The sequence below is a fragment of the Eriocheir sinensis genome, unplaced genomic scaffold (genome assembly GCF_024679095.1).
Source record: "Eriocheir sinensis breed Jianghai 21 unplaced genomic scaffold, ASM2467909v1 Scaffold234, whole genome shotgun sequence".
NCBI lineage: Eukaryota > Metazoa > Arthropoda > Malacostraca > Decapoda > Varunidae > Eriocheir > Eriocheir sinensis.
The window spans coordinates 451,330-523,152 of record NW_026111537.1 but is presented as its reverse complement, the minus strand read 5'-3'; the positions used below and the strand labels follow the sequence as shown (position 1 = coordinate 523,152).

Below are 71,823 nucleotides of genomic sequence, written 5' to 3'. Positions count from 1 at the left end.
AAAAGTAGCGCTGCTCGTCACGATACATGGCATTCAATGGGAGTTTTCACACGTAGCTGCAGCAGCGTCACTTTTTTAGCAGCGCGTGTGTGGGGCGATTGTAGCGCTGCTAACGCCCTACTCAATTTTAGTAGCGATGCTGAGAAGCGCCGCTAATTCGACACTCACCCCACAACACTTTCTAGAAAGATAAGCTGCGCTTCACAGCAGCGCTGCTAAAACTGAGTCACGCGTGAGTAGCGCTGCTGCAGCGCTCTAAGTGTCCCCGTGTGTAAGGGGCCAAACAACGTGGCTGTTTCCCTGACCTTTAAGACATAAGCTCCGAGTGACATGTGTATAAGAGCCTTGGAACCTCTTTGAATTGTATATAATTGACTTCGAACCCCCTTACTCGAGATGGTTGTTGTTGTTGTTAAAGCTGTTTACTATTTGTCATCTCGGAGACCTTAATCTACTTCAATACAAGGCGATTCCTGTCTTGAGTGTTGCAGGAATGAAGGAAGGAAAGGAAGGGGAAGTGTTGTGGAGGGAATATATGTGAGGAAGGAAAGTGTTGTGGAGGGAATGTATGTGTGTTGTATGAGTCTTGAGTGTTGCAGGTAGGAAAAGAAAGTAAGAAAGGGTTGCAGTGTGTTGTGCGTGTGTATATTTCAGTGTGGAGTGTTGCAGGAAGAAAGGAAGGTAAGAAATAGTTGAGGATGGAAGGAAAGAGTTAACGATGGAAGGAGGATGAAGGAAGAAAGGAAGGAAGAGAAAAAAAGTTGCAGTGTGCTGTGTGTATGTGTGTGTGTGTGTGTGTGTGTGTGTGTGTGTGTGTGTGTGTGTGTGTGTGTGTGTGTGTGTGTGTGTGTGTGTGTGTGTGTGTGTGTGTGTGTGTGTGTGTGTGTGTGTGTGTGTGTGTGTGTGTGTGTGTGTGTGTGTGTCTGAGTCATTCCTCGTGTAGGTGTTGCGTGTCATGATGAAAAAAGAGATCTTGCAATGGAGTATAAACGATGGAAGTCTTTGTATAGAGGATATGAGGATGACCAGGTGAGGAATAAGAAGAGAGAGAAGAAAAAAGAGAGAAGATGGTGACGAAAGATAAAGAATAAGAAGAGAGAAGAGAAAAGAGAATAAGAGGAAAGTGAAAAATAAGAACGACATGAGGAGTGTAGAATGATGAGAAATGATGAAGAAGGAGTCTGTTAAAAAAGCCAAAGATTATTACGTTATTATTATTGTAATTATTATTATAAACATTATTATTACTATCTTCATCGGTATTACTATTGTTACTATCTCTACTAATACTACTACTACTACTACTACTACTGCTGCTTCTACTCCCACTACTACTACTACAACTACTTATATTACTAATACTAATACTACTACTACTAGTACTACTACTACTACAATATAAATGATACCTCCACCCATGTTTATTTTCCCGACACATAATCCTGGAGGGCTCCATAGCTTGGAGGTCATTAGCCCCAACTCTGTTCGCTAATGACTGTGGCATCCAACCATATCGCTAATACTACCTGACACTAAATCACCTATCATCTATTACGTCTAGATCCCCCTTTCCTTCCCTACTCAAGTCACTCCCGACCCACCCTAATGTCACTCTCCACCACTGTGGCTTCATAGTCCATATTGGAGATGGTGGTGGCTTTTGGGCCAGAGTGTCTGGTGCCCCTGAGACATAGGATGGCCGACCTGAGCAGGGAGAACGAGAGGCGACACCTCATCCAGGCGACAACGTGGCTCCTTGGCTGTTGCTTCTTTTCTGAGATTAGTTCCGCGAGGCGTGCGTAGAAGCATTGGGCCCTGGGACCCATCCCGCCGGATGTGGTGAAGACGAGGGGTGAAGCTGCTGATCCACATGTTGGATTCTTTCACCGTATGCCCTTGTCTTCTCCTGCTCGGGCCGGTGGTGGGCGGCTTGCAGGGCAGCTCACGGTGACAGGCAGCCATCGTGTCGAATATGCGGATGTCCATGAACGCACGCTGACCGCTCAACCAGAATCAGCGGGCACTTACATCAACCCGTGACTCATGTGAGGTATTGGCTGTCCTGTACAAGGTGTTCGCCGTCCAGGGGAAGCATGCCGGCTCGGTAGTGTCGTGTTGGCATACCTCCCCGAGCATGCTGGCTGTCAGATCCTCTCTTCATCGTGTCGAATACAGACCAAGCCTCCTTTTTACATGTCATGGTGTGGGTGACATCATTTGGTGATCCACATGCACAGAGATCAGGCAGTCCCTCCATCGGCCAGCCATATCTCAGAGCAATGGCGGCGACAAAGTCGTGTGGGTTGAGGCTGAAGCCCGTTGCTCGGATTGGTAATGACGTTAGCAGTTAGAGGCGCCTGCCTCCTGTGCTGTGTGTATTTTCTACCCATTTCTGTGGACAGGTGGTGTGTAAGACAGTCCAGCTCGTCTTTTGGGCCTGTTGCCTTTCTTCTGAGATTTTTCTTTAATATCTCTTATTTTTGTTTGGTCTATCTCGCCCTCTGCCTCCTGAGCGATGATCCTGTTGATGAGTGACCTGGTAAGGCTGATGGAGTTTGGTTCTCCTTATCTGCCAGCTTCTCAGGGTTGGTGATCCCCATCCCACCAGTCTTGGGGAAGTGCTAGCATATCCCTCTCCTCCCCAAAAGCATGATATTTCACCAGCGCCGGCAAGAATACATTCTTGACGGCATTCTCCAGTGGTCGGAGGTGGACTGATGCCGGGGATGGTGCGCATCAGAACGTCCACCGATGTTGGATGCCGGGTGTACGCTGAATAGGCAGCGTGTGGCTCAGTCTTGGCAATGGCAGACAAAGCTTCTATTTCCTTCACCCATTCAGCTACTTTGTCTCCCACGTACTCCTTCTTATATACCTCTGTCCCGATCACTGCACCTAAGTGTCGTTGTCCGTCTTTTGTCACAATGACGCCACTTCCTCTAAAAGTTTCTGCGGCATGGTCATAATGTTCAGGTTTGACAATAAGGACAGACTTGGTGGCGTTAGGGATGTATCCTATCTCAGGGCCGGCGGTGTTCACAGTGTCCCACCACCCTTTTAAGTCTGAGATTTTACCAGCACCTGAGAGGTCATCCGCATAAGCCACCTGTTTCACCCGTGTTTCTGCGAACGCGATTTCATTTGGAGGACTGATAGGCCAGGGCGTACATAGCCATGGCTATTGGGTCACCTTGTGTTGTTCCCTCAGATGATTTTAACATTTCACCTTTCCACTGTGGCTATTTATGTATAAGTCAGGTATGTATAGGTATTTTCGACATACATAGCTAAGCTGGGGCACTTGGTTTTAATGTTATGTATCATAGTCTTTCTATTTATTGTGTTGAAGGCATTTTTAGCGTCAACAAGAAGCACTGCTTCGCACTCCACGTGGTCAAATATCTCCCGCATGGCATGGACGGCTGCTTCTCCTCCTGCCTGCTGCCCAGCACAAACTTGGAGGTTCCCTGCTGCCATTCTCACATCTTCTTTGACGACAGCCATGATGCATTTGCCCACGATGCGCCGCAGGACTTCTCCGGCTCCTATAGGCCTGCATCTCGGCCTCTTGTCCAGGGAAATGAGGCGGCATGCAGTCAGGGCGTCCACATAGTGGCAGCTGGAGGAGGCGAGTTTTCTTGCCAGTGCTGCAATGGTGTTGCGCATGTCACCAGCTTCATTGCCAAAGTTGGCGCTGCTCAGCAAGCTTCGCCATCCCCGTGCATCAAGTCCTGAGGGCCCCGCGCTGCCGTGAGTCTGGAGGGCCTTTTTCCACACCATCTCTCATGTAATCCTTTCATATATAACTGGATTCGGTGGTTGATGACATCCTGCCAGTCTCAGTCCCTTCAGGTCACTCGGTGGTGGATGTTTTTTCCATGAGTTGACTAATCGTGTCCTGGTGAGTGGAAGCACACCCCGTGTGGAATTTTTCTGACAGGCTCGTGTTGCAGACGCAACGTTGCCTTGTCGCATTTTGTCTGCAAACTTCAGGCCCTGTCTTCTGTGGAGGTGTTGTTTGTTGGGGTCCGGGAGCCTCTCCTGTATGGCTCTGGCTTCTCCAAGGAGGCATCTAACTCGTTAGTTTGCCACAAGGCAACTCGTCTTCTTAATGCCTCGATATTTTCGGCTTGTTTGGTCTTTGGGTGTGCTTTTTGGAGGAAGAGATGGGGGAGAGTGAATACTATTTTCAGGGATAAGGGCGCCAGTGGTGTGTTCTGGATGTAGTTATTTAACAGGGTGACAATTTCTTTGATGATAAATGTCGTGGCTCCACATCTGGGTGGTTCAAAAAGATTTCTTGCAGACCATCCAACAACTTCAAGGTATGTGTCATCCACCCACCTCGTTGCTTCCCCCTCCGCTAGCCCCTTCCAAGCAAAGCTTCCCCCGACCTCCGTCGCGCCCTGTCCAGTCGAAGAGGAAGAGTGATGAGGGGGTGGTGGTAGTGGTGTTGGTAGTGGCAACATTGGAGGTGCCAATGGAAGGGGTGGTACCGGTTGAGGGGGATATAGAGGTGGCGGTTGTGCAGCAGCTCCCTCCGACACCCCCTCACCTGCTCCTCCTTCCCCGGCGGCCCTCATTGTCCCCGCGCTGTCGCGCTTCATCGTTATCCTCCCTGCTCTGATCCCAGCCCAGGGGATTTTGGCACCTGTCGCTCTTTTTACAGTTCGTACAGCGTCTTTTCTCCTTAACACATGCACAATTTATACATCTGTGATCTTCTTTTGTACAAACGCAGCATCTTCTTTGGCTTGGAGGGTCAAGCATTTATAAAATTATAGATATTGATATTAATGACAACAGGAATAATTGGTAGTACATGTAGTAATAATGACTGATTATTGATTATGAGTGAAAGTAGTAGTGATATCTACTGTGGAATGACACTAATATTAATATTCCTATTAGTTTAGTACATTGACAGATATATAGGATTATAATCAATATAATAGGCTGACATTGTTTTCAAGGGTGAGAGAGAGAGAGAGAGAGAGAGAGAGAGAGAGAGAGAGAGAGAAGAGAGAGAGAGAGAGAGAGAGAGAGAGAGAGAGAGAGAGAGAGAGAGAGAGAGAGAGAGAGAGAGAGAGAGAGAGAGAGAGAGAGAGAGATAGAGTAAAAGAGAGAGAGAGAGAGAGAGAGAGAGAGAGAGAGAGATTACTACTACTGTTGCTGCTGCTACTACTACTACTACTATTGTTACTAATACTAATACTACTAATACTACTAATACTACTACTATTGATACTACTACTAATACTACTACTACTACTACTTCTACTACTACTACTACTACTACTACTACTACTACTACTATTGCTACTACGACTACTACTACTACTACTACTACTACTACTACTACTACTACTACTACTACTACTACTACTACTACTACTACTACTTCAATTACTACTACTACTACTACCACTACTACTACTACTACTACTATTACTACTACTGCTACTACTGAGTAGTAGTAGTGTGCGTAGGGAGAGGACGTGCTGTGATTAGCTCCTTTGTTTGTGTCATGTTAGGTCCTATAGCCGATACCGCCTTGGAATGTATACTTAGTACGCGTGAACGTGCAGTGTACGTAAGGAAATACAGTGCAATCTGGGGCCATTGACGATGCAGGTGTTAATTACGAATTACTGCTTTTTGAGAGAGGCCGTGTGCTGGCCGGCAATGTGAGAAACATCGGTGTAACGATAAATATTGGGTCAAGTGGTTACGGAAGAAAGCCCACGTCCCCTCGGTGCTTGCGAGCGACGCTCGACTCTGTGGCGGACGGCCGGAAGGTGGAAAATTGGAAGGCAGAGCTGAGGGAAAGAGGGAGGAAAGAGGGAGAGAGGGAAAGGAGAAAGAGAGTGGAGAAGAGGGGAGAGTGGTAGAGGAGGAGGGAAGGGAGTGAAAGTAGAGAGGAGAGAGAGAGGGGAGAGGGAGAGGAAGTTATAGTTTTTCCACGCACATCATCCAATATATTTTCTCAGTATGTCAAATAGATTAAATGTCAGTGATTTATAGGGGAGTGGTGAGTTCTGGCAGGCGTGTCGGGATGGGCGGAGGTGGGTCAGTTTTCAAGACCGAGGGCAAACAGTAAACAGCCTCTAACCCCCGCCCCCCTAACGCTACCCACGCACATCCTCTCACATCCCGGGTCCCTGCTAACCCCGCCCCGCTGCCCAGTAACCGGCCACCCTCGCCTGAGGGCCATAAAACACAGAGTATCTGACTCGGCGAACTGCTGGTAATGATATCACTACTACTACTACTACTCAACTTTAATGTGTAGGGTCAGGTGCATTAGTAAGATTGTAAAGTGTTGGCGAGGAGCAATGGTAGTGGAAAAATAAACAATCATTCTAATATTACCGTAAAGGTAGAGCATATGTAAGTGTATGTCTGTGTGTAGGTATATGGGGGGAGACAAGAGTCAAAGTGGGGTCTACTACTATTGCTCTATTCATCACCACAAATAGCAACTAAGATACACTAGCATGCATAATGGCACCGAAATGGAGCCCCCTCAATGTTGCATTTGTTCGTCTCGAAATCAAAACTGTGTTCAATGCTCGTGCGTAAGACGAGGCCAGCCCTGTGTGAACTGTAAGAGAGGTGGAGATTGTCGAAACCCAAACAATCAACGGCAGGATGTGGAAAATGGGGAGCAACCACAAGTGGTGCTGGGTGGACAGGCCAATGAAGGCGCTGGAGATGATCAGGTGGAGGGGGGTGCAGGTGGCGAGAGACAAGGGCAAGGTGACCAGGGTGAGGACGCCTCGCGCGAGCTCCGCTTCTGGCAGAGGTGGACACTCGAGGAGACAGAGGAGTGGGTGCGAGACGCTTACAATCATGTGGTAACGTTTTCTTCCAATAACGTATTTGAGGCCCCGAGATGTAACGCCACCAAAACCTTGATAGAGGAGAAAACCTTCTCATTAGAGCGTACAACAACTCCACGCAAATCGCCCCCTACGCTTTAAAGATTCTGGCCATACTACTGCACCTCATATGCCAACGGACTCACAAAAAGTCGAAACAATCTGAGGACGTGAAGGCGGTACAAAGAAGAATGGAGCTGTGGAGGAAAGGGGACGTCCGGAAGCTACTTGACGAGGCTAAAACACTGCAGGAGAGACTAGGCAGACGTAACAGTCGCAAGAAGGACAGTAACGACAGGGCTAGAAACTTTGCTGACAAGATGAGACAAGGCAAAGTGGCCATGGCAACTAGATCACTGTCAATAGAAGATGAGGCAGCGGGAGTCCTTCCCATGACGGAAGAGACACGCCAGATCCTCAAGGACAAGCATCCAGATGCTAGACCTGCACACCCAGAAATGAAGTTCCTTGGAGACTACACCCCACCGCATCGAGTTGTCTTCGACCATATTAGCGGTGACGTGATCTGGAAGCACGCCCTTCACACGCAGGAGCGGCTGGACCATCAGGCTTGGATGCCAAGGGGTGAAACACCTCCTCATTAAGAACATCTTTGGGAATCCAGCTGTGGATCTTCGCGACGCAATAGCCGCCCTAGCAAGAAAATTGGCGTCAGAGAATTGTCAACACCTCGAGCCTTTGATGGCCTGCCGGCTCATCCCGCTGGATAAAAAACCAGGCTGTCGCCCCATCGGGATAGGGGAGGTGCTCAGGAGGATCATAGGCAAGGCTGTCATGGAGGTGGTGAAGGACGACGTGAGGAAGGCGGTGGGAACCCTCCAAGTGTGTGCGGGTCAGCAGGCTGGATGTGAAGCGGCCATTCACGCTGTCAGGAGAATGTTCGAAGACCCAGAATGTGAGGCGGTGCTGATGGTGGACGCTGCAAATGCGTTCAACAACATCAATAGGGAAACAGCACTGCACAACATCAAAATCAAGTGCCCTATATTCGCCCAATATATTGAAAATACATACAAGGAACCTGCCAGACTGTTCACCAGCAGTCATAATGACCAACGACTTGGAGACCCGGTGGCCATACAATCCTCAGAGGGCACCACCCAGGGGGACCCAGTGGCCATGGCAATGTTTGCCCTGGGAATGATGAAGCTGCAGGACATCATCCGCCATGAAAACACCAACGTCAAACAGGTGGCGTATGCGGATGACCTCACCGGGGTAGGAAAGTCTGCAGACCTCAGGAAATGGTGGGACCTCGTCAATGAACATGGCCCTAAAATAGGGTACCATCCCAACGCCACGAAGTCTGTGGTGAGTGTAAAACCAGAGGCATACGATCGGGCCAAAACAGCATTCCAGGGCAGTAACGTGAAACTGTCAGTGACTGGAGAAAGACACCTCGGGGCAGCCATTGGAACAGCTGAATCCAAAACCGAATATGTGAAAACGGCTGTAAAGCGCAGGGAGTCCGAACTGCAGAGACTGAGCGAGATCCCCAAAACAGAACCGCAGGCAGCCTACGCAGCATTTACGTACGGTGTCAAGCATAAATGGAACTACCTCATGAGGACAGTTCCTGATGTTGCTCCGTTACTAAAACCTCTGGAAGATGCTATCAGAAACACCTTCATACCGGCGATAGCAAATGGGAGATGTCCCAGTGACCAGGAGAGAAGATTGCTGGAGTTGCCGCCAAGAATGGGTGGGCTCGGCATCACCAACCCGCAAAATCTGGCTGAGTCTGAACTCGGGAACTCAATCCGAATCACAGCCTCCTTGACCGGATATATTACCAATCAAAATGAAAGGGGAGAAGACAACCCTCAAGATATTAGGTCACTATGGAATGAAATCTCCAAAAACAGAGAAGGAAAACAGAGAGACACTCTGAGTGACCTAATGAGAGAACTCCCAGAAGACACAAGGAGGAGGACAGATATTGCACAGGAAGTGGGCGCTTCAAACTGGCTAACCACACTACCTATCAGGGCAAAAGGCTTCAACTTAAACAAAAAGAATTTACTGATGCCCTTGCCCTCAGGTATGGCTGGCCAGTGGATGGGCTCCCAAACATGTGTAACTGTGGCTCACCCTTCAACCAAAATCATGCCATGACATGCAAGAGAGGAGGTTTCGTCTGCATGAGACATGATGAAGTAAGAGACGTAACAGCTCAGATGCTGAAAGAAGTCTGCCACGACGTGACTGTGGAACCCATGCTGCTCCCTCTGCAAGGCGAACACCTCGCCAGACGCACCGCTAATGTTTCGAACGAAGCACGAGTGGATGTTAGCGCCAGAGTGTTTTGGACTCGTGTACAAAGGGCATATTTTGACATAAGGATCTTTGATCCCATGGCCCATTGCCACAGAGACCTGACCCTTGATGCAGCCCACAGAAGAAACGAACAAGAGAAGAACAGAGCATATGAAGAAAGAATACAGAATGTGGACCAGGGCTCCTTCCCCAAGGGCGCAGAGCTTTTACGCAAGACTCGCCGAAACACTGGTGGATAAGAAACAACAGCCAAGAAGCAGTGTGGTCGCCTGGATGAGATGCAGGCTGTCCTTCTCCCTCCTGAGGTCAGCCTTGGTCTGCCTGAGAGGAACCAGGTCACCTGCACCCAAAACCACCCGCATTGCTGACCTGGACTTTGAGGCGACGGTGGTTGATAGTCGCATCAACCACAAGCTCTGTTAGCTTAAAAATAAAATGTTTAATAAAGTTTGTAATATTAAATAAAGATGGTTGTCGGCCACAGTCATTGGCGGGGTGGGGCCATTGAATTGCTTTGTGAAAGGATATGAGAAAATATACCGCTCACAACGCAACTCTAATAGATGGAGGCCCCCCTTACTACTACTACTACTACTACTACTACTACTTCTTCTACTACTGCTACTACTACTACTGCCATCAGAGTTTTCATTTTGTTCACATACAAAGGAATTTTTTCACACTTTGAACGGATTAAAATGAAGCATTCTCTCTCTCTCTCTCTCTCTCTCTCTCTCTCTCTCGAGCAGCGGGTGCGAACGGACGTCCCTCCCTAGCAGCTCCTTACCCCTGACCTACAGTGCCTTTCAAGTGATTGCAGTTTTTGCCAGTTTCTAGCATTCTGTCCAACACACTCCTGGACTTAGTGGCACCAGTGAGATATACTTTTGCCACTCTACAACCATGGATTCCACTGCAATAAAGCTGCTACTGGACTCACAGAACCAAGCTTTTCGGAGCCCTCTGGATATTGTTGTGGAGCAGTTTAAGGCACGAGTAAGTAGTTTGGAGTCAAGGATACAAGAGCTAACAAGAAGTTTAGAGTTTACTCAAGCTGAAGTACTCGACTTAAAAGAAGATCTGAAAGCGGTACGCAAGTCAAACTCTGATAAAGAAACAACAGTCAATGATCTCAAGGGATGTGCAAAGGAGCTTGTTCAGCGTCTCAACTATCAAGACGACTACAGCCGTCGTAATAATTTGCGCATCACCGGCCTTAACGAAACAGCCGGTGAATCATGGGAACAGACTGCTGCCCTCGTGTCATCCCTCTTGCAAAACAAGTTGGAACTTCCACCCATGGACCTAGAACGAGCGCACAGGGTCGGCACTGTTGGTTCGCCGTACTCACGAACAATAATTGCTCGATTTGAAAGATTCCAAGACCGTGAAGCAGTGATGAGTAATACAAGAAAATTGAAAGGCTCGGGAGTGTTCATCAATGAAGATCTCTGTCCTGCCTCACAGGAGGTGAAGAAAAGTCAAATGCCAGCCTTCAAACAAGCAAGATCTGAAGGAAAGATAGCCTTCTTCAAGCACACCAAACTCATCATCAAGGACAAGAGGGATCGACCCTGGGGTGAAGCTTCAGTCGGCGGTGCGACATCTAGTGATGCTGCTGACCTGACCCTTGGTAGTAACCCTGCCCGAACAACCAGTCGTGAGCTGTCCGGGGCTGGTGGACGTGGTGGTGGTGGATCTTCACCTGCTGCTGCTGCCGTGGACCTCACTGCACTTGCCGCAGTGGGCCTTGGTGCTCAGCCGGCTGGTGACATGGCTCCGCTTCCTGGTGCTACTGGGGAGGCGGGCCGTGAGGGCGCTCGTGCTGGCACTGACAAAACGCGTCCTGCTGGTGTTGGGGCGTCTGGTGTGGGCAGGAAGGCTTCGACTCCACGGGACTCGACGCCACACGCACTTCAACTCCAGAAAAACCTCAGAAGTAAGCACAAGAAGTAGATCAACAGGTATCTATACAGTAGCTCTGTTCTACTGACGTGTCCAGTAAATATCATCCTTTGTTAATGGAACAAGAGGTATTTCCTTTCCACAACTTAAATAATTTTGATCTTCCTAGTCTCTTAAATGACAATGTCCTTCACAATTTTCCACTACATGTTTTAGATAAAATGACCTATAAGCCTTTTTTATATCTTGATGGTGACCGTGCTTCAGATAATCTCTCCATTCAATATAATATTGGTGAACCTAACAGCAATTACTTGTTCAGTGACAATATTATTAGTTCTCCTGACTCTCTTAATTTGTTTGCCCTCAACATCAGTAGCGTTCCTCTTCACCTGGAAAGTTGCTTGGATCAGTGTATCAACACTAGTAACTGTATGTATGATGTGTTAGGCTTCTGCGAAACTCGCCTTAGTGATGCATTGTGTGAAATTTATCCCATTGATGGTTATAATAATTATTTTAATAATAAGAATACGCACGGTGGTGGTGTTGCCATTTATATCAAGAAAACATTTCAAGTCCGCCAAATTTGTAATGTCTCTCTTCAACTCCAACATCTGGAATCATTATTTCTAGAAACTATACAACCTAACAAGTTTATCGTTGGTATGATCTATAGACCACCGAATTCTAATATTGATGACTTTCTTGTATCTATGACTGATATTATTAGTATTGTATCCAGGTCTAAATTACCAGTTTACATCATGGGTGACTTCAACATTAATATTCTAAATCATGGTGAAAAAAGTTCTCAAAATTTGGTTAATTTATTTCACAGTTACTGCTATTTCTCCTCAATAAATAAACCTACACGTGTAACTAGAAACTCGGCAACAATAATTGATCACATCTGGACCAACAATTTTGATTATTATTTAACAAGTGGTATTATGTATAACTCAATTAGTGATCGTTTCCCTATTGTTAGTTCATTTTCATTAAACAACACTGTCTACTCACCTAGTACTGTTAATACTATAACCAGAATAAATCTTTCCAATGAAAACATAAGTACATTTAAAGCTGATTTAATTAACATTAACTTTAATTCAAATGCCTGTGATTATGGAGTAAATTATTTGTTTGACTGGTACATAACGAAATTTACTGACCTGTATAATAAGCACTTCCCGTTGGAGACATTAACAATTAAAGAAAAGCATATAGGCAAACCTTATATCACTTCTGCCATTAAGAATTCAATTAAACATCGTAACAAACTTCAAAAACTGTATGCCAAGTGGCCCCTTACTTATGAAAACGCCTTTAAATCCTATAGAAATAATTTAACAACGACCATAAGAACTGCCAAAGCAAATTACTATAAAAACAAATTGTCAAGTGAAGCAGGGGACTCCAAAAAGACCTGGTCTACTATAAATAGTCTACTCGGTAAAAAACAAGCGAAACTTCCTTCATCTTTTTTATTCAATGGTGATACCGTAACAGATTCTTTAAATATAGCGAACGCTTTCAATAACTATTTCAGTAATATTGGCAACACGTTAGCCACGAACATCCCAGAGACCCAAACACCTTTTACCACTTATCTCCCCGAATCGGTTCCATTTTCTTTCTACTTACGACCCACTACACTACCAGAAGTTAAGTCTGTCATTCTTAATATAAAAGTCTCTTCCCCGGGACATGATGACATTAGTATTAAAATAATTAAGGAATGTTGTGACCTAGTTTCTCCCTTTTAGTTTATATAATTAATACATCTTTAAAGAAGGCTTTTTCAAGTCACCTGCAGATGGCACGTGTTGTTCCAATCTTTAAGAAGGAGACTCTTCATTACCACTTAATTACAGACCTATTTCCATCTTACCCAGCTTTAGCAAAATTTTGAAAAAATTATGTCAGTAAGACTAATGAATTACCTGTCCAAACACTCACCTCACCTCTGTTCAGTATGGCTTCCGTCCTAAGTATTCTACTGAATTAGCACTTCACCATCTATGTCAAAATATTTACAATGCTTTGGATGCAAAATGTTCCAGATAACTGTGTTCTGTGATCTCACTAAAGCTTTTGACACCATTTCTCATAACATTCTACTAGATAAATTGTTTGTTTATGGAATTCGTGGCAATGCGCATAATTGGTTCAAAAGTTACTTAGCACACAGGAAACAATGTACATCGTTTAACAATGTGTCCTCGCCATATACAGATACTGCATGTGGTGTGCCCCAGGGATCAATTCTTGGCCCGATTCTTTTCTTAATTTATATCAATGACATAATTCATAGCAGCAATAAACTAAAATTCTTTTTATTTGCCGACGATACCACAATTTTCATTCAAGGACATGATCTTGAAGATATAACAAACACTTTAAATACTGAGCTTATCAATGTATCAAATTGGATCATGAGTAATAAGTTAACATTAAATATTAACATAACTAAGTTCATGATTTCTAGTCCACTCACGACTCAGCCAGTTCATACATCAATAAAAATTAATAATTTTGCATTAAATGTAGTTACTGATTTTAAATTTTTAGGTATAACTATCGATAATAAATTAAAATGGAAACAACACATTGACATGGTAAAATCAAAAGTAGCCCTGCTAACGGGCGTAATATACAGATTAAGAGATTGTTTGAACCAAAACTCTTTACGGCAAATTTATTTCTCTCTAATATATCCGCACCTTCTATACTGTTGTGCCATATGGGGAGGCGCCTGTAACACCTTCATCGACAGCCTGATTATTTCACAAAAAAAACTCTTACGTGTTATGTTCTTTAAAGATCGGTATGCTCATACAAACTGTATTTTTAGAGATTTTAGGTTGTTAAAGCTTCCCGATATTACATACCTTCAAACTAACTTACTTGTACACAAAGCTCTTCACTCTTTCCCTGTATACCCTGGCTTTACTGTGATGCCCCACTCTGTGACCCGTAGAACTAATCAATTGCGTCCACCGTTATGGAGGACCACACACGCCCAGCAGAGTGTTCTGTCACGGGGATCAAAAAGCTGGAATAACTTGCCTCAGTCCCTTCTAAATAATGATAGTCTAGTCTCATTTAAAAGAAAGTTATTTTCATTGCTACTACTACTACTACTACTGCTACTACTGCTACTACTACTACTACTACTACTACTACTACTACTACTACTACTACTACTACTAGAATATGTAATAGTAATGTTCAGGATCAGTATCACTATTATAATTTTATTATCACTATTATTATTATTATTATTATTATTATTATTATTATTATTATTATTATTATTATTATTATTATTATTATTATTATTATTATTATTATTATTATTATTATTATTATTATTATTATTATTATTATTATTATTATTATTATTATCACTATTATTATTATTATTATTATTATTATTATTATTATTATTATTATTATTATTATTATTATGCGTTACTACTGTCACTATTATCATGTTTATCATTATTATCATGTTTATCATTATTATCATGTCTATCATTATTATCATGTCTCATTATTATCATGACTGTCATTATTATTATTATTTTTTTTATTGTCATTATCATTATTATTAATAATATTGTTATGAAACTATTATTACTGTTAGTAGTATTTTTGTTGCTATTGTTATTGTTATTATTAGTATTAGTATTATCACTTTGTTCTATTAATCAGGAACAAAAGCCTATTTTCATTAATTTTGTATTGGGGTGCACATGTATATAGTATGCATTCTGAGTTAGCCATACTTCATTTTTTTGCAATCTTTAATATATTTTTGAGAGACCTTGTCGCACCTGTTATGCTCACTTATATATAAATATATATAACATGTAGTCCATAAGAGAGCTACGGCTCAAAGGACTAGTGGCTTTTAAAGACAATGTGTAAAATAATCTATGTAACTACCTTGAGGCCAATAAATCAATCAATCAATCAATCAATCAATCTTCTTCCTCTCTTTACTGTGCTCTATGTCTTTCCTCCTTCATTTCATTTCCTCTTCGTTTCTCCTTCTCGTCTTTCTTCCTTTTCTATTTCTTTTTTATCATTTACTCCTCATGCCTCACTTCCTTCCTCCTTTCCTCTCCTCTTTCTCTCATTTCTCTTCTTCTGTTTGCTTGTTTTTTTATTATTTCCTTTCCTTTCCTTCCTTTTCTTTCCTCTTCCACTAAGTTTCTCTTATTTCTTTTTCCTTTCCCTTCTTTTCTTTTCATTTCTTTTTCTCTCTTTTCTCTCTCTTTTTCCTTTCCTTTCCCTCCTTTTCTTCTCTTTCATTTCGTTTCCACTCCTTTTCTGTCTTTTCCTCCTCTTATTTCCTTTACTTTTCTTTCCTTTTTCTCTCCTTCACTTCGTTTTCTCTCCATTTCTTTCTCTTCCTTCTCTTATTTCCTTTCCTTTCCTTCCTTTTCCTCTCCTTCACTTCGTTTTCTCCTTTTCTTTCTCTTCCTTCTCTTTTCCTTTCCTTTCCTCCTTTTCTTCTCTTTCATTTCGTTTCCACCTTTTCTTTCTTTTCCTCCTCTTATTTCCTTTATTTTCTTTCCTTTTCCTCTCCTTCACTTGTTTTCTCTCCTTTCTTTCTCTTCCTTCTCTTTTTCCTTTCCTTTCCCTCCTTTTCTTCTCTTTCATTTCGTTTCCACTCCTTTTCTTTCTTTTCCTCCTCTTATTTCCTTTAGTTTTCTTTCCTTTTCTTCTCCTTCACCTCGTTTTCTCTCCTTTTCTTTCTCCTCCTCCTCTTATTTCCTTTCCTTTCCTCTCCTTTTCGTCTTCCTTCCTTCCTTCCCTGCTTGTTCTTTCTTTCCTACTTCCTCATTCCTTTAGTGTTCTTTCTCTTCTCTCCTCTTCTCGTCTCTCTCTCTCTCTCTCTCTCTCTCTCTCTCTCTCTCTCTCTCTCTCTCTCTCTCTCTCTCTCTCTCTCTCTCTCTCTCTCTCTCTCTCTCTCTCTCTCTCTCTCTCTCTGTAAACCAATGGATCGCGAATTGGTTGAGCAACAGACAACAAAGAGTAGTGATCGACGGATTTAACTCAGAGTGGGCGCCTGTCACTAGTGGCGTCCCTCAGGGCTCGGTCCTTGGCCCAGTGCTCTTCATTATTTACATCAACGACGTGGATGTTGGACTCAATAACCGCATTAGTAAATGCAGACGACGACACAAAATTGAACTTGGTTCTCACACTGACGAAGACAGCAAAAAAGCCTCCAGGATTTGCACAAAATTTCAGCTTGGTCGGATAGATGGGAGATGCCCTTAACGTAGACAAGTGCCAGGTCCTTCAAGTTGGAACGAGGAATAAGAAGTTTGATTACGAAATGCGCGGCGTTAAACTCAAGCGTTCAATGCGTCAAGGACTTGTGGGAAATCAAAATCGCGTCAAACCTCAAATTTCGCAATGCATCGATGCAAATAAAGCAAACAGAATGTTTCATTATTAAAAGAAACTTTTATTTAAGAATAAAGATGTAATACTCGCTGCTCTACAACAGTTTAGTCAGACCCCACTTGGAATATGCGGTACAGTTTGGTCTCCCACCATGCAAAGGATATTGCTAAATTAGCAGGTGTTCAGCGTCGGGCAACGAAAATTATCCCTTCCTTGCAACAAATCCTACGAAGAAAGGCTTACCCTAATATGTTCTCTTGAGAAACGTCGCCTCGAGGAAAACTGATCGAATGTTTTAAAATACTTAATGGTTTCACGAATGTAGACAGATCAACATTGTTTATGATCGATGACACTTTACGTGAGGAACAATAGCGGCGTAAACTCAGATGTAGACAAGTAAATTCAGACTGCACCAAATTTTTCTTCACCAACGTTAGTGCGAGAATGGAATAAGCTCCCATCATCAGTGGTCCAGTGTAACACGATTGACTCCTTCAAAATAAGCTCGACCGTCACTTCCTTCAACTTAATATCAACTAGAGCAGAAATGCAACGTTTTGGAGTCTTCTGATTAATGTAAAATCACTTAGGTTTAAGGGACAGACCACCAAGTCTGGACCATGGGTCTGTGTGGTCTGATTTTCTATGTAAATCTATATATCTCTCTCTCTCTCTCTCTTTCTCTCTTTCTCTCTGTCTCTCTCTCTCTCTCTCTCTCTCTCTCTCTCTCGTTCTCTTTTTCTCGTTCTCTTTTTGTTCTTTTCGTTCTTTTCATTTTTCTTTTTCAGTTTTCTTTTTCAATCTTCCTTTATCGTTTTCTTTTTTCGTTCTCTTGTTCTCTTTCATTCTCTTTGTTCTCTTTTCCTCTTTCATTCTCTCTCTTCCCTCCTCCCCACTCTCCCTCCCTCACCCTCTCCCTCCTCCTCCCTCCCTCCCCCTCCCTCTCCCTCACTCCTGGCACGGTGAAGAAGCCAGGCCAGGAGGGGTCGCGCCACGTCACCTCAAGTTTAAATGAGTTTCTTGGCTCCGGACGAAAGTAATTGCAATAACAGGTGGCGAGTGACAAGCTGTGATTATGTGGCGCTGGGAAATTCCTCTAACCCCTCCCTTTTTACTCCTTTGCCTCCTCCTCCTCCTCCTCCTCTTCCTCTTCCTTCCTCGCTTAAGAAAGGTGGAGAAGATTGGGTGGAAAGGTAGGTGCGTAGATGAGGAAGCGAGGAAGAGGGTAAAGAGAGAGGCAGATAAGAGATTTGGAATGTAGAATGAGGTCTGATTATGTTGGGGGTGAGAAATTCCTCCTACTAACCCTTCCCTTCCTACTCCTTGCCTTCTCCTCCTCCTCCTCCTCCTCTTCCTCTTCCTTCCTCGCTTAAGAAAGGAGAAGATTGGGTGAAAAGGTAGGTGCGTAGATGAGGAAGCGAGGAAGAGGGTAAAGAGAGAGGCAGATAAGAGATTTGGAATGTAGAATGAAGTCTGATTATGTTGAGGGTGAGAAATTCCTCCTACTAACCCTTCCCTTCCTACTCCTTGCCTCCACCTCCTCCTCCTCCTTGCCTCCTCTTCCTCTTCCTCCCTTGTTTGAGAAAGGTGGAGAGCCAGATGGTAAGATGCGTGGATGAGGAGGAAGGTGAATAGATACGTAGATAAGAGATAGATAAGAGATTTGGATAGGAAAATGAGGTAAGATTATTTTGGGCCCGGGAAATTTCTACTGCCTGAACCTTCCTACCCTTTGCCTTCTCCTCCTCCTCCTCTTCTTCCTCCTCCCTCGTTCAAGAAAGATGGAGAGAACTGAGTGGAAGGAAAGGTAGGTACGTAGGTAGGTAAGGAAGAAGGTAAATGAATGGTAGATTAGAGATTTGGATAGTAAAATGACAAGTGATTCGCATCCTCCTCCTCCCTTGTTTAAGAAAGGTGAAGATTGGGTGGAAAGGTAGATATGTAGGTAGATGAAGAACCAGGTATTGGAAAGGTAAAATAGTAGAGAGAAAGTTAGTAGAGAAAGAGATAGGTAAGATAGTTGATGAAAAGTAGAAAGAAGGAAAAAGGTAAAGAAAAAGATAGATAAGAGATTTGGATGTTAGAATGAATAGGAGGAAAAGGAAGGAAATGAAGAGAATGATAGAAAAAGAGATTTGGGCAGCACGAAGATAAACTAGGAGGATGAAGAGAAAATAAATAACGAGATTTGGATAGTGGAATATGAGGTAGAAAGAGTGAAGAAGGAGAGGAAAAAGATACATAGAGGGATTTGGATAGTAAAAATGAATAGTAAAATGAGAATGAATTAGAATGATGATAAAAGAGTAGAATGAGCAGATAGATACGTGACTGAAGAAATGTATAGGTAGATAGATAGTTGGATAGATGAATAGAAAAGCTGATAAGGGTTACACAGATAGATAGATAACTAGATGAATGTAAACAGATAAGAGAACACGTAGATTACAGGTGTGAACTGAATCAAAATGAAAATGAATGGAAACAAAATGAAAAGAAAGAAATGAAAAATGAAAACAGAAGTGAACTGAATTAAAAAAAAAATTCATTGATTGAATAATGGACTAGATGAAAAATAAAAAAATGTGAAAAATGAACTGAATGAAAAAAAAAGAATGAAAAATATAAAAAAGAAATGAGAATAAAGTAAGTGAAAAATGAATGAAAATTAAAAAAAATTAGTGAAAATGAAAAAAATGAGAAATGAAGTGCATGAAAAATAAAAACAATTAATGAAAGTGAGAAAATTAATGAAAAATACAAAAAATGAATAAAAATGAAAAAAAATGAATTAAAAATGAAGTGATTGAAAACTTAAGTGAATGAAAAATGAACTGCATGAAAAATAAATGAAGGTAGATAAAAACGTGATAGGAAAAGTATATAAATAGAGAGTCAAATAAACGAATATAAAAAGGATAAAGGTTAATAAAAGCTAACTAGATAGATAAATAAACGAACTTAACAGGCTAATCTATCCATAAATTCAATACAAAAATGATAGCTTGATAAACAGATAGAGGCAGACTGATAGATAGATATGGATAGATAAATCAATAAACACATGAAGGTTATTACACACGAATATTTATGTATGCATGAATGAATGTTGGTGAGTGAATGCAATACGTGTTCATGGATGCTTGTATACAGACACACAGACAGACAGACAGACAGGCAGTGACCAACAAACAGACAGATTAACAGAAATACGGACAGAGAAAATGATACAAAAACGCTAACAGAAATATAAACAAATAGACAAACTAACAGACAGACAGACACAGAAAAAACAGACACAAGGACAAAATGCATAAAAACACATACAAACACAAAAAGATGGAAAAATAGACTGACTAAAAAATATACATACATACAGACAGACAGACAGACAGACAGTTAGACAGACAGACAGACACAGACACACACACACACACACACACACACACACACACACACACACACACACACACACACACACACACACACACACACACACACACACACACACACACACACACACACACACACACACACAGGTTTTGCACTGGGCTAAAAAAAAACATAAAACGATAATTGTTTGGCCTAAAAAGTTTTGAAACATTAATTTGCAAAAGTTGTTGTTGACTAAGAGCACCTGATTAGCATACACTCTCTCTCTCATAAATTTCCTTCTATTTGTTTATATAATCTTGTTCTTCCTCTTCCTCCTCCTCCTCCTCCTCTCTTTCTCCTTCTCTTACTCTTTCTCTTTTTTTCTTTTCTTCTCCTCTTTCTCTCTTTCTTTTTCTCCCCTCTCTTTCTTCTCATTCAGTTTCTTCTCTTTTTTTTTCTTTCACTTTCTCTTCCTCTTCCTCATCTTCATCATCATCACCTCTTCCTTCCTACCCTTTCCTCCCCTTGCCTACCTATCAACCTCCTCCTTATCCTCATCCTCCTCCTTCCCTTCTCTTCCCCTCCCTTCTCTTCCTCCTTTCCCTTTCCTTCCCTTCCCATCCTCCTTACCTATCTACCTACCTCTCCTACCTTCCCCTTTCCTTCCTATCCCTTTCCTTCCCCTTCCTCTCATACCCCTCCATTCCTTCCTTCCTTGTCATCATCATCATCATCATGATCATCATCATCATCATCACCCTTTCCCTATGACGTCACCACTGAGAAAAAAAACAAGTAAAGAAGAAAAAAACAAGAAGAAATAAGGAAAAAGGTCAAAAGGAAAAGATAAAATCAATGAGTTAAAAAAATAGAATGAGAAAAATCAATAGTGAAATAAAAGCCGGAAAACGAGTAAAATAATAAAGAAGAAGAAGAACAACAACAAATACAAGAAAACAAGAAGAACAAAAAAGAAAAACAAAGAAAAAAACTCCATGCAGGAAAAAAGGAAAAAAGGTAAAAAAAAAATCGTGCTCCTATATTGTGGGCGGACTCGGCTCCTTGAATGTAAATCAGGCGGCGTATTGTCAACAGGTGCGCGCGGACAGGTAAAGAGGAGGGGGTGAAAGGTGAGGTGAGGCTACAGCGTGAAGGAGGTGGTGATGACGAGGACTGGTGGTGGTGTTAGTGGTGGTGATGTTACGTAGCGGTGTTAGTGGTGATGGGTGATGACTGGAATGGAGATGAGTGGAGTGGTGACTGACTACAAGGTTTGGCTATGTTATGAGGCTAATGAATGGTGAAGAGAGGGATGGGGAGAGTGAGTGTGAATGTGATTGTCGTGTGTGTGTGTGTGTGTGTGTGTGTGTGTGTGTACTACCCGTGAACATTTCGAATCACACACATACGCACACACACACACAAAGTTATCTCGCTCCTAAACTAATTCGGTACAATTCGGCACATCAATGGAAAAAGAAAACTATTGCAAAACACAGTCGAAACAAAAACTCACCGGCGCTGGATGGAGTTTTATGGCTCGTTCGGCGCGGCCAAACTCGGCGAGGCGGCCCCTGAAAAATACAGCAAGAAAACATTGGCGTAATTAATGACTTTTTCAGAGTTATTATTAGTATTAGAATTATTATTAGGAGTAGTAAAGTAGTAGTAGTAGTAGTAGTAGTAGTAGTAGTAGTAATAGTAGTAGTAATGGTTTTAGTAGTAATAGCAATATGGTGTTGATAATGGTGATGGTGACCGTAGTGGTGATTAAGTTATGGTGATGGTAGTGAAGCTCGTGGTAGTGATATGTCGGCAGTGGTGGAGTCGGTAGTGGTGATTAATGGTACTGGTAGTGGTGGTGATGGTTGAGGTAGTGTTGACGATAGAGGTGGTGGTGGTGATGGTGGTGGTGATTATAGAGGCAGAACAAACACTACCACCACCACCACCTCCACCAGAACCAATATCGGAAAAAGTATTGGGCCAACATATTTTTTGAGAGATATTTATAGCCAGCCAGTAGTTGCCCTTTCTTTCCGCCCTTATGATTAGGTGTAGGTGTGCACGTGGGTAGGCTGGCCCGCTCCCAAAGATGGATTAGTTAGTAAGCTTTTTGTCCTATTCTTTTGTCCTTTTTTCAATTAGTGAGAGAGAGAGAGAGAGAGAGAGAGAGAGAGAGAGAGAGAGAGAGAGAGAGAGAGAGAGAGAGAGAGAGAGAGAGAGAGAGAGAGAGAGAGAGAGAGAGAGAGAGAGAGAGAGAGAGAGAGAGAGAGAGAGAGAGAGAGAGAGAGAGAGAGAGAGAGAGAGATTAGCTCAGAGATACCCTGGAGATACCTTTTTTTTCCTCCCTTCCTTCCTTCCTCACTTGTCTTCCCTTCCTTTCCGTTTGATGTTGTGTCTCTTCCTTTTCCTCCATTTCCCCCCCTTTCCTCCTCCCCTCCTCCTTCTCTCCATCACTTTTTGCTGTTTTCCTTTTTCAGTCCTACTTTTTTTTATTCCTTACTTCCTTCCTCCTTCACCTCCCTACTTCCTTATTATATCTCTCCCTTACTTCTTTACTTCCTTCCTTCCTTCTATACTCGCCTCACAGCTCCCTAATCCCTTTCTTTCTTACTTCCTTTTTCCTCATTTACTTGATTTTTGCCCTTAGTTTCTCCTTGTCCTGTTTTCTTCCTCCCTTTTCCTTTCCTCAATTTTCATCTTTTATCCCTCTCTCCATTATTGGCGTTCCTTTTTCTTCTCCTCAGTCCCCTTGTCCCGCCTCTCTTATTATCCACCATTTCACTTTCTATCGTCCACTTTCTCTCTCTTCCCTACACTTTTTTCTCTCCTCCAATCACACATTTTTCCGTAACTTTCCAAATATTTTCTCTTTCTTTTTCCACTAACAGCTCCCTTTTTCCTTCCTTCTCTTCCTCCTCGCATTTACACTTTCCTTTACCACCTTCCCTTTCAGTTTCTTCCCTCCACTTCTTCTCTCCTTTCACTTCCAGCTCCATTTTTTCTCCTTTCCTTTCTACTATCTCTTCCGCCGGTGACGTCACGGCCGTAACCTCGGGACAAATACCAGTGTTATTATTCTAATTCATATATTTCGCACAATACTTAAGATGGTGGGAGTAAACAATTATTGAAGGGAAAAATGCTCACTTCTTACCCCACAGGGCCGTTATTTTAAACGTATCGAGCTGCCTTTACGACTATTCCCAAGGCCGCGGAGAAGCTTGGCCAAGTTGTCACGGGTGACTTTACCATTCATGACGCTGAAGGCGTGTACAGCCATCACTACGATCACAAAACAGTCCGTGAATACCCCGGCAACTTCAACGAGAGGCTTTTCAAACAGGCGAGCCGAGGCGAAGATTACTTTATAAATAAGACCTTCCATCCAGCCAATCAGATCCCGTAGCTAAGCACACCCTCCCTCCATCAAGCCAATCAGCTCCCGTAGCTAACATCTCCCTCCCTCCATCCAGCCAATCAGCTCCCGTAGCGATCTTCACTACAAAAGGTGCAACTAGCTCTAGATTCAGCCCTATGCAATGTCAACTCTGTGCTCCCTAAAACGGCATATCGCAAACCGAGGTGATGTGGTAAATCTCGACCCTATACAGGGTAAGAAAAAGGAGAAGGGTGACTCCATCTCAAGAAATCAAAATCGCGTGGCTGATCCCCGAGGCCAGGCGAGCCTCAGAACCTTAGACACACACACACACACACACACACACACACACACACACACACACACACACACACACACACACACACAGGATAATGAGGCAGGGGACTAATGGACTAACGCTCTGCCGTGACAGGATAGGGAGGCTTCCCTCCAATAAGGAGCAACAAGAGGAGAGGAAGGCCTCCCAGAGGGAGTTGAAGCAACTCCCGGGGCCGCTGCCGAAGCTGATGTCGGTCTGCTCCTGCTGCGACAGGAAAAGTTCTCGCGTGTTATTCGCCTAGCTCACGCAGCACGCACGCACTCACCCCGCAACGCACGCCAGCACGAACTCACTCCCCAACGCACGTTCGCTCGCACTCACCCCCCAACGCACGCACGCACGCACATACGCAAGCACACACGCACGAACGATCAGACGCACAAGCACGCACTCACCCCCCACCCACGCTCGCACGCACGAACGCAAGAACACACGCAAGAACGATCGGACGAACACACGCTCGCACACACCCATCCCCAACGCACGCTCGCACGCACGAACACGAATACACACGCACGAAGGAACGGATGAACACACGCTCGCACGCACGAATACGAGTACACACGCACGAAGGAACGGACGAACACACGCTCGCACGCACCCATCCCCAGCGCACGCTCGCACGCACGAACACGAGTACACACACGCACGAAGGAACAGATGAACACACGCTCGCACGCACGAACACGAGCATACACACGCACGAAGGAACGGACGAACACACGCTCGCACGCACGAACACGAGTATACATACCCACGAAGGAACGGACGAACACACGCTCGCAGGCACTGACCGCCCAACGCACGCAGCACACAAGCACTCACACACGCAAGCACGCACACAATCACGTACCCACGCATGCACACGCACGCAAGCACACACACTCACGTACAGACGCACGCACCCACGCAAGCATGCAGGCAGGCACGCACGCACACACTCACACAAGCAGGCACGCAGCCACGCACGAAAAAACGCACGAACTCACGCAAGTACGTAAGCACGCACGCACGCACGCAAGCACGCACGAAGGCACGGATACTCTGATGACGACCCAGGCAACAAGGCACCCTGACACTCCCTGGACACTCTCTGAACAATGGATGGACACTCTGATGACGACCCACGCAGCAAGGTCCCCTGACACTCCCTGGACACTCTCTGAACAATGGATGGACACTCTGATGACGACCCACGCAACAAGGTCCCCTGACACTCCCTGGACACTCTCTGAACAATGGCCTGACACTCTGATGACGACCCACGCATCTAGCATTAAGGCCTTAGGTGTTGTGTGTTGGGTAGGGTTGCTGACTCCTCTGGGGTGAAGGAGACTCATCCTGAGCAGCATACAGCACCAAGATAAGGCGATACAGCTACCCAACACAAGGAAACGGAAAATAAAGAAAATAACACCGAAGAATTAAGATTACAATATAAAGAACACAAAAATAAAGAAGTGATAGAAACGCAAAATCAAGAAAAGGAAAAAAATCTAGCAGAGTAAGTCCTTTGGTGCTGTGTGTTGGGTAGGGTTGCTGACTCCTCTGGGGTGAGGGAGACTCATCCTGAGCAGCATACAGCACCAAGATAAGGCAATATAGCTAGCCAACACAACACCAGGAAACGAAAAATAATGATAAAGAACACCGAAGAATGGATATTACTGAAAAGGAACACGAGAATAAAGATGTGATAGAAACACAACATCATGAAAGTGAAACAACTCATTGTGGCAAGCATTAAGGCCTTTGGTGTTGTGTGTTGGGTAGGGTTGCTGACTCCTCTGGGGTGAGGGAGACTCATCCTGAGCAGCATACGGCACCAAGACAAGGCGATACAGCTAGCCTGCACAACACCAGGGAACGAAAAAAAAAATAATAATAACACCGAAGAATGGATATAACAAAAAAAAAAAAACATCACGAGAAAAATAAAGTGATAGAAACACATCAAGAAAAGGGAAAAATATCTAGCATTAAGGCCTTAGGTGTTGTGTGTTGGGTAGGGTTGCTGACTCCTCTGGGGTGAGGGAGACTCATCCTGAGCAGCATACAGCACCAAGATAAGGCGATACAGCTAGCCTGCACAACGCCAGGAAACGGAAAATAAAATACCGAAGAAACGATATTACAGAAAAAGAATACGAAAATAAAAAAAAAGTCATGGAAACACAACATGGACGGACACTCTGATGACGACCCACGCAACAAGGCCCCTGACACTCCCTGGACACTCTCTGAACAATGGACGGACACTCTGATGACGACCCACGCAACAAGGCCCCTGACACTCCCTGGACACTCTCTGAACAATGGACGGACACTCTGATGACGACCCACGCAACAAGGCCCCTGACACTCCCTGGACACTCTCTGAACAATGGAACAATGGACGGACACTCTGATGACGACCCACGCAACAAGGCCCCTGACACTCCCTGGACACTCTCTGAACAATGGACGGACACTCTGATGACGACCCACGCAACAAGGCCCCTGACACTCCCTGGACACTCTCTGAACAATGGACGGACACGCTGATGACGACCCACGCAACAAGGCCCCTGACACCTGGACACTCTCTGAACAATGGACGGACACTCTGATGACGACCCACGCAACAAGGCCCCTGACACTCCCTGGACACTCTCTGAACAATGGACGGACACTCTGATGACGACCCACGCAACAAGGCCCCCTGACACTCCCTGGACACTCTCTGAACAATGGACGGACACGCTGATGACGACCCACGCAACAAGGCCCCTGACACCCTGGACACTCTCTGAACAATGGACGGACACTGATGACGACCCACGCAACAAGGCCCCTGACACTCCCTGGACACTCTCTGAACACTGGACGGACCATTTGACGAATCTCCCACGCAACAAGGCCCCTGACACTCCCTGGACACTCTGAACAATGGACGGACACTTGATGACGACCCACGCAACAAGCCCCTGACACTCCCTGGACACTCTCTGAACAATGGAAAGAAAAAGACGAAAGCAACAAAGCTGAAATCACACTCAAAAATGGAAAGACCTGATGACGACCCACGCAAAAAGGTCAACTCCTGATCAGTCAAAAAATAGAAAACTAAAAACATATAATGCCAAAATGTAGCGAAACGTATGAACTCAAAACCAAGAAAGAAAAGTAAAAAAAAGAAGAAAAAAGAAATAACCAAAAATCAAATCAACACCAAAAAAAAAAACGAAACTGAGGAGAACTAAAACTAAGAGAAAAAAGAAAACCGCCAGCGGCTTGATTATCTTTGGCTTCACCCTGGCTTAGATGGACAGACGAAGGAACACAGCAAGACAGGAATAAAGGGATGAACTGAAGTGTAAGAGAAGGAAGAAAGAAAAGAATATTATTATAAAGAAAAAAATTATAGGAGAGAGGGAAGAATGGAGGGAAGGATGGAAAAAACGAAGAAAGAAAGGAAGAAAAATATAAAGAATAGGAGAAAGGGAGGAAGTAAACAAAGAAGGCAACAAAGCAGATGTAGATTCAGAAAAAAATATACAGATGGACGGAATGAGATGAACGGAAGAAAGAAAGGAAGAAAAATAGTTGCCTGGGTGGGATGCTGACGCTGGCTAAGTGTTCAGGGTGATATGCTGACCCTGGCTAAGTGTTCAGGGTGAAATGCTGACCCTGGCTAAGTGTTCAGGGTGAGATGCTGACCCTGGCTAAGTGTTCAGGGTGAAATGCTGACCCTGGCTAAGTGTTCAGGGTGGGATGCTGACCCTGGCTAAGTGTTCAGGGTGGGATGCTGACGCTGGCTAAGTGTTCAGGGTGAAATGCTGACCCTGGCTTAGCGTTCAGGGTGAGATGCTGACCCTGGCTAAGTGTTCAGGGTGGGATGCTGACCCTGGCTTAGTGTTCAGGGTGGGATGCTGACCCTGGCTAAGTGTTCAGGGTGGGATGCTGACCCTGGCTTAGTGTTCAGGGTGGGATGCTGACCCTGGATTAGTGTTCAGGTTTGGATGATCACACTGGCTTAGTGTTCAGGGTGAGATGATGACCCTGGATTAGTGTTCAGGGTGGGATGCTGACCCTGGATTAGTGTTCAGGGTGGAAGCTGACCCTGGATTAGTGTTCAGGGTGGGATGCTGACCCTGGATTAGTGTTCAGGGTGGATGCTGACCCTGGATTAGTGTTCAGGGTGGGATGCTGACCCTGGATTAGTGTTCAGGGTGGGATGCTGACCCTGGATTAGTGTTCAGGGTGGGATGCTGACCCTGGATTAGTGTTCAGGGTGGGATGCTGACCCTGGATTAGTGTTCAGGGTGGGATGCTGACCCTGGATTAGTGTTCAGGGTGGGATGCTGACCCTGGATTAGTGTTCAGGGTGGGATGCTGACCCTGGCTAAGTGTTCAGGGTGGGATGCTGACCCTGGATTAGTGTTCAGGGTGAGATGCTGACCCTGGATTAGTGTTCAGGGTGGGATGCTGACCCTGGCTAAGTGTTCAGGGTGGGATGCTGACCCTGGCTAAGTGTTCAGGGTGGGATGCTGACCCTGGATTAGTGTTCAGGGTGAGATGCTGACCCTGGATTAGTGTTCAGGGTGGGATGCTGACCCTGGATTAGTGTTCAGGGTGGGATGCTGACCCTGGCTTAGTGTTCAGGGTGAGATGCTGACCCTGGCTTAGTGTTCAGGGTGAGATGCTGACCCTGGATTAGTGTTCAGGGTGGGATGCTGACCCTGGATTAGTGTTCAGGGTGGATGCTGACCCTGGATTAGTGTTCAGGGTGGGATGCTGACCCTGGATTAGTGTTCAGGGTGGGATGCTGACCCTGGATTAGTGTTCAGGGTGGATGCTGACCCTGGATTAGTGTTCAGGGTGGGATGATGACCCTGGATTAGTGTTCAGGGTGGGATGCTGACCCTGGCTAAGTGTTCAGGGTGGGATGCTGACCCTGGATTAGTGTTCAGGGTGGGATGCTGACCCTGGCTTAGTGTTCAGGGTGGGATGCTGACCATGGATTAGTGTTCAGGGTGAGATGCTGACCCTGGCTAAGTGTTCAGGGTGGGATGCTGACCCTGGCTAAGTGTTCAGGGTGGGATGCTGACCCTGGCTTAGTGTTCAGGGTGGGATGCTGACCCTGGATTAGTGTTCAGGGTGGGATGCTGACCCTGGATTAGTGTTCAGGGTGGGATGCTGACCCTAGATTAGTGTTCAGGGTGAGATGCTGACCCTGACTTAGTGTTCAGGGTGAGATGCTGACCCTGGCTTAGTGTTCAGGGTGAGATGCTGACCCTGGCTTAGTGTTCAGGGTGAGATGCTGACCCTGGCTTAGTGTTCAGGGTGGGATGCTGACCCTGGCTTAGTGTTCAGGGTGAGATGCTGACCCTGGCTTAGTGTTCAGGGTGGGATGCTGACCCTGGCTTAGTGCTCAGGGTGGGATGCTGACCCTGGCTTAGTGTTCAGGGTGAGATGCTGACCCTGGCTTAGTGTTCAGGGTGAGATGCTGACCCTGGCTTAGTGTTCAGGGTGAGATGCTGACCCTGGCTTAGTGTTCAGGGTGAGATGCTGACCCTGGCTTAGTGTTCAGGGTGAGATGCTGACCCTGGATTAGTGTTCAGGGTGGGATGCTGACCCTGGCTTAGTGTTCAGGGTGAGATGCTGACCCTGGCTTAGTGTTCATGGTGGGATGCTGACCCTGGCTTAGTGTTCAGGGTGAGATGCTGACCCTGGCTTAGTGTTCAGGGTGGGATGCTGACCCTGGCTTAGTGCTCCGGGTGGGATGCTGACGACAGTAGGAGCCTGTGGCGGGGGTGACGTTCGAGGGACAGTAGGATGCGTTGTCGGGGGTGGCGTGCGAATGACAGAATGAGGCGGTTGCGGGGGTGGGAGGGAGCAGGCGGTGGCGGGGTTGGCGTAAGAGGGACAGGAGGAAGCGTTGGAGGTGGTGGCGTGCGAAGGACAGGAGGAGGCGGTGCCGAGGATGTCGTGGGAGGGATAAGAGAAGGCGGTGGCGGGGGTGGCGTGCTAGAGACAGAAGGAGGCGGCGGCGCGGGTGGCGAGCAAATGACTGGAAGAGGCGGTGGCGGGGGTAGCGTGCGAGGGAAAGGAAGAAGCGGTGGCGGGGATGGCGTGCGAGGGAAAGGAAGAAGCGGTGGCGGGGGTGGCGTGCAAGGGACAGGAGGAGGCGGTGCCGAGGATGTCGTGGGAGGGATAAGAGAAGGCGGTGGCGGGGGTGGCGTGCTAGAGACAGAAGGAGGCGGCGGCGCGGGTGGCGAGCAAATGACTGGAAGAGGCGGTGGCGGGGTTTGCGTGCGAGGGACAGGAGGAGGCGGCGGCGGGGTTGGCGTGCGAGGGACAGGAGGAAGCGTTGGCAGTGGTGGCGTGCAAAGGACAGGAGGAGGCGGTGGCGGGGATGGCGTGCGAGGAACAGAATGAGGCGGTGGCGGAGTTAGCGTTCGAAAATAGGAGGTGGCGGTTGCGGGGGTGATGCTCGAAAGACAGGAACAGGCGGTGGAGGGGGTGGCGTGCCAGAGTCAGGAGGAGGCGGTTGCGGGGATGGCGTGCGAGGGACAGGAGGAGGCGGTGGCGGGGGTGGCGTGCAAGGGACAGAAGGAGGCGGTGGCGGGGGTGGCGTGCCTGGTAGAAGATGAGGCGGTGTCGGGGATGGCGTGCGTGGGAGAGGATGAAGCGTTGGCGGGGGTGGCGTGGGGGGGGCAAGAGAAGGAGGTGGAGGTGTTGGCGTGCGAGGGAAAGGAGGAGGCAGCGGCGGGGGTGGCGTGCGAGGGAAAGGAAGAAATGGTGGCGGGGATGGCGTGCGAGGGAAAGGAAGAAGCGGTGGCGGGGGTGGCGTGCGAGGGAAAGGAAGAAGCGGTGGCGGGGGTGGCGTGCGAGGGAAAGGAAGAAGCGGTGGCGGGGGTGGCGTGCGAGGGAAAGGAGGAGGCGGTGGCGGGGATGGCGTGCGAGGGAAAGGAGGAGGCGGTGGCGGGACTGGCGTGCGAGGGAAAGGAGGAGGCGGTGGCGGGGATGGCGTGCGAGGGAAAGGAAGAGGCGGTGGCGGGGATGGCGTGCGAGGGAAAGGAGGAGGCGGTGGCGGGAATGGCGTGCGAGGGAAAGGAGGAGGCGGTGGCGGGGATGGCGTGCGAGGGAAAGGACGAGACGGTGGCGGTAGTGGCGTGCGAGGGGAAGAAGGAGGCTATGGCGGGGATGGCGTGGGAGGGACAGGAGGAAGCGGTGGCGGGGGGGGTGCGTGCGTCGAACAGTAGGAGCCTGTGGCGGGGGTGATGTTCGAGGGACAGTAGGAGGCGGTGGCGGGGGTGGCGTGCGAGGGACAGGACGAGGCGGTTGCGGGGGTGGCGTGCGAAGAACAGGATGAGGCGGTGGCGGGGTTAGCGTGCGAGGGACAAGAGCAGGCGGTGGCGGGGGTGTCGTTCGAAAGACAGGAGGAGGCGGTTGCGGGGGTAGCGTGCGAAGAACAGGATGAGGCGGTGGCGGGGGTGGCGTGCGAGGGACAGTAGGAGGCGGTGGCGGGGGTGTCGTGCGAAGAACAGGATGAGGCGGTGGCGGGGTGAGGTGAGGGGGAGGAGGAGGAGGAGGAGGTGGCGTGGGTGGCTTGCGACGGAAAGGAGGAGGAGGTGGCGGTGGTGGCGTGCGAGTGAAAGGAGTGGGCAGCGATGTGGGTGGCGTGCGAGGGGAAGAAGGAGGCGGTGGCGGGGGTGTCGTGCGAGGGAAAGGAGGAGACGGCGATGGGGGTGGCTTGCGAGGGGAAGGAGGAGGCGGAGGCGGGGGTGGCGTGCAAGGGAAGCGAAGAGGCGGAGGCGGTGGTGGGGTGTGAGGGACAAGAGGAGGCACCGGCGGGGGTGGCGTGCAAGGGAAGCGAAGAGACGGTGGCGGGGGTGGCGTGCGAGGGATCGGAGGAGGCACCGGCGGGGGTGGCGTGCGAGGGAAAGGAAGAGGCGGTGGCGGAGGTGTCGTGCGAGGGGAAAGAGGAGGCGGAGGCGGGGGTGTCGTGCGAGGGGAAGGAGGAGGCGCTGGCGGGGGTGGCGTGCAAGGGGAAGGAGGAGGCGGAGGCGGGGGTGGCGTGCGAGGGAAGCGAAGAGGCGGTGGCGGTGGTGGCGTGCGAGGGGGAGGAGGCGCTGGCGGGGGTGGCGTGCAAGGGGAAGGAGGAGGCGCTGGTGGGGATGGCGTGCAAGGGAAGCGAAGAGGCGGAGGCGGTGGTGGGGTGTGAGGGACAAGAGGAGGCACCGGCGGGGGTGGCGTGCGAGGGAAGCGAAGAGGCGGTGGCGGGGGTGGCGTGCGAGGGACAGGAGGAGGCACCGGCGGGGGTGGCGTGCGAGGGAAAGGAAGAGGCGGTGGCGGGGGTGTCGTGCGAGGGGAAAGAGGAGGCGGAGGCGGGGGTGTCGTGCAGGGGGAAGGAGGAGGCGCTGGCGGGGGTGGCGTGCGAGGGAAGGGAAGAGGCGGTGGCGGTGGTGGCGTGCGAGGGGAAGGAGGAGGCGCTGGCGGGGGTGGCGTGCGAGGGAAGCGAAGAGGCGGTGGCGGGGGTGGCGTGCGAGGGACAGGAGGAGGCGGTGGCGGGGGTGGCGTGCGAGGGGAAAGAGGAGGCGGTGGCGGGGGTGGCGTGCGAGGGGAAGGAGGAGGCGGAGGCGGGGGTGGCGTGCGAGGGAAGGGAAGAGGCAGTGGCGGTGGTGGCGTGCGAGGGGGAGGAGGCGCTGGCGGGGGTGGCGTGCAAGGGGAAGGAGGAGGCGCTGGTGGGGGTGGCGTGCGAGGGAAGGGACGAGGCGGTGGCGGTGGTGGCGTGCGAGGGGAAGGAGGAGGCGCTGGCGGGGTTCGCGTGCAAGGGGAAGCAGGAGGCGGCGGCGGGGTGGCGTGCGAGGGACAGGAGGAGGCGGTGGCGGGGGTGGCGTGCGAGGGACAGGAGGAGGCTGTGGCGGGGGTGGCGTGAGAGGGACAGGAAGAGGCTGTGGCCGGGTTGGCGTGCGAGGGACATGAGGAGGAGGTGGCGGGGGTGGCGTTCGATAGATAGGAGGAGGCGGTGGCGGGGGTGGCGTGCGAGGGAAAGTAGAAGGCAGCGGCGGGGGTGGCGTGCGAGGGAAAGGAGGAGGCGGTGGCGGGGTGACGTTCAAGGGGAAGGAGGTGGTGGAGGCTGGGATGGTGTGCGAGGGAAAGGAAGAGGCGGTGGCGGGGTGACGTTCAAGGGGAAGGAGGTGGTGGACAGGGTGGCGTGCGAGGGACAGGAGGAGGCGGTGGTGGCGAGGGAAAGGAAGAGGCGGCGGGGTGGCGGTGAAGGGAAAGGAAGGAGGTGGTGGCTGGGGTGTCGTGCGAGGGACAGGAGGAGGCGGTGGCGGGAATGGCGTTCGAGGGACAGTAGGAGGCGGTGGCGTGGGGTGGGGGTGGCGTTCGAGGGACAGTAGGAGGCGGTGTGGGGTGGCGTGCGAGGGACAAGAGGAGGCGACGGGGTGGCGTGCGAGGAGGAACAGGAGACGGTGGCGGTGTGACGTTCGAGGGACAGGTGGAGACGGTGGTGGCGGGGTGGCGTGCGAGGGACAGGGAGACGGTGGCGGTGTGACGTTCGAGGAACAGCTGAGGAGGTGTGGTGGTGATTCGAGGGACAGGTGGAGACGGTGGCGGGTGTGACATTCGAGGAACAGTTGGAGACGGTGGCGGGTGTGACATTCGAGGAACAGTTGGAGACGGTGGCGGGTGTGACGTTCGAGGAACAGTTGGAGACGGTGGCGGGTGTGACATACGAGGAACAGTAGGAGACGGTGGCGGTGACATTCGAGGAACAGTTGGAGACGGTGGCGGTGTGACATTCGAGGAACAGTTGGAGACGGTGGCGGGTGTGACATTCGAGGAACAGTTGGAGACGGTGGCGGGTGTGACATTCGAGGAACAGTTGGAGACGGTGGCGGGTGTGACATTCGAGGAACAGTTGGAGACGGTGGCGGGTGTGACATTCGAGGGACAGGTGGAGACGGTGGCGGGTGTGACGTTCGAGGAACAGTTGGAGACGGTGGCGGGTGTGACGTTCGAGGGACAGTTGGAGACGGTGGCGGGTGTGACATTCGAGGGACAGGTGGAGACGGTGGCGGGGGTGGCGTGCGAGGGACAGGAGGAGGCGGTGGCTGGGGTGGCGTGCGAGGGATAGGAGAAGGTGGTGGCGGGGGTGGCATGCGATGGACAGGAGGAGGTGTTGGCGGGGTTGGCGTGCGGTAGACAGGAGGCGGCGGTGGCTGGGGTGGTGTTTGAAAGACTGGAGGAGTCGGTGGCGAGGGTGGAGTGCGAGGGACAGGAAGAGGCGGTGGCGAGAATGGCGTGGGTGGGAGAGGAGGAGGCGAGGGCGGGGATGGCGAGCGAATGACTGGAGAAGGCCGTGTCGGGGGTTGCGTGCGAGGGAAAGGAGAAGGCGGCGGCGGGTTTGGCGTGCGAGGGACAGGAAGAAGCGGTGGCGGGGTTGGCGTGCGATGGACATGAGGAGGCGGTGGTGGGATTGGCGTGCGAGGGACAGGAGGAGGCGGTGGTGGGATTGGCGTGCGAGGGTCACGAGGAGGCGGTGGTGGGATTGGCGTGCGAGGGACAGGAGGAGGCGGTGGTGGGATTGGCGTGCGAGGGACAGGAGGAGGCGGTGGTGGGATTGGCGTGCGAGGGACAGGAGGAGGCGGTGGTGGGATTGGCGTGCGAGGGACAGGAGGAGGCGGTGGCGGTGATGGCGTGAGAGGGAAAGGAGGAGGCGGTGGTGGGATTGGCGTGCGAGGGACAGGAGGAGGCGGTGGTGGGATTGGCGTGCGAGGGACAGGAGGAGGCGGTGGTGGGATTGGCGTGCGAGGGACAGGAGGAGGCGGTGGCGGTGATGGCGTGCGAGGGACAGGAGGAGGCGGTGGCGGTGATGGCGTGCGAGGGACAGGAGGAGGCGGTGGTGGGATTGGCGTGCGAGGGACAGGAGGAGGCGGTGGTGGGATTGGCGTGCGAGGGACAGGAGGAGGCGGTGGCGGATTATGCGAGGGACAGGAGGAGGCGGTGGTGGGATTGGCGTGCGAGGGACAGGAGGAGGCGGTGGTGGGATTGGCGTGCGAGGGACAGGAGGAGGCGGTGGTGGGATTGGCGTGCGAGGGACAGGAGGAGGCGGTGGTGGGATTGGCGTGCGAGGGACAGGAGGAGGCGGTGGTGGGATTGGCGTGCGAGGGACAGGAGGAGGCGGTGGTGGGTGTGGCGTGCGAGGGACAGGAGTAGGCGGTGGTGGGGGTGACGTTCGAAAGACAGAAGCAGGCGGTGGCGGGGGTGGAGTGCGAGGGACAGGAGGAATCGGTGGAGGGGGTGGCGTGCGAGGGACAGTAGGAGTCGGTTGCGGGGACGGCGTGCGAGGGACAGGATTATTTGGTGGCGGGGTGGGCAAGGACAGAAGGAGGCGGTGGTGGGGTGGTGCGGGACAGGAGGACGGTGGAGGGGTGGCGTGCGAGGGACAGTAGGAGTCGGTTGCGGGGACGGCGTGCGAGGGTCAGGATTATGGGGTGGCGGGGGTGGCGTGCAAGGGACAGGAGGAGGCGGTGGCGAGGTTGGCGTTCGAGGGACAGGAGGAGGCGGTGGAGAGGTTGCCGTGCGAAGGACAGGAGGAGGCGGTGGCGAGGTTGGCGTTCGAGGGACAGTAGGAGTCGGTTGCGGGGACGGCGTGCGAGGGACAGGATTATTTGGTGGCGGGGGTGGCGTGCAAGGGACAGGAGGAGGCGGTGGCGAGGTTGGCGTTCGAGGGACAGGAGGAGGCGGTGGCGAGGTTGGCGTTCGAGGGACAGGAGGAGGCGGTGGCGAGGTTGGCGTTCGAGGGACAGGAGGAGGCGGTGGCGAGGTTGGCGTTCGAGGGACAGGAGGAGGCGGTGGCGAGGTTGGCGTTCGAGGGACAGGAGGAGTCGGTGGCGGGGGTGGCGTGCGAGGTACAGGAGGCTGCTATAGCGGATATGGCGTGCGAGGAACAGAATGATGCGGTGGAGGGGTTAGCGTGCGAAAACAGTTGGAGGCGGTGTCGGTGGTGACGTTCGAAAGTTTCGAAATTCGAAAGGTTGGTATGCGAGGGACAGGAGGAGGCGATGAAGGGGGTGGCGTGCGAGGGACAGGAGGAGGCGGTGGCGGGTCTGGCATGGGAGGGACAGGAAGAGGCATTGGCGGGGGTGGCGTGCGAGGGACAGGAAGAGGCAGTGGCGGGGCTGGAGTGCGAGGGACAGGAGGAAGCGGTGGCGGGGGTGGCGTGGGAGGGACAGGAAGAGGCAGTGGCGGGGGTGGAGTGCGAGGGACAGGAGGAAGCGGTGGCGTGGGTGGCGTTCGAGGGACAGTAGGAGGTTGTAGCGGAGGTGACGTTCGAGGGACAGTAGGAGGCAGTGGCGGGGGTGGCGTGGGAGGGACAGAAGGAGGCGGTGACGGGGATGTCGTTCGATAGATAGGAGGAGGCGGTGTCCGGGTTGGGGTGCGAGGGACAGGAGGAGGCGGTGGCGAGGTTGACGTTCGAGGGACAGTAGGAGGCGGTGGCGGGGTTGGCGTGAGAGGGACAGGAGGAACCGGTGGCGTGTGTAGCATGCGAAGGACAATAATAGGCTGTGGCGGGGTTGGCATGCGATGGACAGGACGAGGCTGTTGCGGGGTTGGCGTGCGAGGGAAATGAGGGGGCGATGGCGGGGGTGTCGTGCGAGGAACAGGATGAGGCGGTGCCGGTTTAGCGTGCGAGGGACATGAGGAGGCGTGGCGGGGGTGGCGTTCGAAAGACAGGTGGAGGCGGTGGCGTTGGTGGAGTGCGAGGGACAGGAAGAGGAGGTGGCGTGGGTGGCGTGCGACGGACAGGACTAGGCGGTGGCGGAAATGGCGTGCGAGGGATAGGAGAAGGCGGTGGCGGGGGTGGCATGTGAGGGACAGGAGGAGTCGTTGGCGGGGTTGGCGTGCGGGAGACAGGAGGAGGCGGTGGCGGGGGTGGAGTGCGAGGGACATTAAGAGGCGGTGGCGAGGATGGCGTGGGAGGGAGAGGAGGAGGCGGTGGCTGGTGCGGCGTGCGAAGGACAGGAGGAGGCGGTGGCGGGGGAGGCGAGAGAATGACTGGAGGAGGCGGTGGCGGGGGTGCCGTGCGAGAGAAAGGAGGACGCGGCGGCGGGGGTGGCGAGCGAATGAATGAAGGAGGCGGTGTCGGGTTTGGCGTGCGAGGATCAGGAGGAGGCGGCGGCGGGTTTGCCGTGCAAGGGACAGGAGAAAGCGGTGACGGGGCTGGCGTGCGAGGGACAATAGGAGGCGGTGGCGGGGATGGCGTGCGAGGAACAGAATGAGAGGGTGGCGGGGTTAGTGGGCGAAAACAGGAGCAAGCGGTAGCTGGGGTGGAGTGCGAGGGAGAGGAGGAGGCGGTGGAGGGGGTGGCGTGCGAGGAAAAGAAGGAGGCGGTTGCGGGGTTAGCGTGCGACAAGAGGAGGAGACGGTGGCGGGGGTGACGTTCGAATGGCATGAGGAGGCGGTGGAGAGGGTGGCGTGCGATGGACAGGAGGAGGCGTTGGCGGGGTGGCGTGCGAAGGAAAGGAGGACGCGGCGGCGGGGGTGGCTTGCGAATGACAGGAGGAGGCTGTGGCCGGGTTGGCGTGAGAAGGACAGGAAGAGGCTGTGGTGGTGGGGTGGTGCGAGGGACAGGAGGAGGCGTGGCGGGGTGGCGTGTGAGGGACAGGAGGAGGCGGTGGCAGGGGGTGGAGTGAGACAGGAGGAGGCGGTGGCGGGGGTGGCGTGCGAGGGAGAAGAAGAGGCGGTGGCAGGTTGGCGTGCGAGGGACAGGAGGAGGCGGTGGTGGTGGCGTTCGAGGGACAGGAGGAGGCGGTGGCGGGGTGGCGTGAGGGACAGGAGGAGGAGGTGGTGGGGGTTGGCGTGCGAGGGACAGAGGAGGCGGTGGCGGGGTGGCGTGCGAGGGACAGGAGGAGGCGGTGGCAGGGGGGTGGCGTGTGAGGAGGGACAGGAGGAGGCGGTGGCGTGGGACAGAGGAGGCGGAAGTGGGGTGGCGCGAGGACAGGAGGCGGTGGCGGGGGTGGCTTGGGAGGGACAGGAGGAGGCGGTGGCTGGGTTGTCGTTCGAGTGACAGGAGGAGGCGGTGGCGGGGGTGGCGTGCGAGGGACAGGAGGAGGAGGTGGCGTGGGTGGCGTGCGACGGACAGGAGGAGGCGGTGGTGGAGATCGCGAGTGAGGGATAGAAGTCGGTGGCGGGGGTGGCATTTGAGGGACAGGAGGAGGCGGTGGCATGGGTGGAGTGCGAGGGACAGGAAGAGCCGGTGGCGAGGATTTCGTTGGAGGGACAGGAGGCGGCGGTGGCGGGGGTGGCGAGCTAATGACTGGCGGAGGCGGTGGGGGGGGTGGCGTGCGAGAGACAGGAGGAGACGGCGGCGGGGGTGGCGAGCGACTGACAGGAGGAGGCGATGGCGGGGTGGCGTAAGACAAAGGCAGTGCAAGGACAGGAGGAGGCGGTGGAGGTGGAGTGCGAGGGACAGGAGGAGGCGGTGGCGGGTCTGGCGTGGAGGACAGGAAAGGCATTATGGGGTGGCGTGCGAGGGACCGGCGGCGGCGGTGGCGGGGGGGGCGTGGGAGGGACAGGAGGAGGCGGTGGCGGGGGTGGCGTGCGAGGGACATGAGGAGGCGGTGGCGGGGGTGGCGTTCGAAAGACAAGAGGAGGCGGTGGCGGGGGTGGAGTGCGAAACACAGGAGGAGGAGGTGGCGTGGGTGGCGTGCGACGGACAGGAGGAGGCGGTGGTGGAGATCGCGAGTGAGGGATAGAAGTCGGTGGCGGGGGTGGCATTTGAGGGACAGGAGGAGGCGGTGGCATGGGTGGAGTGCGAGGGACAGGAAGAGTCGGTGGCGAGGATTTCGTGGGAGTTAGAGGAGGAGGAGGCGGTGGCGGGGGTGGCGAGCGAATGACTGGAGGAGGCGGTGGCGGGGGTGGCGTGCGAGAGACAGGAGGAGACGGCGTCGGGGGTGGCGAGCGAATGACTGGAGGAGGCGATGGCGGGGGTGGCGTTCGGAAGACAAAAGCAGGCATTGGCGGGGTTAGAGTGCAAGGGACAGGAGGAGGCGGTGGAGGGGGTGGCGTGCGAGGGACAGGAGGAGGCGGTGGCGGGTCTGGCGTGGGAGGGACAGGAAAGGCATTGGCGGGGGTGGCGTGCGAGGGACAAGAGGAAGCGGTGGCGGGGGTGGCGTGGGAGGGACAGGAAGAGGCAGTGGCGGGGGTGGCGTGCGAGGGACAGGAGGAAGCGGTGGCCGTGGTGGCGTGGGAAGAGCAGGAAGAGGCAGTGGCGGGGGTGGAGTGCGAGGGACAGGAAGGAGCAGTCATACATTCACATGTGCATTATAATATACACATTACAGGCGGTGGTGGGGGTGGCGTGCGAGGGACAGGAGGAAGCGGTGAGGGTGGTGGCGTGGGAGGGACAGGAAGAGGCAGTGGCGGGGGTGGCGTGCGAGGGACGGGAGGAAGCGGTGGCCGTGGTGGCGTGGGAGGGGAAGGAAGAGGCAGTGGCGGGGTTGGAGTGCGAGGGACAGGAAGGAGCAGTCATACATTCACATGTGCATTATAATATACACATTACAGGCGGTGGTGGGGGTGGCGTGCGAGGGACAGGAGGAAGCGGTGAGGGTGGTGGCGTGGGAGGGACAGGAAGAGGCAGTGGCGGGGGTGGAGTGCGAGGGACAGGAAGGGGCAGTCATACATTCACATGTGCATTATAATATACACATTACAGGCGGTGGTGGGGGTGGCGTGGGAGGGACAGGAGGAAGCGGTGGCGGGGGTGGCGAGTGAGGAAAAACGAGGAGGTGGTGGTCGGGTTGGCGTGCGAGGGACAGGAGGAGGAGGTGGTCGGGTTGGCGTTCGAGGGACAGGATGAGGCGGTGGCGGGGGTTTCGTTCGAGGGACAGTAGAAGGCGGTGGCGGGGTTTGCGTGTGAGGGACATGAAGAGGGGTGGCGGGGGTGGCGTTCGAAAAACAGGTGGAGGCGGTGGCGGGGGTGGAGTGCGAAGGACAGGAGGAGGAGGTGGCGTGGGTGGCGTGCGACGGACAGGAGGAGGCGGTGGCGGAGATGGCGTGCGAGGGATAGGAGAAGGCGGTGGCGGGGGGTGGCATGTGAGGGACAGGAGGAGGCGTTGGCGGGGTTGGCGTGCGGGAGACAGAAGGAGGCGGTGGCGGGTGTGGCGTTTGAAAGACTGGAGGAGTCGGTGGCGGGGGTGGAGTGCGAAGGACAGGAAGATTCGGTGGCGAGGATGGCGTGGGAGGGAGAGGAGGAGGCGGTGGCTGGTGCGGCGTGCGAAGGACAGGAGGAGGCGGTGGCGGGGGTGGCGAGAGAATGACTGGAGGAGGCTGTGGCGGGGGTGGCGTGCGAGACGAAGGAGTAAGCGGCGGCGGGGGTGGCGAGCGTATGACTGAAGGAGGCGGTGTCGGGGGTGGCGTGCGAGGGACAGGAGGAGGCGGCGATGGGTTTGCCATGCGAGGTCTTTCAAACACCACCCCAGCCACCGCCGCCTCCTGTCTACCGCACGCCACCCCCGCCAACACCTCCTCCTGTCCATCGCATGCCACCCCCGCCACCACCTTCTCCTATAACTCGCACGCCACCCCCGCCACCGCCTCCTCCTGTCCCTCGCACGCCACCCCCGCCACCGTCTCCACCTGTCCCTCGAATGTCACACCCGCCACCGTCTCCAACTGTCCCTCGAACGTCACACCCGCCACCGTCTCCAACTGTTCCTCGAACGTCACACCCGCCACCGTCTCCAACTGTTCCTCGAATGTCACACCCGCCACCGTCTCCAACTGTCCCTCGAACGTCACACCCGCCACCGTCTCCAACTGTTCCTCGAACGTCACACCCGCCACCGTCTCCAACTGTTCCTCGAACGTCACACCCGCCACCGTCTCCAACTGTTCCTCGAACGTCACACCCGCCACCGTCTCCAACTGTTCCTCGAACGTCACACCCGCCACCGTCTCCAACTGTTCCTCGAACGTCACACCCGCCACCGTCTCCACCTGTCCCTCGAATGTCACACCCGCCACCGTCTCCAACTGTTCCTCGAATGTCACACCCGCCACCGTCTCCAACTGTTCCTCGAATGTCACACCCGCCACCGTCTCCAACTGTTCCTCGAACGTCACACCCGCCACCGTCTCCACCTGTCCCTCGAATGTCACACCCGCCACCGTCTCCAACTGTTCCTCGAATGTCACACCCGCCACCGTCTCCAACTGTTCCTCGAATGTCACACCCGCCACCGTCTCCAACTGTTCCTCGAATGTCACACCCGCCACCGTCTCCAACTGTTCCTCGAACGTCACACCCGCCACCGTCTCCAACTGTTCCTCGAATGTCACACACGCCACCGTCTCCAACTGTTCCTCGAACGTCACACCCGCCACCGTCTCCACCTGTCCCTCGAACGTCACACCCGCCACCGTCTCCAACTGTTCCTCGAACGTCACACCCGCCACCGTCTCCAACTGTTCCTCGAATGTCACACCCGCCACCGTCTCCAACTGTTCCTCGAACGTCACACCCGCCACCGTCTCCACCTGTCCCTCGAACGTCACACCCGCCACCGTCTCCACCTGTCCCTCGAACGTCACACCCGCCACCGTCTCCAACTGTTCCTCGAACGTCACACCCGCCACCGTCTCCACCTGTCCCTCGAACGTCACACCCGCCACCGTCTCCACCTGTCCCTCGAACGTCACACCCGCCACCGTCTCCAACTGTTCCTCGAATGTCACACCCGCCACCGTCTCCACCTGTCCCTCGCACGCCAACCCGGACATCGCCTACTCTTGTCCCTCGCACGCCATCCCAGCCACCGCCTCCTTCTGTACCTCCCACGCCACCCCCGTTACTGCCTCCTACTGTCCCTCGAACGTCAACCCCGCCACCGCTCCCGCCTTGCATTCGCACGCCACCCACGCCACCGCCTCCTACTGTCCCTCGAACGCCACTCCCGCCACCGCCTCCTCCTGTCCCTCGCACGCCACCCCGGCCACCACCACCTCCTTCCCCTTGAACGTCACCCCGCCACCGCCTCTTCCTTTCCCTCGCACACCATCCCAGCCTCCACCACCTCCTTCCCCTTGAATGTCACCCCGCCACCGCCTCCTCCTTTCCCTCGCACGCCACCCCCGCCGCTGCCTTCTCCTTTCCCTCGCACGCCACCCCCGCCACCGCCTCCTCCTATCTATCGAACGCCACCCCCGCCACCGCCTCCTCATGTCCCTCGCACGCCAACCCGGCCACAGCCTCTTCCTGTCCCTCTCACGCCAACCCCGCCACAGCCTCCTCCAGTCAATTGCAAGCCACCCCCGCCAACGCCTCCTCCTGTCCCTCGCACGCCACCCCCGCCAACGCCTCCTCCTGTCATTCGCACGCCACCCCGCCGCCGCCTCTTCCTTCCCCTCGCACGCCACCCCCGCCAGCGCCTCCTCCTTACCATCGCACGTCACCACCGCCACCGCCTCTTCCTTCCCTCGCACGCCACCCCACCAGCGCCTCCTCCTTCCCTTGCACGCCACCCCGCCAGCGCCTCCTCCCCTCGCACGCCACCACCGCCTCCGCCTCTTCGCTTCCCTAGCACGCCACCCCCCCCACCGCCTCCTCCTTCCCCTCGCACGCCACCCCCGCCACCGCCTCCTCCTTTCACTCGCACGCCACCCCCGCCACCGCCTCCTCCTGTCCCTCGCACGCCACCCCCGCCACCGCCTCTTCGCTTCCCTCGCACGCCACCCCCGCCAGCGCCTCCTCCTTCCCCTCGCACGCCACCACCGCCACCGCCTCTTCCCTTCCCTCGCACGCCACCCCCGCCAGCGCCTCCTCCTTCCCCTTGCACGCCACCCCCGCCAGCGCCTCCTCCTTCCCCTTGCACGCCACCCCCGCCAGCGCCTCCTCCTTCCCCTAGCACGCCACCCCCGCCAGCGCCTCCTCCTTCCCCTTGCACGCCACCCCCGCCTCCGCCTCCTCCTTCCCCTCGCACGACACCCCACCTCCGCCTCCTCTTTCCCCTCGCACGACACCCCCGCCACCGCCTCCTCTTTCCCCTCGCACGACACCCCCGCCACCGCCTCGTCCTTTCCCTCGCACGCCACCCCCGCCGGTGCCTCCTCCTGTCCCTCGCACGCCACCCCCGCCACCGTCTCTTCGCTTCCCTCGCACGCCACCCCCGCCGGTGCCTCCTCTTGTCCCTCACACCCCACCACCGCCTCCGCCTCTTCGCTTCCCTTGCACGCCACCCCCGCCTCCGCCTCCTCCTTCCCCTCGCAAGCCACCCCCATCGCCGTCTCCTCCTTTCCCTCGCACGACACCCCCGCCACCGCCTCCTTCTTCCCCTCGCACGCCACCCACATCGCTGCCCACTCCTTTCACTCGCACGCCACCACCGCCACCTCCTCCTCCTTTCCGTCGCAAGCCACCCACGCCACCTCCTCCTCCTGTCCCTCATACTCCACCCCCGCAACCGCCTCCTCCTGTCTTTCGAACGCCACCCCCGCCACCGCCTGCTCTTGTCCCTCGCACGCCAACCCCGCCACCGCCTCATCCTGTTCTTCGCACGACACCCCCGCCAACGCCTCCTTCTGTCCCTCGCACGCCAACCCCGCCACCGCCTCATCCTGTTCTTCGCACGCTACCCCCGCAACCGCCTCCTCCTGTCTTTCGAACGACACCCCCGCCACCGCCTGCTCTTGTCCCTCGCACGCTAACCCCGCCACCGCCTCATCCTGTTCTTCGCACGCCACCCCCGCAACCGCCTCGTCCTGTCCCTCGCACGCCAACCCCGCCACCGCCTCCTATTGTCCTTCGCCTGCCGTCCCCGACACCGCCTCCTACTGTCCCTCGAACATCACCCCCGCCACAGGCTCCTACTGTTCGACGCACGCACCCCCCAAGCCACCGCTTCCTCCTGTCCCTCCCACGCCATCCCCGCCACCGCCTCCTTCTTCCCCTCGCACGCCACTACCGCCACCGCCTCCTCCTTTCCCTCGCACGCCATCCCCGCCACCGCCTCCTCCTTTCCCTCGCACGCCATTCCCGCCACCGCCTCCTCCTTTCCCTCGCACGCCATCCCCGCCACCGCCTCCTCCTTTCCCTTGCACGCCATCCCCGCCACCGCCTCCTCCTTTCCCTCACACGCCATTCCCGCCACCGCCTCCTCCTTTCCCTCGCCCGCCATCCCCGCCACCGCCTCCTCCTTTCCCTCGCACGCCACCCCCGCCACCGCTTCTTCCTTTCCCTCGCACGCCACCCCCGCCACCGCTTCTTCCTTTCCCTCGCACGCCATCTCCGCCACCGCTTCTTCCTTTCCCTCGCATGCCATCCCCGCCACCGCCTCCTCCTTTCCCTCGCAGGCCATTCCCGCTACCGCCTCCTCCTTTCCCTCGCACGCCATCCCCGCCACCGCCTCCTCCTTTCCCTCGCACGCCATCCCCGCCACCGCCTCCTCCTTTCCCTCGCACGCCATTCCCACCGCCTCCTCTTTTCCTCGCACGCCATCCCCGCCACCGCCTCCTCCTTTCCCTCGCACGCCATCCCCGCCACCGCCTCCTCCTTTCCCTCGCACGCCATCCCCGCCACCGCCTCCTCCTTTCCCTCGCACGCCATCCCCGCCACCGCCTCCTCCTGTCCCTCGCACGCCACCCCCGCCACCGCCTCCTCCTGTCCCTCGCACGCCACCCCCGCCACCGCTTCTTCCTTTCCCTCGCACGCCATCTCCGCCACCGCTTCTTCCTTTCCCTCGCACGCCATCCCCGCCACCATTTCTTCCTTTCCCTCGCACGCTACCCCCGCCACCGCCTCTTCCAGTCATTTGCTCGCCACCCGCGCCGCCGCCTCCTTCTGTCTCTAGCACGCCACCCCCGCCACCGCCTTCTCTTATCCCTCCCACGACATCCTCGGCACCGCCTCCTCCTGTCCTTCGCACGCCACCACCTCCAACGCTTCCTCCTGTCCCTCTCACGCCAACCCCGCCACCGCCTGCTCCTGTCCCTCGCACGGCACCCCCGCAACCGCCTCATTCTGTCATTCGCACGCCACCCCCGACAACGCATCCTACTGTCCCTCGAACGTCACCCCCGCCACAGGCTCCTACTGTCGTCAGCATCCCACCCGGAGCACTAAGCCAGGGTCAGCATCCCACCCTGAACACTAAGCCAGGGTCAGCATCTCACCCTGAACACTAAGCCAGGGTCAGCATCCCACCCTGAACACTAAGCCAGGGTCAGCATCTCACCCTGAACACTAATCCAGGGTCAGCATCTCACCCTGAACACTAATCCAGGGTCAGCATCTCACCCTGAACACTTAGCCAGGGTCAGCATCCCACCCTGAACACTAATCCAGGGTCAGCATCCCACCCTGAACACTAATCCAGGGTCAGCATCCCACCCTGAACACTAAGCCAGGGTCAGCATCCCACCCTGAACACTAAGCCAGGGTCAGCATCCCACCCTGAACACTAAGCCAGGGTCAGCATCCCACCCTGAACACTTAGCCAGGGTCAGCATCCCACCCTGAACACTTAGCCAGGGTCAACATCCCACCCTGAACACTAATCCAGGGTCAGCATCCCACCCTGAACACTAAGCCAGGGTCAGCATCCCACCCTGAACACTAATCCAGGGTCAGCATCCCACCCTGAACACTTAGCCAGGGTCAGCATCCCACCCTGAACACTAATCCAGGGTCAGCATCCCACCCTGAACACTTAGCCAGGTCAGCATCCCACCCTGAACACTAATCCAGGGTCAGCATCCCACCCTGAACACTTAGCCAGGGTCAGCATCTCACCCTGAACACTAAGCCAGGGTCAGCATCTCACCCTGAACACTAAGCCAGGGTCAGCATCCCACCCTGAACACTAATCCAGGGTCAGCATCCCACCCTGAACACTAATCCAGGGTCAGCATCCCACCCTGAACACTAAGCCAGGGTCAGCATCCCACCCTGAACACTAAGCCAGGGTCAGCATCCCACCCTGAACACTTAGCCAGGGTCAGCATCCCACCCTGAACACTTAGCCAGGGTCAGCATCCCACCCTGAACACTAATCCAAGGTCAGCATCTCACCCTGAGCACTAATCCAGGGTCAGCATCCCACCCTGAACACTTAGCCAGCATCGTCGTACCTACCATCTCCTTATCCTCCTCTTCCTCTTCCTTCCTCTCTCCCTTTCTCCCTCTCCCCCCTCCCTCTCTTCCTTGCCCTCTTCTCCTCTCTCTTCCCCTATTTATCTTTCCTATTTTGTCAACAATCGTCGTACCTACCATCTCCTCATCCTCCTCTTCCTCTTCCTTCCTCTCTCCCTTTCTCCCTCTCCTCCCCTCGCACCCCTCCCGGCCTCCTAAGAGTTTGATAAGCACAGGAAAAAAAGGACAGATGGCAGGAACTAATAACCGGAATAGATATGACTCACAATAGTAAACAGGCCTGGAAAACAATTCGGAAACTAAACACCGAGAAGAATACCAACATAAGCGTAGCTGCAGTTACCCCGGACAAAGTTGCACACCAACTACTATTGAATGGCAAACCCAAAAATAAGGAAAGGGGACACAAAAAGAACGTGAAAGTTGAAATGACCGACTATATGAACAATAGTGAAGAACAATTCTTCCCATTTTCGACAGAGGAACTGGATGAAGGCATAAAAACAATTAAACTTGGCAAAGCATCTGGATTAGACGGCATCACAGCAGAAATGATACATAATTTCGGACCTAAAACTCGTCAATGGCTCCTTGAGTTGCTGAACTCCTGTGTAACAACTCTAAAGATACCAAAAACATGGAAAAAAGCCAAAGTCGTAGCTCTCTTAAAACCGGAAAAAGACCCAACATCCCCTAAGAACTACAGACCAATCTCTCTACTGTGTTGTCTGTATAAGCTGTATGAACGCTTGATTATGATCCGAATTCTACCCACAGTGGATGACCAACTGTCCCACGACCAGGCAGGTTTTAGACCTGGCCGCTCCTGCTGCGGCCAGGTCCTGAACCTCACACAATACATAGAAGACGGCTTTGAAAAACAACTGAAAACTGGAGCAGTCTTCGTTGACCTCACTGCGGCATATGACACGGTGAATCACAGGGCTCTCCCATTTAAGGTAGCCAAATTAGTGAAAAATTCAACCGTTGTTCGGGTGATAGAGTCCCTCCTGAACAACCGGAGGTTCTTTGTAGAGATGAACAGCAAAAAAAGCAGGTGGAGGCTACAAAGGAACGGATTACCACAGGGATCGGTGTTGGCTCCAATGTTATTCAACATTTACACCAATGACCAGCCGCAATTCCAGAACATCCGCAGATTTATCTATGCAGACGATCTTTGCATTGCGATGCAAGCAATATCCTTCCATGCCATCGAAACCAGCCTCACAGATGCACTGCAGTCTCTATTAACCTACTACAAACGTTGGTTCCTAAATGCCAACCCAGGAAAAACCCAAGTCTGCACATTCCATCTTAACAACAGCCAAGCAGAAAGAAGCCTCAAGGTCACTTGGGAAAACAAAACACTTGAAAACACCAAGTATCCTGTATATCTGGGTGTGACTCTGGATAGGACATTGTCTTTTAAAGAGCACACAAGGAAACTTAAAGAAAAAGTCGCAACCCGAAACAACCTATTACAAAAACTTGCAAACTCTTCATGGGGAGCCGACCCACAAACCCTAAAAACAACCGCCATGGCACTGTGCTACTCCACCGCGGAATACTGTGCCCCCGTGTGGGCACGGTCCTGCCATGCAACAACTGTGGACCCAGAATTAAACCGGGCTTGCCGAATAATAACAGGCAACCTGAAGTCGACCCCACTACCGGCCCTATATAGCCTTGCAAGCATTGCGCCACCCTCCATCAGACGTGACGCCATCACCAAGCAGGAGCGGGACAAGCAATTGACCGACAACCGACACCCACTGTATGGTCACCAAGAAATGCGGCGAAGGTTTGTCTCACGCAAGAGCTTCGCCACTGTTATAGGGCTACAAGGACGCACACCAACTCAGTATCGGCATGAGCAGTGGATGGAGATTAGTAGGACCCCACCACATGGGCCACTCCCCCCACCATCTGAAAACCTCCCGAACGGAACATCGTTTAACAGGAAAGAGTGGGTAACCCTAAACCGTGCCAGGGCTGGAGTTGGCAAGACAAACGGCAACCTTCAGAGGTGGGGACTGGCGGCTAGCGCAGCCTGCCCCTGTGGTGAGCCCAATCGAACAATGGAACATATTCTCCGAGGCTGCGTGTTGGGCCCAAGCTGCTCCAACCAAGATCTCCTGGAAGCAAACGAAAGATCCCTCCAGTGGTGCCAGTGGTGGAGTGACAAGATATGATGATGAGTGAAGCTCGTGGTAGTGATATGTCGGCAGTGGTGGAGTCGGTAGTGGTGATTAATGGTACTGGTAGTGGTGGTGATGGTTGAGGTAGTATTGACGATAGAGGTGGTGGTGGTGATTATAGAGGCAGAACAAACACTACCACCACCACCACCTCCACCAGAACCAATATCGGAAAAAGTATTGGGCCAACATATTTTTTGAGAGATATTTATAGCCAGCCAGTAGTTGCCCTTTCTTTCCGCCCTTATGATTAGGTGTAGGTGTGCACGTGGGTAGGCTGGCCCGCTCCCAAAGATGGATTAGTTAGTAAGCTTTTTGTCCTATTCTTTTGTCCTTTTTTTCAATTAGTGAGAGAGAGAGAGAGAGAGAGAGAGAGAGAGAGAGAGAGAGAGAGAGAGAGAGAGAGAGAGAGAGAGAGAGAGAGAGAGAGAGAGAGAGAGAGAGAGAGAGAGAGAGAGAGAGAGAGAGAGAGAGAGAGAGAGAGAGAGAGATTAGCTCAGAGATACCCTGGAGATACCTTTTTATTTTCCTTTCTTCCTTCCTTCCTCACTTGTCTTCCCTTCCTTCCCGTTTGATGTTTTCTCTCTTCCTTTTCCTCCATTTCCCCCCCTTTCCTCCTCCCCTCCTCCTTCTCTCCATCACTTTTTGCTGTTTTCCTTTTTCAGTCCTACTTTTTTTTATTCCTTACTTCCTCCTTCACCTCCCTACTTCCTTATTATATCTCTCCCTTACTTCTTTACTTCCTTCCTTCCTTCCTTCTATACTCGCCTCACAGCTCCCTAATCCCTTTCTTTCTTACTTCCTTTTTCCTCCTTTACTTTCTTTTTTCCCCCTTAGTTTCTCCTTTTCCTGGTTTCTTCCTCTCTTTTCCTTTTCCTCCATTTTCATCTTTTATCCCTCTCTCCATTATTGGCGTTCCTTCTTCTCCTCAGTCCCCTTGTCCCGCCTCTTATTATCCACCATTTCACTTTCTCTATCGTCCACTTTCTCTCTCTTCCCTACACTTTTTTCTCTCCCTCCAATCACACATTTTTCCGTAACTTTCCAAATATTTTCTCTTTCTTTTCTTCCACTAACAGCTCCCTTTTTTCCTTCCCTCTCTTTCTCTTCCTCCTCGCATTTACACTTTCCTTTACCACCTTCCCTTTCAGTTTCTTCCCTCCACTTCTTCTCTCCTTTCACTTCCAGCTCCATTTTTTCTCCTTTCCTTTCTACTATCTCTTCCGCCGGTGACGTCACGGCCGTAACCTCGGGACAAATACCAGTGTTATTATTCTAATTCATATATTTCGCACAATACTTAAGATGGTGGGAGTAAACAATTATTGAAGGGAAAAATGCTCACTTCTTACCCCACAGGGCCGTTATTTTAAACGTATCGAGCTGTCTCTACGACTATTCCCAAGGCCGCGGAGAAGCTTGGCCAAGTTGTCACGGGTGACTTTACCATTCATGACGCTGAAGGCGTGTACAGCCATCACTACGATCACAAAACAGTCCGTGAATACCCCGGTGTTACGAGCGACACAGTAGTTTTGTCTAGGGTGATAATTTAAGAAACTGGTTACCCGAACATTAAATGAGGTGATGAAAATACGAAGGTAGTCCTTAACATAAATTTAATGTATAAGTAAGAAGCAACAATATTAACAACACCTGTAGCAAGTGAGAGTAATTACGTTACTTGCTCTTAAGACCTTATGGTCGTTTAAATCAAGTAAATGGTGTGAAGGTCATTAAGCATAACAAAATAATATACCAAAACGAAGATTAAACCAAAGACAAAATGACACACAGATAACAATGAGAAAAAGAAAACACAAGAAACCCACACGATGACACACAATAATAATAAATAATAATAACCACCACCAATGAATAAATGGATGATAATCACTGATGAATGGATGAATGAAAAGATAAGATGGACACAGAAATGATGATATGAGAAAAATAGTATTGTTCACCTCCTATTGGTCACTGGTCACTTTGTAAGTGGTTACTGACTCACTGACTCGGCTGATGACGTGAGAGTTGTTGCTGCTAGCCGAACCCTCAGGAGATGAGTACACTTTGGCCTTTGAGATGAGACTAACTCTCACACTTTGTGGAGGTTTCGACAATGCCTCTGAAATAGCCCAAGGCTATCTGATAAGCCTAAAGCCTTAGCCAAAGCTAGCTCAGGGAGCAACAGGTACAATAATTGATAATTCAGTGGTAGCAACAGAGATAGTCTGGTTGCAGTAATACCTCCCCCCTGAAGACGACACCACTGGGTTGATTTGTAGTTGTAGGTAGCCGTTGTTGCCCAGTGGAGTCGTAGTGGTTGACTTCTGGTCAAGTCGAGTTTTTAGAAGCGAGATAGGGCGTCGGCGATGATGTTCTCCCTCCCTTTTATGTGGTTGACATTCAGGTTGTAGGGCTGGAGAAACAGGGACCATCTGAGAAGTCGCTGATTGGTAAACTTGCTGCGATTGAGGAAGGCCAATGGATTGTGGTCTGTGTAGACTTGGAGTGGTTCTTGAGCAGGCTGTATGTAGCATTCGAATTTCTGGATTGCTGAGACGATGGCCAGGAGCTCTTTCTCAATGGTGCTGTATCTTCTCTGGTGGATATTAAGTTTGCTGGAGTGGTACGCCACTGGATGAAGGATACCCTCCACCTCCTGCAGTAATACAGCACCAAGAGCGGCATCACTGGCATCAGTCTGCAGGGCAAAGGGCTGAGTGAAGTCTGGGGCGATGAGTACAGGACCCTGGGCCAGGAAGTTCTTGAGTTGGTCGAAGGCGGCCTGGCAATCCTCTGTCCACAGTAGTGTACGGCTCCACTCGTGAGCCGTGTGAGAGGGACAGTCGCGGCCGCGAAGTTAGGGCAGAACTTCCTGTAATACCCTGCCATGCCAAGAAAGCGCCGCAGGTCATTCCGAGTAGTGGTGGCAGGGTATTCAAGGATGGCAGAGATGTTGGCTTCCTTGGGTCGTACTCTGCCATTGCCCACCACGTGGCCCAGGTACGTCACCGTTGCTCGGCCGAAGGTAGTCTTAGCCAGCTTCACGGTGAAGTGGGCTGCCTGCAGCCTTGTCAGCACATCCCTGAGTCTCGTAAGGTGCTGCTCCCAATGCTCTGTAAAAATTAGAATGTCGTCTAGGTAAACGGACACTCCAATAAGATCCTGTAACAGATAATCCATGGCTCTCTGGAAGGTTGAAGGGGCATTCCTCATCCCAAAAGGCATTACATTATATTGGTAGAGCCCAAAGGGAGTGATGAAAGCGGATATCTCTTGTGCTCTCTCTGTGAGGGGAATTTGATAATAGCCCTTCAATAAATCCAGCTTTGTTATACTGGGACCTCCCCACCTCATCGATCAAGTCGTCTATCCGTGGCAGGGGGTAGGCGTCTGGGACTGTCACAGCGTTGACCCTGCGGTAGTCGGTGCAGAGACGCAGCTGTCCATCTTCCTTGGGGACGAGTAGACAAGGTGACGCCCAAGGAGACTGGCTGGGTTTCGCCAGCCCCTGCTCGAGTAGATAGTCCACCTCTTGCCTCATCTGGTCACGTTTCCTGGGGCTTATGCGATATGGAGGGTGACGAAGAGGAGAGGTGCCGGGGAGGAGCTTGACGTCATGAGAGGTGAGGTTACACAGGTTTGGATGATCATTGAACACATGAAACTGGAAGGATGGATAGGATGTCTTTTGATTGAGAGGATGAGAGATGGGACAGGTAATTAGATGGGTTACATAATATGGATGAATTATTTGTCCCTTCTGCATGAGTGGTGGTGGTTTCTAACGAAATAGAACATACAGGTCTCTCTGGTGAGCCAGGTGCAAGGCCAGCTCTAGGATGAGGAGGGATATTCTGGTTGGGTTTCCCCATTACCTGGCAAGTGTGGCAAGAATTAACAAATGAGGCAACATCCTTCCTAAGACCGGGCCAATAAAACTCATTAAGTAGCTTCTCACAAGTTTTCCTGATCCCATGATGGCCGGCTAGGTTCCCATGAGCGATCTCCATCACTGGCTCTCTTAAGGTGACGGGTAGGACTACTTGATGGAGCTCAGCCCAAGTGGCATCATCTAAAAGTTGAGGTGGTTTATACAATCTCATAAGAATTTTATCCTGGTAATAGAAAGAAGGTGAGGAAGTGATCTGGTCTTTAGGTATAGCTTGGGTATGAAATCGAGACAGGGTGGTATCGTCTTTTTGAGCCTCAGCAAGTAAGTGGTCAGTGAATACCTTACCAACCCCAACGTGAGGCGTAGGATGGAGGGTGGTTGGTAAGGGCTGAGGTGGCTCTGGAGCAGCGGCAACAGACTGTGCTCGAGTGACTGCACATTCAGGAAAAATGTTAGGCTGCTCCTTTTCCATGTCAGCTGTAGGGTTGTAATGCAATGGGGAGACATTAGTTATGATAGGTGGAACGACTAGTCCCCCAGCCAGATCATTAGCCAACAGGAAATTAGCATTAGGGATAGGTAGAGAATTATCCTCACTGACAGCAATGGTAACTGCTCCCACAACCAACGGACAGTTTAAGTGCACCCTAGCCAGAGGTATGGGAAAGGTTTGATGAAAATCTTTATGAGTACCTTCTCCCCCGTGTACTGCTGCTCAATCCCTGGAAGAGCGGATTTTAAAATGATAGATTGGGCAGAGGCAGTATCCCGCATAATCTGGAGAGGGTGCCCTTCAGAGTCCGTGTTGAGAGCCACAGTACCTTGAGACCTGAAGGGTTGAAAAGGGTCAGTGGGAGGAAGAACTGAAGGAGTGTTGAGAGAGGCGACTGGTTTAGAGAATGTAGAGGTCCTTGCTACTTTACACCTAGGATCAGGACAATTCTTTATGAGATGGCCCACCTTTTTACAAAAACTGCAAGAGAGAAAAGACTTGGCAGTACCACTACTCTCTGCGGGTTTTACATCCTTGCTATAGCTTGCACCTGACTTACCCACAGGCTGAAGTTTCTTGTCTCCTGAGGGCATAGAGCGATGTATTAGTGAAAAGACATCCGCCAATTTGGCGGCTTTTAAGAATTCAGTCTCATCCTTATCAGTGATGTGCAACATGATTGAGTATGGTATCTTCCTTTTGAATTCCTCTAGAGCTACAAGGTTTACCAGATCGTCATATGTGGTTACAGCTGCCGACTTAAGCCAGTGTCTCAAAGCTCGGAGTTTCTCTGATGCAAACTCCAAGTATGTTTGACCAGATGTCTTGTTCATGTTGCGGAAGGTTTGTCGATATCTCTCTGTGGTAACTGCATAAGCTGCTAAAATAGCGCTTTTTACTACCTCGTAATCTGAGTTGTCTTCGATATTGTCTAGGACTGCCAAGGCCTTACCGTTGAGTTTGGGCTTGACTAGCCATGGCCAGTCCTCCTTAGGTAGATCGAAGTGAATGGCAGAGGATTCGAATTCCCGAAAGAATGCTTCTGGATCGTAATCCGAGAATTGAGGCATAAGAGGAAGAAATTTGGTTATCTGCAACCTATTAGGGGTTCGAGTCCCCCTGTCTGAGGACTGCAGCTGAAGCACGCTGAGTTGATGTTCACGTTCAAGTGCTTTCTCTTCCCTTTCAAGTGCTTTCTCTTCCCTTTCAAGTGCTTTCTCTTCCCTTTCAAGTGCTTTCTCTTCCCTTTCAAGTGCTCTTGCTTCTTTTTCATATTCTAGCTTCATCTGGAGTGCCTGCATTTTCACCCTCTCTATCTCTAGGGCGATTGCGAGGTTTGCAGAACCCAAAGAGGTAGGACTTTCCATGAGGTGGTCAGCCTCCTCCTCAGGGTCACCCAGATGAGCTAGAATTAGGGACATCAACTCTGGTTTTCTTGTTTGACTAGTGAAGGGAATATTATAGTTTGTAGCAATATATTTAAGTTGTTCCACAGTTACAGTTGCGGTTTTAAGTTCCTCCACAGAGGGATTACCGACAAACTCTTCTACGTTGAACACCATTTTGATTGATGTACAAGTCGATTTAACGGTTGTACGAAAGTTGTTAGTAACCACTAATGGTTAAAAGTGATGCTTGGAATGTGACACAGTAATCTCCTGAACTATTAACTAGTTCACAATCCTGGCATGAGATTAATTGATAGGGGAGCGACCCCTGAAGAGATAACACTTCGACGAAGATAACGAGCCAGTGGAGAATGACCAGAGAATGCAATACCCACATCTGCAAACAGGATCTGGCATTAAGTACTCGTTTGAGTTTGAGCTGGTCAAGTTAGGAGTCGAGTGAAGTATTGAATTGATTCGGAACGTCAGTGGTTCCTAAAGAAAATAGTCTCGTAGGCTATGGGGAGAAAGTGTCTCACAGGAAAGATTCGAACAGAGCAAAACGTAATTAAGAGTATGAGGAACTGATAAAGTCTCCACGCTAGGCCTTTGCGTGGTTAGTTATTAAAGGCACAGTCAATCCCTACACTCAATCACGTTGCACATGAAACAGCACCAACAAACACAGTGACACAGTGATTACAAAAGTAATAGGAGTGATACTAGGGGTGAACGAACATACATGAAACAATAAATGATTAGCGAAGATGAAGTGGTGGAAAATAACAATGAATTAGTTATAATAATCCACTACATATGATCCCGGACAGGCCCCCAATAATGTTACGAGCGACACAGTAGTTTTGTCTAGGGTGATAATTTAAGAAACTGGTTACCCGAACATTAAATGAGGTGATGAAAATACGAAGGTAGTCCTTAACATAAATTTAATGTATAAGTAAGAAGCAACAATATTAACAACACCTGTAGCAAGTGAGAGTAATTACGTTACTTGCTCTTAAGACCTTATGGTCGTTTAAATCAAGTAAATGGTGTGAAGGTCATTAAGCATAACAAAATAATATACCAAAACGAAGATTAAACCAAAGACAAAATGACACACAGATAACAATGAGAAAAAGAAAACACAAGAAACCCACACGATGACACACAATAATAATAAATAATAATAACCACCACCAATGAATAAATGGATGATAATCACTGATGAATGGATGAATGAAAAGATAAGATGGACACAGAAATGATGATATGAGAAAAATAGTATTGTTCACCTCCTATTGGTCACTGGTCACTTTGTAAGTGGTTACTGACTCACTGACTCGGCTGATGACGTGAGAGTTGTTGTTGCTGCTAGCCGAACCCTCAGGAGATGAGTACACTTTGGCCTTTGAGATGAGACTAACTCTCACACTTTGTGGAGGTTTCGACAATGCCTCTGAAATAGCCCAAGGCTATCTGATAAGCCTAAAGCCTTAGCCAAAGCTAGCTCAGGGAGCAACAGGTACAACAATTGATAATTCAGTGGCAACAGAGATAGTCTGGTTGCGAACGTAATAATATATATATATATATATATATATATATATATATATATATATATATATATATATATATATATATATATATATATATATACAGAGAGAGAGAGACTCAAGATAACAAAGCACAAAAAATAGTATTCGGTATCTCTCTCTCTCTCTCTCTCTCTCTCTCTCTCTCTCTCTCTCTCTCTCTCTCTCTCTCTCTCTCTCTCTCTCTCTCTCTGTATATACAGCTGTTGCTAGGTGTGTGTGTGTGTGTGTGTGTGTGTGTGTGTGTGTTAATTCCTTATGAATTTTTCTAAGCATACACACACACACACACACACACACACACACACACACACACACACACACACACACACAGGGCCGGATTTAGAGTTGTGGGGCCCTGGGCACAGCATGTTGTGGGGGCCCAGTTTTCAGTCTGTTAAATGTATTGGGGGGTGGGCAGTGAGCGAAATTTAAGCGATTTGGTTCAGTTGAGAGGGCTAGGGGGCGTTGTATTGGAATATTGTGAAATAATATAATAATACGTTGTATTTATATAATTCATAGCGCACACAGAGCCAGTAGAATAAATTAATTAACCCTAAAAACTAGAGGCTACTGTCAAGTGATCATGTCACCCTACCCCACCCAGTACAAATGACTAAGATCGAGCAAAACACATAAGTTTTGTGTTTCGTTTGTGAGGATTTCACAGGCGAGAAGTGGATTGGATGCTCTTTGAGTCCTGAATGGTGTCATGTGGAGTCTGCATATGCACCCCATGCCTCCATAACGCATCTCTGGCTACCAGCATTGTGGTAAAAATGGATGAATTCAACCAAGAATTATCTAAAGATATATCTAGTGTTAGGGATCGATGAGGTTGAAGCAAGGGCTGAGAAGGTGCAGGAGGAGCTTGGATCAGTTGCTGACGCGGTTCGTGCAGACAAGGCAAATCTTAGTTGGGCTGAGGTGGCGAAGAGACAGGGAAGTCAGGAAGAATCTCTTGTTGTGGAAGCTTCAAACCAGGAAAAGAAGGCAACAGATACGAAGGATGAGGTCTCCCAGTCATTGAATGGCATTCACATAACTGATTCAAGATTAACAAATGGAGGTAATATTGTCATGAACTCTGACAATGAGAACACAAGGGATGAGGCTGCTCAACAATTGGAGTCTTAGTACCAAGAGTGTTGGAAAGATGATGCCGGAGATAATGACATGCACTATTGAAATGAGAGTCAAGGAAAAAATAAAGGAGGCCATCTTAGACCGCAATGAGTTCTTACACACAATTGAGGGTGTTGAGAATAAGATTGAGCTGTTTTTAGTAAGCCTGCAGCAGGCGGCACAATGCACTACATTCTGAGGTGTGATCCAACTGTGAGAGAGCTGACTCACAAGAATCATGACAAGTTGAAATTAGAATGGAGAACATAAACAGGGAGAGACAGATTCCGTGCAATTAGATGCTATCATTGTCAGAGATACGGCCATTTTGAGGTCAACTGTACTGTTAAGAGCAATGGAAAGGCCCAAAATGTTTCAAATGCACTGACGATCACAAATCGAAGGATTGCGTTGAAGGATTGTGTGAGGTACAAGAATCCTGAAATCAACCACTCAGTGAATGACCAGTGTTGTGTAGTACTTCACACCGAAATTGAGAGAAATCGTAACATTACCGATCATGGCTATTAATTAGTGTCTGTACTCAAAGACAAATTGTGTGTTAAATGTTCAGTGTTTTGGAAATAATTTAGTGTGAACCCAAACACGGCCAAGTGACTTTGATGATGCCAAGTGCAGAGCACTGCACCAGCAGCGGAGCGGGGCCTGAAACATCATCAACGGTAAACGGTAAACGGAGAAGAGAGAAGAGTGATTGAAATAATGAGAAAAAAAAAACATCGAATAAGTCAAAATGAGAAAAAAAATAAAGAAAGTATGAAAGAGAGAGTCTAAGGAAAATAAAAAGGAGGAAAGATACAAATTAAGAAGGAAGGAAGGAAGGAAGGAAGGAAGGAGAATAAGATAGTTAATGGGATAAATAATTTAGGGAAGAATATTTAGAAAAGAAGACATGGGAATATGAATAACGTTCCAAGGAATGATGCAGAAAGAGAGGGAGAACAAAATATAGGTCACGACTATTTCATGAGCTAGTCTATAAGAGAGAACTAAAACGATGAATAACTGTGAGGTAAAGACAGCAAGGCGAGGAAAACAGGGATTTGTATATCATGAGGTAGAGAGAGAAATGAGGAACAGCTGAGAGGATTAAAGGCCCGCCACCGCCTCCTCCTGCCCCTCGCATGCCAAGCCAACCTGGTCACCGCCTCCTCCTGTCCTTCGCACGCCAACCCGACCATAGCCTCCTCCTGTTCCTCCCACGCCACCCCCGCCACCGCTTACTCCTGTCCCTCCCACGCCACCCCCGCCAATGCCTCTTCCTGTTCCTCCCACGCCACCCCCGCTCCCGGCTTACTCCTGTCCCTCCCACGCCAACCCCGACACTGCCTTTTCCTGTCCCTCGCACGCCAACCCCGCCACCGCCTCTTCTTGTCCCTCCTACGCCACCCCCGCCACCGCCTCCTACTATCCCTAGCACGGCACCCCCGCCACCGCTTCCTCCTGTACCGCGTAAGCCACCCACCCCCCCGCCTCTTCCTGTCCCTCCTATGCCAGACCCGCCTCCGACTCCTACACTCCCTCGTCCGCAGCCTTCGCCACCGCCTCTTCCTGTCCCTCGCACGCCACCCCCGCCACCGACTCCTTCTGTCCCTTGCACGCCACCCCCGCCACCGCCTCCTCCTGTCCCTCACACGTCAACCCCGCCACCGCCTCCTTCTGTCCCTTGCACGCCACCCCAGCCACAGTCTCCTCCTGTCCCACGCACGCCACTCCCGACAACGCCTCCTCCTGTCCCTCGTACACCACCCACGCCACCACCTCCTCCTGTCTGTCGCACGCCATCCCAGCAATCGCTACCTCATGTCCCTCGCACGCCACCCCCGCCACCGACTCCTCCTGACTCTCGCACTTCACCCCCGCCATCGCCTCCTCCTGTCTTTCGAACGCCACCCACGCGGCCGCCTCCTCCTGTCCCACGCACGACACCACCGCAGCTGCCTCCTCGTTTCCCTCGCACGACACCCCCGCCGCCGCCTCCTCCTGTCCCTCGCACGACACCCCCGCCGCCGCCTCCTCCTTTCCCTCGCACGCCACCCATGCCACCGCCAACTCCTTTCCCTCGAACGTTATCCCCGCTACCGCCTCCTCCTTTCCCTCGCACGCCACCCCCGCCACCGCCTCCTACTGTCCCTCGAACGTCACCCCCGTAGCCGCCTCCTCCTGTCCCTCGCACGCCAACCCTGCCATTGTATCCTCCTGTCCCTCGCACGCCACCCCCGCCACCACCTCCTCCTATCTATCGAACAACGCCACCGTCTCCTACTGTTCCTCGCACGCCACCCCCGCCACCGCTTCCTCCTGTCCCTCCCACGCCACCCACGCCACCGCCTCCTACTTTCCCTCACACGCCACTCCCGCCACCTTTTCCTCCTGTCCCTCTAACGTAAACCTCGCCACCGCCTCCTACTGTCCCTCGCACGCCAACCCGGACACCGCCTCCTCCTATCTATCGAACGCCATCCGCTCCACCGCCTCCTACTGTCCCTCGCACGCCACCCCTGCCACCGCTTCCTCCTGTCCCTCTAACGCTACCCCCGCCTCTGCCTCCCCCTGTTTTTCGAACGCCTTCCACGCAGCCGCCTCCTCCTGTCCCTCGCACGCTAACCCCGCCACCGCCTCATATGGTTCCTCGCACGCCACCCCCACCACCGCCTCCTCCTGTCCCTCGCACACCAACCCCGCCGCCGCCTCTTATTGTCCTTAGCATGCCACCACCGCCGCCGCCTCCTCCGATCTCTCGCACGCCGACCGCACCACCGCCTCCTTCAGTCATTCGTACGCCATCCTCGCCACCGCCTCCTCCTGTCCCTCGCAAGACGACCCGGCCACCGCCTTCTCCTGTCCTTCGTACGCAACCCCCGTCACCGCTTTTTCCCCTTTCTCGGACGGCAAACCTGCCAACGGCTCCTCCAGTCCATTGCACGCCAACTTCGCCGCCGCCTCCTCCTTTCCCACGCACGTCACCCCCGCCGCCGCCTCCTCGTTTCCCACGCACGACACCCCCGCCGCCAGCCTCCTCCTTTCCCTCGCACGACACCCCCGCCGCCGCCTCCTCGTTTCCCTTGCACGACACCCCCGCAGCCGCCTCCTCCTTTCCCTCGCACGATACAACCGCCGCCGCCTCCTCCTTTCTCTCGCACGCCACCCATGCCACCTCCTACTCCTTTCCCTCGAACGTTATCCCCGCCACCGCTCCTCCTTTCCCTCGCACGCCACCCCCGCCACCGCCTCCTACTGTCCCTCGAACGTCACCCCCGTAACCGCCTACTCCTGTCCCTCGGACGCCAACCCTGCCATTGCATCCTCCTGTCCCTAACACGCCACCCCCGCAACCACCTCCTCCTATCTATCGAACGTCGCCACCGTCTCCTCCTGTCCCTTGTACACGATCCACGCCATGGCCTCCTCCTGTCCCTCGAATGTCACCCACGCCACCACATCGTCCTGTCCCTCGCAAACCACCCACGCCACTGCCTCCTACTGTCCCTCGTACGCCACCCATGCCACCGCCTCCTCATATCCCTCGCACGCCACCCACGCCATCGCATCCTCCTTTCCCTTGCACGATCCTCCGCCACCGCCTCTTCCTTTCCCTCGCACGCCACGCCCGCCACCGCCTCCTCCTGTCTCTCGCACGCCATCTACGCCACAGCCTCCTCCTGTCCCTCGAACGCCACCCACGCCATCGCCTCCTCCTGTCCCTCGCACACGATCCACGCCACGGCCTCCTCCTGTCCCTTGAATGTCACCCACGCCACCATATCCTCCTGTCCCTCGCTCGCCAACCCCGCCACCGCCTCCTCCTGTCCCTCGCACGCAACCCCCGCCACCGCCTCCTCCTGTAACACGCACGCCATCCCCGCCGCCGCCTTCTGCTGTCCCTCGCACTCAAACCTCTCCATCGCCTACTCCTGTCCCTCGAACGTAAACCTCGCGACACGCCAACCTCGCCACCGCCTACTCCTGTCCCTCGCACGCTAACCCAGACACCGCCTCATCCTATCTAACGAACGCCACCCCCGCCACCGCTTCCTTCTGTCCCTCGCACGCCAACTCAGACACCGTCTCATCCTATCTAACGAACGCCACCCCCGCCACCGCTTCCTCCTGTCCCTCGAACGCCATCCTCGCCACCGCCATCTCCTGTCCCTCGCACGCCAACCCGGACACCGCCTCCTCCTATCTATCGAACGCCATCCCCGCCATCGTCTCCTATTGTCCCTCGCACGCCACCCCCGCCACCGCTTCCTCCTGTCCCTCCAACGCAAACCCAGCCACTGCCTCCTACTGCCCCTCGAACGTCACCTCCGACACCACCTCCTCCTGTCATTCGCACGCCACCCCCGCCACCGCCTCCTACCTTCCCTCGAACGTTAACCCCGCTACAACCTCATATTGTACCCCGCACGCCACCCCAGCCACCGCTTCCTCATGTCCCTCCCACGCCTCCCACGCCACCGCCTCCTACTGTCCCTCGAACGCCACCCCCGCCACCGCCTCCTCCTGCCCCTCGCACGCCAACCCGGCCACCGCCTCCTCCTGTCCCTCCCACGCCACCCCCGCCAATGCCTCTTCCTGTCCCTCGAACTCCAACCCCGTCACTGCCTCTTCCTGTCCCTCCTACGCCACCCCCGCCACAGCCTCCTACTATCCCTCGCACGGCACCCCCGCCACCGCTTCCTCCTGTCCCTCGCACGCCACCCCCGCCACCGCTTCCTCCTGTCCCTCGCACGTAACCCCCGCCACCGCTTCCTCCTGTCCCTCACGCCAGCCCGCCACCGCATCCTCCTCTCCCTCGCACGCCACCCCCGCCACCGCCTCCTCCTGTCCCTCGCACGCCACCCCCGCCACCGCTTCCTCCTGTCCCTCGCACGAAACCCCCGCCACCGCTTCCTCCTGTCCCTCGCACGCCACCCCCGCCACCGCCTCTTCCTGTCCCTCCCACGCCACCCCCGCCACCGCTTCCTCCTGTCCCTCGCACGGCACCCCCGCCACCGCTTCCTCCTGTCCCTCGCACGCCACCCCCGCCACCGCTTCCTCCTGTCCCTCGCACGGCACCCCCGCCACCGCATCCTCCTGTCCCTCGCACGCCACCCCACCACTTCCTCCTGTCCCTCACGGCACCCCGCCACCGCTTTCACATGTCCCTCGCACGCCACCCCCGCCACCGCGTCTTCTTGTCCCTCCCACGCCACCCCCGCCACCGCTTCCTCCTGTCCCTCGCACGGCACCCCCGCCACAGCCTCCTCCTGTCCCTCGCACCCCAACCCCCCCACCGCCTCCTCCTGTCCCTCGCACGCCACCCCCGCCACCGCCTCTTCCTGTCCCTCCCACGCCAGCCCCGCCTCCGCCTCCTCCTGTCCCTCGCACGCCACCCCCGCCAGCGCCTCCTCCTTTCCCTCACACGCCACCCCGCTACCACCTCCTACTGTCCCTCGCACGCCACCCACGACACCGCCTCCTCCTGTCCCTCGCACGCCACCCACGCTATCGCATCCTCCTTTCCCTTGCACGCTCCTCCGCCACCGCCTCTTCCTTTCCCTTGCACGCCACGCCCGCCACCGCCTCCTCCTGTCTCTCGCACGCCATCTACGCCACCGCCTCCTCCTGTCCCTAGAACGCCACCCACGCCACCGCCTCCTACTTTCCCTCACACACGATCCACGCCACGGCCTCCTCCTGTCCCTCAAATGTCACCAACGCCACCACATCCTCCTGTCCTTCGCACGCCATCCCCGCCACCGCCTCCTTCTGTCCCTCGCACGCAGCCCCCGCCACCGCCCCCTCCTGTAACACGCACGCCATCCCCGCCGCCACCTCCTGCTGTCCCTCGCACGCCAACCTCGCCACCGCCTCCTCCTGTCCCTCGAACGTAAACCTCGCAACCACCTCCTCCTGTCCCTCGAACGCCAACCTCGCCACCGCCTCCTCCTGTCCCTCGCTCGCCAACCCAGACACCGCCTACTCCTGTCCCTCGAACGCCAACCTCGCCACCGCCTCCTCCTGTCCCTCGAACGCCAACCTCGCCACCGCCTCCTCCTGTCCCTCGAACGCCAACCTCGCCACCGCCTCCTCCTGTCCCTCGAACGCCAACCTCGCCACCGCCTCCTCCTGTCCCTCGAACGCCAACCTCGCCACCGCCTCCTCCTGTCCCTCGCTCGCCAACCCAGACACCGCCTACTCCTATCTGTCGAACGCCATCCCCGCCACCGCCTCCTACTGTCCCTCGCACGCCACCCACGCCACCGCTTCATCCTGTCCCTCTAACGTAAACCTCGCCACCGCCTCCTCCTGTCCCTCGAATGCCAACCTCGCCACCGCCATCTCCTGTCCCTCGCACGCCAACCCAGGCACCGCCTACTCCTATCTATCGAACGCAATCCCCGCCACCGCCTCCTACTGTCCCTCGCACGCCACCCCCGCCACCGCTTCCTCCTGTCCCTCGCACGGCACCCCCGCCACAGCCTCCTCCTGTCCCTCCCACGCCACCCCCGCCACCGCTTCCTCCTGTCCCTCGCACGCCACCCCCGCCACCGCCTCTTCCTGTCCCTCCCACGCCAGCCCCGCCTCCGCCTCCTCCTGTCCCTCGCACGCCACCCCCGCCAGCGCCTCCTCCTTTCCCTCGCACGCCACCCCGCTACCACCTCCTACTGTCCCTCGCACGCCACCCACGACACCGCCTCCTCCTGTCCCTCGCACGCCACCCACGCTATCGCATCCTCCTTTCCCTTGCACGCTCCTCCGCCACCGCCTCTTCTTTTCCCTTGCACGCCACGCCCGCCACCGCCTCCTCCTGTCTCTCGCACGCCATCTACGCCACCGCCTCCTCCTGTCCTTAGAACGCCACCCACGCCACCGCCTCCTACTTTCCCTCACACACGATCCACGCCACGGCCTCCTCCTGTCCCTCAAATGTCACCAACGCCACCACATCCTCCTGTTCTTCGCAGGCCATCCCCGCCACCGCCTCCTTCTGTCCCTCGCACGCCATCCCCGCCGCCACCTCCTGCTGTCCCTCGCACGCCAACCTCGCCACCGCCTCCTCCTGTCCCTCGAACGTAAACCTCGCGACCACCTCCTCCTGTCCCTCGAACGCCAACCTCGCCACCGCCTCCTCCTGTCCCTCGCTCGCCAACCCAGACACCGCCTACTTCTGTCCCTCGAACGCCAACCTCGCCACCGCCTCCTTCTGTCCCTCGAACGCCAACCTCGCCACCGCCTCCTCCTGTCCCTCGAACGCCAACCTCGCCACCGCCTCCTCCTGTCCCTCGAACGCCAACCTCGCCACCGCCTCCTCCTGTCCCTCGAACGCCAACCTCGCCACCGCCTCCTCCTGTCCCTCGCTCGCCAACCCAGACACCGCCTACTCCTATCTGTCGAACGCCATCCCCGCCACCGCCTCCTACTGTCCCTCGCACGCCACCCCCGCCACCGCTTCATCCTGTCCCTCTAACGTAAACCTCGCCACCGCCTCCTCCTGTCCCTCGAATGCCAACCTCGCCACCGCCATCTCCTGTCCCTCGCACGCCAACCCGGACACCGCCTCCTCCTATCTATCGAACGCCATCCCCGCCACCGCCTCCTACTGTCCCTCGCACGCTACCCACGCTACCGCCTACTCCTGTCCCTCGCACGCCACCCAAGCCACCGCCTCCTCCTGTCCCTCGCACGCCAACCTAGCCATTACATCCTCCTGTCCCTCGCACGCCACCCTCACAACCCCCTCCTCCTATCTATCGAACGTCGCCACCGCCTCCTACTGTCCCTCGCACGGTACCCACGCCACCGCCTACTCCTGTCCCTCGCACGCCACCCAATCCACCGCCTCCTCCTGTCCCTCGCACGCCACCCACACCTGGCCTCCTTGTGTCCCTCGCACGCCACCCATATTACCGCCTCCTCCTGTCTCACGCATGCCACCTACGCCACCGCCTCCTCCTGTCCCTCGAACGCCACCCACGCCACGGCCTCCTCCTGTCCCTTGCCCGCCATCAACGCCACCGCCTCCTCCTGTCCCTCGAACGCCACCCACGCCACGGCCTCCTCCTGTCCCTTGCCCGCCAACCTCGCCACCGCCTCCTCCTGTCCCTCGCTCGCCAACCCAGACACCGCCTACTCCTGTCCCTCGACCGCTAACCTCGCCACCGCCTCCTCCTGTCCCTCGAACGCCAACCTCGCCACCGCCTCCTCCTGTCCCTCTAACGTAAACCTAGCGATGCCTCCTCCTGTCACTCGAACGCCAACCTCGCCACCGCCTCCTCCTGTCCCTCGCTCGCCAACCCAGACACCGCCTACTCCTGTCCCTCGACCGCCAACCTCGCCACCGCCTCCTCCTGTCCCTCGAACGCCAACCTCGCCACCGCCTCCTCCTGTCCCTCTAACGTAAACCTCGCGATGCCTCCTCCTATCTATCGAACGCCATCCCCGCAACCGCCTCCTACTGTCCCTCGCACGCCACCCCCGCCACAGCTTCTTCCTGTCCCTCTAACGTAAACCTCGCCAGCGCCTCCTACTGTCCCTCGAACGCCAACCCGGACACCGCGTCCTATCTTTCGAACGCCATCCACGCCATCGCCTTCTACTGTCCCTCGCACGACACCCCCGCCACCGCTTCCTCCTGTCCCTCTAACGCAAACCCCGCCACTGCCTCCTACTGTCCCTCGCACGACACCCCCGCCACCGCTTCCTCCTGTCCCTCTAACGCAAACCCCGCCACTGCCTCCTACTGTCCCTCGAACGTCACCCCCGCCACCACCTCCTCCTGTCATTCGCACCCCACCCCCGCCACCGCCTCCTACTGTCCCTCGAACGTTAACCCCGGTACAGCCTCATAATATCCCTCGTACGCCACCCCCGCCACCGCTTCCTCCTGTCCCTCCCACGCCTCCCACGCCACCGCCTCCTACTGTCCCTTGAACGTTAACCCCGTTACAGCCTCATAATATCCCTCGCACGACACCCCCGCCTCCGCCTCCTCCTGTCCCTCCCACGCCTCCCACGCCACCGCCTCCTACTGTCTCTCGAATGCCACCACTGCCACCGCCTCCTCCTGCCCCTCGCACACTAACCCGGCCACCGCCTCCTCCTGCCCCTCGCACACTAACCCGGCCGCCGCCTCCTTCTGTCCCTCGCACTTCAACCCCGTCACTGCCTCTTCCTCTCCCTCGCACGCCACCCCCGCCACCGCCTCCTACTGTCCTACGCACGGCACCCCCGCCACCGCTTCCTACTGTCCCTCGCATGCCGCCCCCGCCACCGCCTCTTCCTGTCCCTCCCACGCCAGCCCCGCCTCCACCTCCTACTGTCCTTCGCACGCCACCCCCGGCACCGCCTCTTCCTGTCCCTCGCACGCCACCCTCGCCACCGACTCTTTCTGTCCCTTGCACGCCACCCCCGCATCCGCTTCCTCCTGTCCCTCGCACATCACTCCCGACAACGCCTCTTCCTGTCCCTCGCACATCACTCCCGACAACGCCTCTTCCTGTCCCTCGCACACCACCCACGTCATGGGCTCCTCCTGTCTCTCGCACGCCATCCCCGCAGACGTCTCCTCCTGTCCCTCGCACGCCAATCCTGCCACCGACTCCTCCTGACTCTCGCACTCCACCCCCGCCTCCGCCTCCCCCTGTTTTTCAAGCCCCACCCACGCGGCCGCCTCCTCCTGTCCCTCGCACGCTAACCCCGCCACCGCCTCATATGGTTCCTCGCACGCAACCCCCGCTACCACCTCCTCTTGTCCCTCGCACGCCAACCCCGCCGACCCCTCCTATTGTCCTTTGCATGCCACCACCGCCGCCGGCTTTTCCTGTCTCTCGCACGCCGACCGCGCCATCGCATCATTCAGTCATTCGTACGCCATCCCCGCCACCGCCTCCTCCTGTCCCTCACACGTCGACCCGACCACCGGCTCCTCCTGTCCTTCGTACGCCACCCCCGTCACCGCTTCTTCCTCTTTCTCGGACGGCAAACCTGCCACCGCCTCTTCAAGTCCATTGCACGCCACCTTCGCCGCCGCCTCCTCCTTTCCCTAGCACGACACCCCCGCCGCGGCCTCTTCGTTTCCCTCGAACGACACCCCCGCCGCCAGCCTCCTTCTTTCCCTCGCACGACACCCCCGCCGCCGCCTCCTCATTTCCCTCGCACGACAACCCCGCCGCCGCCTCCTCCTTTCCCTCGCACGACACCCCCGAGGCCGGGTCCTCCTTTCCCTCGCACACCACCCATGCCACCGCCTACTCCTTTCCCTCGAACGTTATCCCCACCACCGCCTCCTCCCTTCCCTCGCACGAGACCCCCGCCACCGCCTCCTTCTGTCCCTCGAACGTCGCCCCGTAACCGCCTACTCCTGTCCCTTGCCCGCCATCCCTGCTATTCCATCCTCATGTCCCTCGCACGCCACCCCCGCAACCACCTCCTCCTATCTATCGAACGTCGACACCACCTCCTACTGTCCCTCGCACGCCATCCTCGCGACCACCTCCTCCTGTCCCTCGCACGCCACCCACGCCACCCACGCCACCGCCTTCTCCTGTCCCTCGCACGCCACCCACGTTACCGCCTCCTCATGTCCCTCGCATGCCACCTACGCCACCGCCTCCTCCTGTCCCTCGAACGCCAACCATGCCACGGCCTCCTCCTGTCCCTCGCACGCCATCCACGCCACCGCCTCCTCCTCTCCCTGGAATGTCAACCACGCCACCACATCCTCTTGTCCCTCGCATGCCACCGTCGCCACCGCCTCCTCCTGTACTCAGCACGCCATCCCCGCCGCCGCCTCCTCCTGTCCATCGAACGCCAACTACGCCACCGCCTCCTCCTGTCCCTCGAACGCCAACCTCTCCACCGCCTCCTCCTGTCCCTCGAACGCCAACCTCTCCACCGCCTCCTACTGTCCCTCGAACGCCAACCTCTCCACCGCCTCCTCCTGTCCATCGAACGCCAACCTCGCCACCGCCTCCTCCTGTCCCTCGCACGCCAACCTCGCCACCGCCTCCTCCTGTTCCTCGCACGCCAACCTCTCCACAGCCTCCTCCTGTTCCTCGCACGCCAACCTCTCCACCGCCTCCTCCTGTCCCTCGAACGCCAACCTCTCCACCGCCTCCTCCTGTCCCTCGAACGCCAACCTCTCCACCGCCTCCTCCTCTTCCTCGCACGCCAACCCGGACACCGCCTCCTCCTATCTATCGAACGCCATCCCCGCCACCGCCTCTTACTGTCCCTCGCACGCCACCCCCGCCACCGCTTCCTCCTGTCCCTCTAACGCAAACCACGCCACTGCCTCCTACTGTCCCTCGAGCGTCACCCCCGCCACCACCTCCTCCTGTCATTCGCACGCCACCCCCGCCACCGACTCCTACTGTCCCTCGAACGTTAACCCCGGTACAGCCTCATACTGTCCCTCGCACGCATTCCCCGCCACCGCTTCCTCCTGTCCCTCCCACGCCTCCCACGCCACCGCCTCCTACTGTCCCTGGAACGCCACCCTCGCCACCGCCTCCTCCTGTCCCTCGCACGCCGCCCCGGCCACCGCCTCCTCCTGTCCTTCGTACGCGACCCCCGTCACCGCTTCCTCCTGTTTCTCGGACGTCAGACCCGCCACCGCCTCCTCCAGTCCATTGCACGCCACCATCGCCGCCGCCTCCTCTTTTCCTTCGCACGATACCCACGCCGCCGCCTCCTCCTTTCTCTCGCACGACACCCCCGCCGCCGCCTTCTACTGTCAGTCGAACGTCACCCCGTAACCGCCTCCTCCTGTCCCTAGCACGCCACCCCCGCCACCACCTCCTCCTATCTATCGAACGCCGCCACCGCCTCCTAATGTCTCTCGCACACCACCCCCGCCACCGCTTCCTCCTATCCTTCCCACGCCGCCCCCGCCACCGCCTCCTTTTGTCCCTCGCACGCCACCCCCACCACCGCCTCCTCCTTCCCCTCGCACGCCATCCCCGCCACCTCCTTCTCCTATCCCTCGCACGCCACCCCCGCCACCGCCTCCTCCTTTTCCTCTCACGCCACGCCCGCCACCGCCTCCTCCTTTCCCTCGCACGCCACACCCCGCCATCGCCTCCTCCTTTCCCTCACACGCTACCCCCGCCAGCGCCTCGTCCTTTCCCTTACACGATCCTCCGCCACCGCTTCTTCCTTTCCCTCCCACTTCACCTCCGCCACCGCCTCCACTTTTCCCTTGCACGATCCTCCGCCACCGCTTCTTCCTTTCCCTCGCAAACCACCCCCGACACCACCTCCACATTTCCATTGCACGATCCTCCGCCACCGCCTCTTCCTTTCCCTCGCACGCCACCCCCGCCGCCGCCTCCTCCTGTCCCTCGCACTCCAACCCCGCCACCGCCTCCTCCTGTCCCTCGCACGCCAACCCCGCCACCGACTCCTTTCCCTCGCACGCCACCCCCGCTACCGCTTCCTACTGTCCCTCGCACGCCTACCACGCCACAGTTTCCTCCTGTCCCTCGCACGCCACCCACGCCATCGCATCCTCCTTCCCCTTGCACGATCCTCCGACACAGCCTCTTCCTTTCCCTCGCACGATACGCCCGCCACCGCCTCCTTCTGTCTCTCGCATGCCACCTACGCTACCGCCTCCTCCTGTCCCTCGAACGCCACCCAAGATACCGCCTCCTCTTGCCCCTCGCACACGATCCACGCAACGGCCTCCTCCTGTCCCTCGAATGTCACCCACGCCACCACATCGTCCTGTCCCTCGCTCGCCACCCCCGCCACCGCCTCCTCCTTTCCCTCGCACAGCACCCGCGCTACCGCCTCCTACTGTCCCTCGCACGCCAGCCACGCCACCGCCTACTCCTGTCCCTCGCACGCAACCCACGTCATCGCTTCCTCCGTTCCCTTGCACGATCTTCCGCCGCCGCCTCTTCCTTTCCCTCACACGCCACCCCCGCCACCGCCTCCTCCTGTCCCCCGAACGCCACCCACGCCATCGCCTCCTCCTGTCCCTCGCACACGATCCACGCCACGGCCTCCTCCTGTCCCTTGAATGTCACCCCCGCCACCGCCTCCTTTTGTAACACGCACGCCATCCCCGCCGCCGCCTCCTGCTGTCCATCGCACGCAAACCTCTCCATCGCCTACTCCTGTCCCTCGAACGCCAACCACGCCACCGCCTCCTCCTGTCCCTCGAACGTAAACCTCGCGATCGCCTCCTCCTGACCCTTGAACGCCAACCTCGCCACCGCCTTCTCCTGTCCCTCGCACGCTAACCCGGACACCGCCTCCTCCTATCTATCGAACGCCATCCCCGCCACCGCCTACTACTGTCCCTCTAACGTAAACCTCGCCACCGCCTCCTTCTGTCCCTCAAACAACATCCTCGCCACCGCCATCTCCTGTCCCTCGCACGCCAACCCGGACACCGCCTCCTCCTATCTACCGAACGCCACTCCCGCCATCATCTCCTACTGTCCCTCGCACGCCACCCCCGCCACCGCTTCCTCCTGTCTCTCTAACGCAAACCCCGCCACTGCCTCCTACTGTCATTCGCACGCCACCCCCGCCACCGCCTTCTACTGTCCCTCGAACGTTAACCCCGCTACAGCCTCATAATGTCCCCCGCAAGCCACCCCCGCCACCGCTTCCTCTTGTCCCTCCCACGCCTCCCACGCCACCGCCTCCTACTGTCCCTCCAACACCACCCCCGCCACCGCCTCTTCCTGCCCCTCGCACGCCAACCCGGCCACCGCCTCCTCCTGTCCCTCCCACGCCACCCCCGTCAATGCCTCTTCCTGTCCATCGCACTCCAACCCCATCTTAGAGTCTTACAGTCGCTCGCAAGCAAACCCCGCCACCGCCTCTTCCTGTCCCTCCCACGCCAACCCCGCCACCGCCTCCTACTGTCCCTCGCACGGCACCCCCGCCACCGCCTCCTCCTGTCCCTCGCACGGCACCCCCGCCACCGCCTCCTACTGTCCCTCGCACGCCACCCCCGCCACCGCCTCCTCCTGTCCCTCGCACGCCACCCACGCCATCGCATCCTTCTTTCCCTTGCACGATCCTCAGCCACCGACTCTTCCTTTCACTTGCACGCCACGCCCGCCACCGCCTCCTCCTGTCTCTCGCACGCCATCTACGCCACCGCCTCCTCCTGTCCCTAGAACACCACCCACGCCACCGCCTCCTCCTGTCCCTCGAACACGATCCACGCCACGGCCTCCTCCTGTCCTTCGAATGTCACCCACGCCACCACATCCTCCTGTCACTCGCAAGCCACCCCCGCCACCTCCTCCTTCTGTCCCTCGCACGCAACCCCCGCCACCGCCTCCTCCTGTAACACGCACGCCATCCCCGCCGCCGCCTCCTGCTGTCCTCGCACACAAACCTCTCCATCGCCTACTCATGTCCCTCGAACGCCAACCTCGCCACCGCCTCCTCCTGTCCCTCGAACGCCAACCTAGCCACCACCTCCTCCTGTCCCTCGAACGCCAACCTAGCCACCGCCTCCTCCTGTCCCTCGCACGCCAACCTCGCCACCGCCTCCTCCTGTCCCTCGAACGCCAACCTCGCCACCGCCTCCTCCTGTCCCTCGATCGCCAACCTCGCCACCGCCTCCTCATGTCCCTCGAACGTTAACCCCGCTGGAGCCTCATACTGTCCCTCGCACTCCACCCCCGCCACCGCTTCCTCTTGTCCCTCCCACGCCACCCACGCCACCGCCTCCTACTGTCCCTCAGACCCTCCGCCACCGCCTCCTGCTCACCAGGCCACCGCCACCGCCTCCTCCTGTACCTCCCACGCCACCCCCGCCAATGCCTCTTCCTGTCCCTCGCACTACAACCCCGTCACTGCCTCTTCCTGTCCCTCGCACGCCAGCCCCGCCACCGCTTCCTCCTGTCCCTCTAACGTAAACCTCGCGACAACCTCCTCCTGTCCCTCGAACGCTAACCTCGCCACCGCTTCCTCCTGTCCCTCTAACGTAAACCTCGCGACAACCTCCTCCTGTTCATCGAACGCTAACCTCGCCACCGCCTCCTCCTGTCCCTCGAACGTTAACCCCGCTACAGCCTCATACAGTCCCTCGCAAGCCACCCCCGCCACCGCTTCCTCTTGTCCCTCCCACGCCTCCAACGCCACCGCCTCCTACTGTCCCTCGACCGCAACCCCCGCCACCGCCTCCTCCTGCCCCTCGCACGCCAACCCGGCCACCGCCTGCTCCTGTCCCTCGAACGCCACCCACGCCATCGCCTCCTCCTGTCCCTCGCACACGATTCACGCCACGGCCTCCTCCAGTCCCTTGAATGTCACCCACGCCACCACATCCTCCTGTCCCTCGCTCACCAACCCCGCCACCGCCTACTCATGTCCCT

General features: G+C 54.4%; 1 protein-coding gene across 1 annotated transcript; it reads right to left on the bottom strand.

Annotated features, from left to right (window-relative positions):
- Nucleotides 1-50,902: 50,902 nt before the first annotated feature.
- On the bottom strand, nt 50,903-55,253 carry LOC126991056 (uncharacterized). Its single transcript, XM_050849752.1, has 2 exons — nt 51,321-55,253; nt 50,903-51,084 (listed from the first exon to the last, which is right to left on the bottom strand). Exon 1 carries the CDS (start codon nt 53,916-53,918, stop codon nt 52,500-52,502), a length of 1,419 nt encoding a protein of 472 aa, XP_050705709.1. The 5' UTR covers nt 53,919-55,253; the 3' UTR covers nt 50,903-51,084; nt 51,321-52,499.
- Nucleotides 55,254-71,823: the final 16,570 nt, after the last annotated feature.

What these genes read in the sequence shown, in the direction of transcription:
- LOC126991056 (XM_050849752.1), bottom strand. Translation starts at nt 53,918, where the DNA reads ATGGTGTTCAACGTAGAAGAGTTTGTCGGTAATCCCTCTGTGGAGGAA.